The 72,089-nt window shown below is 38.4% G+C and overlaps 2 pseudogenes; both read left to right on the forward strand.

Annotated features, from left to right (window-relative positions):
- Window positions 1-25,147: 25,147 nt before the first annotated feature.
- LOC149185859 (nibrin homolog) lies at window positions 25,148-27,916 on the forward strand (annotated as a pseudogene).
- A 3,991-nt stretch (window positions 27,917-31,907) lies between these two features.
- On the forward strand, window positions 31,908-33,052 carry LOC149185860 (nibrin homolog; annotated as a pseudogene).
- The last annotated feature ends 39,037 nt before the right edge of the window (window positions 33,053-72,089 follow it).

The following is a 72,089-nucleotide window of genomic DNA, read 5'->3' on the forward strand; positions in this document are numbered from 1 at the left end:
CAAGTTTGGACAAGTTCACTTTCTTTCAACACAAACATTTTCCCGAAAATTTGTCTGACCAGACAATCCTCTTCCACTTGACCCCAACTGAGATGCACTGAGCAGTCTCGGCCTCAGTGACGTTGCTCTGCTACACAGTGCTGGAGGCTTTCCTCCAGGTCAGCTTTGCTGCACAATCCTGGAGTTGAGCAGCTTAACTGTCTCCCAAAATTGCGGAGAAGACTACCTCCATGTCCAAACTGAACTGCTCATTTCTCAAGCATAGTCATCAAGCCTTGTTATTGACTGTTAGAAGCCTACACTACTCTGGGACCTGGTTCTGCATTGTCCTCCAAAACTACACAGACATGCCCAACTGATATTCTGCTGGCTTTCTCTGCACTTCCTTCAGAAACTGAGCAGACATGTCTAGCAGGGCCTCTACTTCCTTTCCGGCACTATTCTCCAAAATTGTGCGGTCATGCCAATAGGTCCCTTGCACCCCTGTCATGCCTTGCTCTTGAAAATTTCACAGTCATGTCTAGCAATTCATCTATTGCCTTGCTCTACATTGTTCTCCAAAACTATGAAGACATGCCCAGTTGACCCTCTATTGCCTGTCCTCCACCGCTCTCAAAAATTGCGCATAATTGGCCAGCAGGTCCCTTACAGCCCAGTTATGCTTTTCTCTTAGAAATTGCACAAAAATACCCTGCAGGCCCCCTGCATCCCTATCTTGTCTTCCCTATAAGAATTGCGCAGAAGTGCCCCCCTCAAGGTCCCACCTTACAACTGCCACTGTTGAACTTCACTGCTTAATTCTACCTCCCAGTGGTCACTACGCATTTTTTCCTAACAATGCAGGTTGTCCTCCTGGATTTTCTCATTCCAAACTTAGGTGTGCTCTACGTTGTCTCAATGATTTTTCCACCCTCCCTGTCACCCGGAAGACAAGAGAAATGCATCATGCTAGACTAGGAGTTTTTGGATCTGATGTTGTCCCATCATGAGTGAATTTTAGGAACATGTACACTAATAGATCATGGACAGACAACAAACGGGATGAAGAAGGAACGCACATGCTAGAAGAATTTCTTGCAGCTGGATAGATGTACCAAGCATATCAAGCAACAAGCGAAAGGAACACATGCCTTGAACCATCATGCAAGACCAAGACCATCAAAGACCCTGAAACACTATGTCATGCGGAGGAGAAAACAAAGCACACCAAGAGTACATCAATCACTTAACAATGCAGTATCTTGACATGGACACCACAGTCAGCCAGTACATGTCAATAGTGTCATGTCGAGTTTTGTCATGAGTTGTCTTGCCAGATCACCATTATGAGTCATATCCATTGTAATTGAATGTAAAGCGAATTCCAATGGACGCACACAGAAGTCGAATAGTCATGTTAGTTGAAAATTCATGGGAAGTTGAATAGTCATGAGGGTAGTCCAAGAGTCACAAGGGTCAATCATCACCCTTTGTTATATATACCCCCTCATTATATGAGTAAATAAATTTTCACCTTGGCTCCTCCCACATAGCGTTAAGATTTTGTAGTTAGTTCTTTGAGGAGTGAGGAGTGGCTCCTATGTCCCACTACTAGGACTAGTGATGTATGGTGTACAGATGTCTCTTGAGACTTTTCTTAATTTAGAAGCATGTTAAGGCCAGCACGTTTTCACACATGTTTTTTAGATGTTTGTAAGACTAATCTTTAAACATTTGAAATGCATGTTTTCTTAACCTGTACTAAGATATTTGAACTACTTTGGTTATTATGGTACTTACATTATTGAAGATGTGTTGTATTGTTTATTGTCGTTGTCTTGTCCTTGTGGACTACTATGCAAGACATTAGAAATACCATTCTTATTTACTAGTTATAATGATTGTCACCTCTGTGTGGACTATCCTATTGGGTGGTGCAGGTGTTTCCCTTGCACTTTGGTTTTAATGAGTGTCGCATCTGCTGTGGGCTACTCTAGTGGATGTTGGACATACCCTTGTTGGTTTGCATGTGTCTCTCCCTACATGGTACTATTACCTCTCATCTAGAGGCTCACTGTACTCTCTACCATTACATTAAGACAACATAGCCATGAGTTACATTATGCACTCACTAGGCATACTCACCTCACTTTTTGAACATATAAGCATAACACTCTCATGAGATGAACAACAAGAGCTAAGGAAAATATCTAAGATAATTGCAACCGGGTCATCGTACCGAATGGGAATCCTACACAAAACAGATGAGGTATAGCTAGGACTTCATACCAAGGAGATCCCCTTTGTTAGCGTGTCCAACACTGTCAATAGAATCCAAAGGCTATTCTACCTCGACCCATAAATAATACATAGTACATGGGCTAGAAAAGTAATAAACATGTATAAATATATGTGTGGTGCCATACCACATACACATAATATGATGCCACAGACACATATCACAAAAAAATATATGAAATGGTACAACATATACACATTTACACATGTATGACACATGCAGATATACACGAAGAATAAGGTCATCATGGAAAATTTTAGGGGCGAATGTTCGCCCTTTGGCTAAATTAAGGGGTTTTAAATTTTTAGTGGGTGAATATTTTGTATTATAGTACATTTCTACAAATCACCTCAAATAGGCCACCTTATTTTAAGGGAGAGGGTAAAAAAGGTAAATTTAGCCCTTGAAATTAGGAGTTAGAACCTTCCGTTCGCACATTTTCAAGAATAGGTTTTATTTAAGTGAATCCTATGGGCCAAATACCATATTTATAAAAGAGGTATGGTAAATTAATAAAAATATAAATAAATGAGAGGTATGGTAAATAAATAAAACATTTTTTATATTTACTCCATAAGTCACCTTATATACATGCAAGGGTGTAAACAAATAAAAATATAAGTAGAGTGGAGGTATGGTAAATAAATAAAACGTCTTTTTATACTTACTCAAAAGGTATGGTAAATAAATAAAAATATAAATAAACTAGACCTATGGTAAATAAATAAAACCTCTTTTTATATTTAGTCCATAACCCTAGTTCTATTTATGAAGGCTCAAGAAAGAGGTTTTATTTAAGTGAATCCTATGGGCCAAATACCATATTTGTAAAAGAGGTATGGTAAATTAATAAAAATATAAATAAACGAGAGGTATGGTAAACAAATAAAAAAAAAATTATATTTACTCCATAAGTCACCTTATATTTACGAACACTCAAAAAATGCATTATATTTAGGTGAAACCTATGGGCAAAATACTATGGTACAAATACCATGGACTAGATTGTTATTAATACCATGCAAAAAAACATTATTAATCCTAATATTTGTATTAATAAAAATAAAAATGGCACATGGTATTGACCCATGGTATTCACCAAAATGGCACATGGTATTCACCTCGAATGTAGCCTATTTAAATGGGGGAATTAAACCAACATAGATCCATCTTTACTCTGGATCTACTAACCCTCTGAGAGCTATCAAATGTCGTGATATACAAACTAGCATAGAGTGAAAAAATATTTGATCCCTCTCAGGGCTTGGTGGATCAAGAGTAAAAATGGATGTTGTAATTTAATGTATGTTAAACATTTTAGCTTGGTTAAAATAAAAAAAGAAAATAAAAATCAACCATTAATTTTATTAATTTTTATAAATTACTAATAGTAATTTTTAAGCTCCAGGTTTATGATAACCCATGGTAATACCATGGTATTCATGTGAGCATAGACTATTTAAAGTCGAAATTCTATCATCTTAGATCCATCTTAATTCAGGGTCTACCAAGTGCTTAGAGGGACAAATATATTTCATTCCCCTAAGAGTGGTAGATGTGGAGTTAAGATGGATATAGGTTGGTTTTTATGATAATGAAGATATTAAATAGACTTAGGAAATTATATTGTAAAAACATCTTAAGGTGAATGGTTAAAGCATAGACATTGGACAAGTATATTTGTATACTTTTGTTTTAAACTGAAACAAATCCAAGGCTAAAAGGAATGGATTGATTGCACTAGTCATCCTTCTATAACTTTCCAACATATGCTGGAGTAAACAGATTGTAATTTGGGTAATTTTTCTAACTGCAAATAGGAACATACTTGTGTATTGGCAGGGTGGTTACGAGGTCCCTAGAAGTGATGAATTTGAATTTTACTTGGTTTTATATATAGTATTATGCTTTTCTCATGCTTTATGTGAATGACACGAGTGAATTTTATCCTACACCCACTAGGTTATCGATATGTAATTTTGGTAATTTTTATTTCAAAAGATATTTTAAAGAAATGCAATGATTTCATTTGTGTATTCAATAAACACAATATTCTAATGGAATTTTGCATTTGTGGTTTACCTATACAGATTCCATGGAGAAGTATTACTTGTGTGACATCAATTGTCCTCAAGCAGAGGCTTTATTTTTACTCTTTTCTGGAAGCAAATACTTTCTTCCAACATTTTTGAGTTCCATGAAAAATTTGAAAGTCCTAATAGTATTCAATTATGGGTTCAAGAAAGACATAGTATTCAATTATGGGTTAAAGAGATCCACACTGAATGATCTATCGGCCTTATCTTCACTTAGTTTAAGACTATTCACTTGGAGAGGCTGCATGTGCCCCCACTTCAAGAGCATAGTAAACTCATGTAGAACTTAGAGAAGCTATCTTTAAGATTTTAGTGAAGATTGGAAAAATGTTTGGGTTCAATAACACCCAGTCGAGCATTAAGATTCCAATAATGCTATATTTTAACCTAGAGCACTTTTGTGATTTGGAGGAGATGCCCCCTCATATTTGTGACACATCTTCAGTTGTGAATTGGACTATTACTAACTGTCATTTCCTTTGAAAGTTACCTGATGACTTGGGGAACCTAAACTCTTTAAGAATGTTAAGGAAGGAAAGAAAGTACATTATGCTAAGTTCTCTTATGCTTTTCAAGTTTTTCTTGGATATCTACAACATTTTAGGTAGGAAAGTACATTATGTCAATGAAAATTTGTCTTAATAGAAAGGCCCAATTTCAAATTCTAATGCTTTCAAAAAAACATTGTATAGCTGTAATGTTTCTAAAAGGAAAGCATATTTTTTCAATGTAAGTATCATGATCCCATATTCCAACTTATTTTTCAGTAACCCATTAGGCTTTGTAGCTTTGAATAAATCCATGTCTTTTGATAAGATCCTCTTCCAAATTAGAACGCAGTTTCCTTTTGGCAATAACCACATACAATGTCTTGATTTTGTTATTGAGAAAATAGAGGTTGTGAAACAAACTTGTGCCATACAAGAACTTGATTCATTGATTATGTATCAATTATGGCTCTTGATGTAACAATGTCTTGATTTTGTTGCTTGAAAATAGAGGTTATGCTTTACTATTTCACAAAATTTCTTACAATCTTTCCATAATTATTGATTTGTAATCTCAGTGATTGAGGGATGACAGTAATGACAAAGGTAATATTCCATGGTTTGAAGTTACCCTCTTACTAAATATTTAAATATATCACCACAATTTAACTATTAGTTAAAGGAATTGTATTTGATTTGTAAACAATTCATTGCTTGATTTATAGATTTTGATTTTTTCCCTTTTTTATTTTTGTCTTAGATTTGGTATGAGATATCTTCCAATATTTGGGTTCCCTAGTTTCCCCACCATAGCTACAAGGTTCAGATGCTATCATTAAATATTCTCGGAACTTTACAACTTTTCCAGTAAGTGTGCTTTGAAACATTGTTGTTGCTTTTCCATGGTGTTAATGCAAATAAGCACTGCAACTAGTGCCATTATTTAGATTAAGTGCCGAAATCGAGGTGGTCTTGTAATCATGGAGTGATTGTTTTCTAGCTACTAAGGCCATATGCATATCTCTTATGTTGTCCTGAGATATTCAAATTCATAATAAGAATTGAGGTCTCGTTTCCAATGTAGATTGCAGTCAGTTTCTTGAACATAATATATAGTAGATTATATTTTACTAATCAACTCTGGATGTGATCCCTCACAGGAAAGGAAATTCAAAGTGACTTTGATTTCACATTGATTTGTCAAAACATCCACACAGGAAAGGAGATTCAAAGTGACACTGATTTCACACTGATTTGTCGAAATGGAGGCAAGAGAAAAGGAAAATTTGTATTCAACAATGCTCTTAATTTCATATGTACATGCACAGATATATTAGTAGAAAATATTGAAGGGTTTCCTAAGTAATATTTTCCATTCCACAACATTATTTATAGCTTGTAAATAAATAACTTGGAACAATTCATTACACTACTTGTTATTCTTTATTAATCAGTGGTTAAGATTTTGATATTGAACTGGCTAAGATTTTTCTTCCTTCTGTGAAATTGTGTGTTCTATAATGCTTCTTTTCCATTCCCTATGTATAGCATATAAAGTGTGTCTAATGGAGTAGGAATATTGGAAAGTCTTGTGATCCTTGAACTATGTTACAAGGCAGAAACCCAACAGGGCAAGGTAGGTGCATCCCCACAAAGGGGTCACAAATACCAAAGTTGGTATTGGCTAGTGCCTTGAGATAGAAAATTTCATTTACCCTTGTATTAATAGTTAATCTGGAGAGGATTCTAATATTGTCTTTATAAGATTTATATCAGTTAAGATTGATGAATAAAATTCATGAGACATGAGCTAGGATGTCCTTGCAAGGTGGTTGTTGATTATTGGAAGCTATGATGGCCATTATGTCAGGCCAGGTGGTCGCGCTCCCTTGATCATGAGCATGATTGTGATCAAGATGGAAGACTTCATAGTCTAGATTGATTGTTTAGTAGTGATAATTAGTGGGCTTATTCACAAAAGCTTCTATTTCACTAATCATTTTTATAGAGTTGTCAGATTCAATTTCCAAAGGTTTTAATTACACTATAGAGTTGATTCTGAGAGAGTTGTGATTCACAATGTTAAGTATAGAAGCTATGACACTTGAATGAAGACAAGCATAGTAGATGTAGCAGACTCTATTATAAGCTTACCTGCATATTATAAGGGACTTGGTTGGCTTTTTTATAATTTTATAAACAAGTTCCATGTGGGGTCCCTATAATACTAGTGATTACCCCATTACTATTGTAGTTATACCCCTTATTTATATTGTTGTGCCCCTATTACCCCCATGTTGTTATTTCTGTGCCCCATAGAATCCCTCTATTGTTATTTTTGTGGCTTTATATTATTATTGTTAGGTCGGCTGGATTATATTGTGACTCCTTAGACTCCTATATATAGAAAGGAGGTTTTGTCATTTGTATCATCCAAGAATTGTTCATTTATGTAATGTAAAGGAGGTTTCCCCCTCGAAGAGGCTGAATTCTAAGGCGTTGATCTATCTTTTCTATCTTTTCTTGAGCTGGTTTCATAACATTTGGTATCAGAGCTTTGGATTCTAGGGTTTCGCTGCTCCAAACAGGTCATCGTGGAATTTTCGCTATAACGTTTTTTCTGTGACATTTCAGAAGTCACAAAAAAACCCATTTGAGAAGAAATCACACTGAATCTTGGGTCCAAATTTCAGAGCTTTTTGCATGATATTTGCGGAGATATGATCTGAGGAAGTTGGTCTTTTTGCAGACTCCTGAATTACATTCAAAACAGGTGACCTAGGGAAAATCGTCATAACTTTCTCTCTGGGGATCGGATTGAAATTTCGTAAGAAGGTACAGAAAGAGGACGGACTGTAGTTTCGTTTATGCATGTTTCAGATCCAAAGGTCGAAACAGTGACTCGTGGCACGTCGTACAAGTTCGCTCTACTGAACTAGTCTATAAGCAAGTCACTGTGGGAGATTTCACATAACTCTTTCTTGGAGAATCCAATTTGGGTCAGACTTGTGGCATTGGAAAGAGGAAATAGAGGGCTACTACATATCACAAATTCAAAACTAGATGATTGGAAAGTACAGAGATACATCAGAGGCAATATCGAGCTCCTACAAAGTGAAAAAAGGTGTGTAGATTTTCTTAAATTTTTGCTTAAGCTTGGTTTGAAAATTTATTTTGAAGGAATTCAAAGGGCATAGTAGAGCATTATTATCGGTAACTGATGCCCCGAGGAAAGAAAATGCAAACACCTAGTAAGGAACCTGAAAGCTCTAGCATGACTCATGAAGAAGAGGAAGAAATGCAACATGATATATCAAAATTACAAGACCAAGTGCAACAACTGTCCCTTGCACAAAAAGGAACAGAATCTAAGATGGATGGTTTAAAGAAAGATGTAGAAGCTAAGATGGATGGTTTAAAGAAAGGTGTAGAAGCTAAGATGGACTGTTTAAAGAAAGGCGTAGAATCTAAGATGATTGATGTGGAAGCTAAGATGGATGATTTGAAGATAGTTTTGAAGACAGACATGGACGAATTGAAGATAAATATGAATAAGTTGCTACAAGAAATGGTTCCTAAGGGTGAAAGGGTACTAAAGGAAACTCATGATGAGAACAAAAGAAATGTTAATCATGATTCCATAGATGCTAATGTTGGATCGAAGAATCACCATATTCCAAAAATCGATATGAGGAAGTTTGATGGCAAGGATCCCGCCACATGGATATTACAGATGGAGCAATTCTTCGATCTCAATAATGTGCAAAACACACAAAAGGTACGTATGGAAACTGTATATTTGGAACCAAATCAGTTTGTATGGTATCAATGGCTTTGTTCTCGTAAACAATTTATCACTTGGGCAATTTTTACGGAAGAATTGATAGCACATTATGAGGATACAAAAAGCAACACTTTTTTTAGCCAATTGATAAGTCTCAAACAAAAGGGTTCAATAATGGAGCACATTGAGGAGTTCCAAAAATTGAACATAAGGGTAAAAGATATTCCAGAGGAGCATAGGATTGATGTGTTCATAGGGTCTTTAAAGGATAATATCCAACATGATGTTCGCCTTTGGGAACCTGATTCATTAGAGAAGGCATTCAGGTTAGCAAGAAAAATGGAAAGCAAAATTATGGCAACTAGGAAGCATACCATTCACAACTATAAAGACGGAAGTGTTGTTGCCCCTAGTCTTCCACAACCTACAAGGTTGACACCACAACAATTGGAAGAAAAAAGAGCAAAAGGGCTTTGTTACAATTGTGATAGCAAATACACAAAAGGTCATAAGTGTGCTGAGAAGAAATTATTCTACATAGATTGTGAAGAGGAAGAAGAAAAGGAGCAAGAAAGGTCAAAAGAAGAGGATATACTCCAGGAACAAAGCCTAGATGAAGAAAAATAAATCCGACCATATCTTGTAATGCATTGGCGGGAATTACCACTCCTCAAACCATCAAGATAGAAGGACAAATCAAGAAGAAAAAGGTAATAGTGTTGATTGATTCAGGAAGCACCCACAATTTTATTCATTGTAGGGTAGCAAAAGAATTGAATTGCTTCCTATATCCAGCACCAGAGTGTCAAGTGATGATTGCAAATGGAGGAACAATAAATTGCTCTGAAAGTGCCATAATATCAAGCTATCCATGGGAGAATATGTATTGACTAGCCCAATGCTTTCCATTCCAATGGGAGGTGCTGATGTTGTACTAGGAGTCCAATGGCTACAATCCTTGGGTACAATAGCTTTTAATTTTCAAGAACTTTTCATCAAATTTTCTACGGAAGGAAAGGAAGTTGAATTAAGGGGTATTGCAGGGAAACCAGGAAAGATAATCAGCTCTAATGGTATGACAAAGCTTCTAAAAAAGGAGCAAAGAGGTGTAATTGCACAATTATGTTCGCTAGATGTTTCCACATTGGAATCATCTATTTCTCCAGATCTCCAAAAAGTCTTGGACAATCATTCCAAGGTATTTGAGACTCCCAAAGGTCTCCCACCTATGCGTGATCATGATCATGCTATTCATCTGATTCCAGGAAGTGTTCCTCCAAACATCAGGCCGTACAGATATCCCTATGTCCAAAAAAGTGAAATTGAACGTATGGTTGCAGAAATGCTAGAGGCTGGTATAATTCAACCAAGTCAAAGTTCTTTCTCTGCTCCAGTAGTATTGGTGCACAAGAAGGATGGATCATGGCGCATGTGTCCGGATTATAGGGAGCTCAACAAGCTCACTATTAAAGATAAGTTCCCCATTCCTGTCATTGATGAATTACTGGATGAATTGCATGGATCAATTTACTTCACCAAGTTGGATCTTCGTTCGGGATATCATCAAATCAGAATGAAGATTGAAGACATTCCGAAAACGACATTTAGAACTCATGAGGGTCATTATGAATTTTTGGTCATGCCTTTTGGCCTTACCAATGCACCTTCAACATTTCAAGGTTTGATGAATTCAATTTTCAAACCATTCCTTAGAAAATTTGTGTTAGTATTTTTTGATGATATACTAATCTACAGCAAGTCTTGGAAGGATCATGTTGAACATGTTGACAGGGTGCTACAACTATTGGAGGAGAAACAATTATATGCAAAAAGATCCAAATGTTTCTTTGGAGTCCAGGAGGTGGAATATTTGGGTCATATTGTATCTCATGAAGGAGTTAAGGTAGACCCTAGCAAAATTAAAGCCATTAAGGAATGGAAAATCCCCACATCCATAAAGCATCTGCGAGGATTTCTTGGGTTGACAGGGTATTATCGCAAGTTTGTTAAGAATTATGGGAGAATAGCAGCACCTCTAACAACATTATTGAAGAAAGATGCATTTTCATGGACTCCGGAAGCAACAAAGGCCTTTGAACATCTTAAAGAGGCAATGTGCCAAGCACCGGTCTTAGCTACACCGGACTTCACAAAAACCTTTATTGTGGAATGTGATGCTTCAGGAAATGGAATTGGTGCTGTTCTAATGCAAGATGAAAGACCCATTGCTTTTGAAAGTCGTCCAATCAAGGGAAAGTTTTTAAGCAAAGCTATTTATGAGAAGGAAATGTTGGCAATACTCCATGCACTTAAGAAATGGCGACCCTACCTAATGGGAAGACACTTCAAGGTAAAAACGGATCATGATAGCCTTAAATACTTTTTAGAACAAAGATTATCCTCTGAAGAGCAACAAAAGTGGGTCACAAAGATGTTGGGTTATGACTTTGAAATCATCTACAAAAAAGGGAAGCAAAATGTGGTGGCAGATGCACTCTCAAGAAAGGATGAGGATGTGGAAGCATTGTTGTGCGCCATTTCTATTATCCAACCAGATTGGATAAACGAAGCAAGGGAGGAATGGAAGAATGACGAAGAAGTGTGGGCACTTATTCGAAAGCTACAACAAGATTCCAGTACTTCTGATACATTTAGCTGGCAAAATGATTCGTTATGGTACAAAGATCGCTTATACCTCTGTAAGAATTCCCAGCTAAAACAAAAGATTCTTATGGAATTGCACACTTCTCCCTTAGGAGGGCACTCAGGATTTTTAAAAACTTACCACAGGGTTAAGAAGGAATTTTTTTGGGATGGCCTTAAATCAGATATTCAAAAGTTTGTGGCGGAATGTTTGGTTTGCCAACAAAATAAAGTTGAAACAATTAAGACACCAGGTCTATTACAACCTTTATCCATTCCAAGCCAACGTTGGGAGGAGGTTTCAATGGATTTTATCACAGGTTTACCCAAGTCTGAGGGAAAGAGTGTCATCATGGTGGTAGTTGACAGACTTACCAAGTATGCACACTTTTGTGCATTATCACATCCATTTAAAGCCAGTACAGTTTCTACTGCATTTATGGAAACAATTCAAAAGCTACATGGAAACCCAAAGATTATTGTAAGTGACAGAGATCCCATTTTCACTGGAAATTTTTGGACAGAATTATTTTCTTGTCTTGGTACTCAGTTAGCTCATAGCTCATCTTATCATCCTCAATCTGATGGGAAAACTGAGATAGTAAACAAATGTTTGGAAGGATATCTTCGTTGCTTTGTATCTGATAAACAGACACAATGGGTCAAATGGTTGCCTCTGGCTGAATGGTGGTATAACACTTCCTTCCATACAACAACAAAAATGACCCCATTTATGGCACTTTATGGGTATCAACCACCATCCATCACATCATATTTAAGAGAAAATTCTAAGGTTCAGGCAGTGGAACATCACATCGAACATCAACAACAAGTCCTCCAACTCTTAAAGGATAACCTCGTGTTGGCACAAAATAGAATGAAACAACAGGCAGATCAACATCGCAGTGAAAGAAGTTTTGATGTAGGTGATTGGGTATTCCTACGGCTACAACCATATAAGCAAATGTCCCTAAAGCAAGCTAAGAAGGATAATAAATTATCACCAAAGTATTATGGTCCGTACAAGGTGTTGCAAAAGATTGGTACTATGGCATACAAATTGGAGCTTCTTGCAACTTCTCGATTGCACCCAGTTTTCCATGTTTCATGTTTAAAGAAGGTTATAGGCGACAAGCTCCCAGTTCAAACAATATTGCCAGAACTTGACGAGGAAGGAAAAATTATATTGGAACCGGAAGCAGTCACAGAAACAAGAACTCGACAGCTACGAAATCGATCAATTTCAGAGTATCTTATCAAGTGGAAGAACTTATCCGCTGAAGATTCCACATGGGAGGATGAGAATTTTATGCAGAAGTATCCAGAACTACTCAAGCGTTGAGGACAACACTTTTTTGAAGGAGAGGGGCATGTTGGGTCCCTATAATACTAGTGATTACCCCATTACTATTGTAGTTATACCCCTTATTTATATTGTTGTGCCCCTATTACCCCCATGTTGTTATTTCTGTGCCCCATAGAATCCCTCTATTGTTATTTTTGTGGCTTTATATTATTATTGTTAGGTCGTCTAGATTATATTGTGACTCCTTAGACTCCTATATATAGAAAGGAGGTTTTGTCATTTGTATCATCCAAGAATTGTTCATTTATGTAATGTAAAGGAGGTTGCCCCCTCGAAGAGGCTGAATTCTAAGGCGTTGATCTATCTTTTCTATCTTTTCTTGAGCTGGTTTCATAACATTCCATGTCGTGGAAATGTGAAAAAAAAAGCAGTGATATTGCCACCATGTGGCTCTTGTCATATATGGTTTTATACTTTTTCAAAAAATTCTCTAAGAGTTCACAATGGTAAGATTCACTAGGACCTTACAAAGTTTTATTATTTAGTGAAAGACTCACCAAGATCTTACAAGATTTTATAATTGAGTAAAATATTCGCCATGCCTGGTGAGAGATTCACCAAAAAATTATATATACATATTATTTTATTGATAAAGTCGCCTTCCATTTTTCCTATATACCATGGAGATTCGCCCATTTATTTTACATATAAATTTAGGGGGGTTCTTAAAATTTTCCCTGAAGGGCATCCTGAGGCTTATACCTCCACCCCATAATCAATACAGGATCTAGAACTCTATTTGAGATTGACCTGATACAAAATAGGAGTTTAGAGCACTTGCTCCACCTATGTTTCTTTTCCTCATTGTACAATGTTTCTCCATCGTTCTTCCACAAGAATGACTCTTGACAAAAAATTTCAGTCAAAATGGCATCGTCATGTCAGCATAATTGTTGAAATGTGGCAACAAGAATATTCCAATTTAATTTTTCCTTGAATTAAATTTTGAATTAAAATCGAATTTAGTCTTAATAGCTACTTGGAAATAATTAATTAAGTTATTTTGACTTAATTAGTTGGATAAATTCAAGTTAGAAGTCTTTCTGAAGTCATGCAAGAGTTATCCCTTAAATGAAGGAGATAAGCCCTAAATTAAGGAGATAAGATTGAGTTATATTTGAGTGGTAATTAGTTAACTCAGTTTGTTGAGTTAATTCCAGTTTAATTAGTTCCAAACTATTTGAGGAACTAATGGTGAGTTAACAATCAGTTGCTGCATGCATGCACTCAACTAGTGTACTCCAGTTAACTGAAGATTCCCTCATCAAAAACTCATGCATGTATATTGTGAGAAAGACCCAGTTGAGATTAAAGACAAGGACAGTGTACTATCAGTTGCATGTGTTTTCTTATAAAGAAAACTCATGCATGCAGAACGAATCATTCCTTGAGGATTGAGTAGTTCTGACAATGTGTGATATCAGGAGATCATCCACTTGGTAAATCGAATTTTTCCACTTGGTTGAAGGAGATCATCCCAGAGGAACAACACAAGGAAATAGGATCTTAGAGGGTAGAGAGGAAGGCTTGAGAGAAGCCAAGATTTCCTATGAGCATCTGTGAGGATTGTACTGAGAGCTGGCTAGCTGTGAGAGCTAAGGCTTTGTATAATTCCTATGTATTTCCACCTTGTATGATAATACAGATAATGGGGTTTTTAGCTAAGGCTTTCCCCAAAGTATTTTCATGTGTACTGTGTCATTTATTCTTATTCTTCTGGTTATATTGTTCAACTCAATCTTTAAGCTTCCACAAATTGATAGTAGATGTAGGTTATTAGTATTCTGATTTGGTTTATATTGCATTATCGGGTTAACCTACAACATATTTTCTACATGGTATCGGAGCCAAGTTTATCGGAGTTGTGAACAGTATACTGAGAAGAGAATTTGAAGTTTGAAGTTCGGGGTTGCAGGTGCAAATCGAATTCATATCATACTTCAACGTTGGCCAATGGCATTCTATGGCTTGAGACTCAAGTATGCCTTGGAAGGTAGCTCGAATTACATAGCATGGAAAGATAGAGTGGAGGTTATATTAGAAGACAATGGCTTAAAGGAATTCATTGATCAAGAAATCCAAAAGCCAGCTTCAAATAATGCAAAAGAGTTGGCTGAGTGGAAGAAGTGTGTGGCAAAGGCGAGACGGATCATCCTTGAGGGAGTTTGAGACCATATTGTCTCGAGTCTCCATGGGAAGGATACTACATTTTCAATGTGGAAGACATTAAAGGGCCTCTACCATAATAGTAGCGACCAGAGGAAATTGTCGCTCATGGATAAGCTTCGAAGAATCAAGATGGAGAAGGGAGATACTATTTCCACATATTTGAACAAGCTCACCACCTACAAATATGAGCTTAGCAGTGTGAGAATAACTACTATCGATGATGATATCATGAGCCTCGCTCTCCTTGGCCTTCAAAAGAGTTGGAATAGATACCAGGACTCTATGAATGAAAGGGAGAAACTGCCAGATTGGGAACAACTGTGGTCGGATCTAATGCAGGAGGAGATTAGGAGGAGCGCCCGAGATGGTTCTTCATCCAAGGATGATGATGAAGAAAATATGGCCTTAGCAAGTAAGGCAAGGAAAGGGAAGGGGAAGGCTTTTCATTCCAAATCGAATTCTTTTGGATGGAAGGAAAAAGGGTGACAAGTCTAAAGTGAGATGCTTTAATTGTCACGAGATGGGAGATTATGCAACTAATTTCCCATCGAAGGAGTCCAAGAAGGGATCCTCAGAAGGATCGGAAGGTGAGGCATTGGCCTCTCAGTTTGAAATGGAATTTAACCTCATCGCATGCATGTTGTCATCGATGATGGGTTGTGTTTGGTATTTTGACAGTCAAGCATCATTCCACATGACCGGTGATAAAATTTTATTCAGTGCCTTGGAGGAGAAAGACCTCAAGATGCGCATAGAGATGGGTGACGACAGGAGTGGGCACAGTTGCTTTTTAGAGGGAGCATGGAGCTCCTATCACCTTGATAGATGTGATGTATGTGTCTGGACTGAAGAAGAACTTGGTATCAGTGGCAATGTTGGAGGACAAAGGCTACGATGTTGTCTTCAGTAAAGGAAAGGTGTTCCTAAGACACATAGCCATGGGTCAAACCAAGAGGATAGGGATTTAGGTGAAGAATCTCTATAAACTAGAGGTAGATGATTGTGCAGCATTGAGTATTGAAGCAGAATTTGTGCAAAGCCAAGACATTGGCGAGTTGTGGCACAGGCGGTTGCACCATTTGGATCATGGGGCTTTGAAGATATTGCAACAGATATATACAGGACTTCCCAAAGGTAAACTTGAGAAAGTTGACAAATGCAAAGGTTGTACCTTGGGAAAGTACACCAAGTCTTCCTTTCATGATAGAGACAGTCGAGAAAAGGCTATCTTAGAGTGAGTTCATACTGATGTGTGTGGACCATTCTCAATGGCATCCACAACGAAGAAAAGGTAGTATGTGATTTTCATTGATGATTATTCTCATAAATGCTAGATTTATTTCATGCAAAAGAAGGACCAAACCTTCAAAATGTTTTGTGAGTTCAAATCTTTGGTCGAGAAAGAGTCAAGGAAGAAGATCAAGGCCTTGAGAAGCAACAATGGTGGAGAATATGTCTCTCAAGATTTTAAGGACCTCTGTGGAGTGGAAGGAATTAAAGGAGAGTTGAGGGCACCTCATAACCCATAGCAAAATGGGGTGGCCGAAAGGAAGAACAAAACTATTGTAGGGGCAGCATGGGCAATGCTGCATGACCAAGGCCTACCACTTCACTTGTGGGCTGAGGCATGCAACACATCGGTCTATTTGCAGAATAGAAGACTGCATCACATACTTGGGATGAAGACACCAAAGGAAGTTTTCTCTGGTAAGAGACCAAATGTGGGTCACTACAGGATCTTTGGCTCATTAGCATATTGCCATTTGACAAAGGATGCACGGAAGAAGCTTGAGCCGACATCAGAGTTGGGGATATTTGTGGGGTACACGGATACACCTCACAACTATCAGGTGTACTTGCCTACTAGTAAGAGGACAGTGGTTTGCAGAGATCTCAAGTTTGATGAGCAGAAGGCCATGCAAGTTTCCCTTGAGAGGGAGCTCCAACTATAGGCTGTGGAGGAACTGTTGGTTCCTAAGGAGGAGGAGCCTCAGACTAATGCGGAGCTGCCGCATGCAGACGTTCCAGGAGTGGAGACACCCACTCAAGAAGAGTCTTCCAGAGATGGACAGAAGTGCACAAGAGAAGCTGACAGATTGTTGAAGGATGTGAGATAGAATGTGGGAGCACCATTTTCTCAGCACGGATAGAGGAGGTCACCTGAGAGGTACACTGGATACATGGCCCTTGTTGGGGAATGTGTTGAGACCGAGCCATCTTCCTTTGAGGAAGTAGTGCAGCAACCAATTTGGGTTGATGCTATGGTGGAGAAGTATGACTCCATAGTTCGTAATAGTGTTTGGGACTTGGTTCAGAGACCGGAGAACAAGTCAGTTGTGATTTTTCAGAAACTCTTCGGCAAAATCACATAGCAAATCTTTTGTCGACGCGTTTCGACCCATCCAGTGTGGTTCATCGTCAGGACAAGTTGAAGGACCAATCCGGCTAAGCTTGATTAAATAGAGCGTGCAGAGACTCCAACGGCTATAATGCCAACGGCTAATTTTGACTTAAGGATCAAAGTCAAATTAATATAATAAATTCTTAATATTCCTAGAAATTAGCTAAATCAGGTAAATAATGCATTCATATAAATTATTTTTATTAAAAATTAATTCAAATAATATAACCCATATTTAGGAATTTAGACTTCTGTGATCCATAACATTGTTAAGATAGTCTTCGGCAAAATCACATAACCAATCTTTTGTCGACGTGTTTCGAACCAACCAGTGTGGTTCATCGTCAGGACAAGTTGAAGAACCAATCTGGCTTAGCTAGATTAAATAGAGCGTGCAGAGACTCCAACAGCTATAATGCTAACGGCTAATTTTACCTAATGGTCAAACTACTCAAATAGTTTAATTAATATTTCTAGAAATAGTTAAAATCGGTAAATAAAGGAAAATAATATTATTTCAAATATTAATAATTTAATCTATAATGGTCATTATATAATCTATATTGAATGATTTATTATTATTCAAATTTAAATAAATTGAATAATAACAACATAGTATAATATTAATATTTTGATTATAAAGGTCATTATATAATATATATTAATTGATTTATTATTATTAATTATCTTAATAAATAATATATCTATTTAATAATAAATATATATATTATTAAATAATTGAATTCAATAGATAGTATAAAAACAGATATATTATTAATATTATTTCTATAGTATAATAATAATATTTTAATCATAATGGTCATTATATAATATATATTAATGATTTATTATTATTCAATTATTATTTAAATAATTGAATATAACCCATATTTATTATTCAAATGTAATGGTCAAATTAATGAATCATCTTTATTAAATAATCCTTATTTATTATAATCCCATCATTATTAAATATAAACAAATAGTTCTAAATAACTATAATTTTTAGAATTCCCTTTCATTAGGTAATTTTATATTTATTCAATAATTATTCTAATCTAATGGTCCATTTATTATATTATTTTTATTGAAATTAAACACTAAGTTATAATTAATAATTTATATCTATTAAATAATCTATATAAATTTAATCATTTATCATTCCAATGTTATTAAAGCAAATAAATAGTAATATAATAAATTAATGTATATCTCTAACTACTACTATTGGTATATCATATATTTATAAATAATGATTTCTTATTTACCATTTAAACCTCATGGTTCATCTCATAATCAAATTAATAATATATATTAAATAAATCTAATTGTCCATTGGTAAATAATATTATTTTATTTTTATTGAAATTAAACAATAAGTTATAATTAATAATTTATATTTATTAAATAATCTATATAAATTTAATAATTTATAATTCTAATGTTATTAAAGCAAATAAATAGTATTCTTGTAAATATAATAAATTAAAAGTACATGATTATTAATAAAAGTATATCTCTAACTACTACTATTGGAATATGATATCTTATTTAACATTTAAACCTAATGGTCCATTGGTAAAATTAGGCCTCCTCTCAAAATCAAATTAATAATATATATTCATTAAATAATCGATATTCAGTAATTTGTTATAAGATTATTAACTATGTTATTAGGTAAATATATTAATGCTCATAAGGATTAAAAGGGAGATATATAAGACAATAGTTAAAGGGAATTTCAATAGTATAATTAGATATGAATGTATACAAGATTGAAATTAAGGAACAAAAATCTAATCTATTTATAATATACCTAATAGTATCATAAACGGGATAAGGATAATACAATAATTAGCCCTAAACTTAATTTATAACTTAATCATAACTCATATCCCTTATAATACTAGGACTCAACCGAAGAATATAATAGGAATAACGGGGAGCAAACCCGGGAAGAAAGGAGGGACCAACCGCCAAACAACAAAACTTAGGGAGAGGGAGGACAGAACTCCACGACAAACGAAAGGGAAATGAGGAGGCTAGGAGGACAAGGCTGGGACCCAGCAACTGCTAATCTTCCAGCCATCATCCCTATTAAGATTGGTCGGCCTCTTCTCAATCTCAAGGGCCTCTCTAAATTTGCGATGGTGAAACTGCGCAACCTTGGCAATGACTTGAGCCTCTTCTATACATATATGATGCATAGTCTTCCCCGCATGCTCAGCCAGGGCTGAGGACTTGGTCCTACCATGTCTCAAGTCAGCCGAATGCTCGCTAATCCGTTGATTGATAGAGCGACCAGTCTCACCAATATAAGGAGTCCCACAGGAACAGGGAATGACATAAACGCCTTTCATGTCTTTAGGGTCAATGGGGTCTTTCACCGACCTGAGGGAGCCACGGATAGTGTTGAGAGGTCTAAAAGTTGCGGGCACATCGAACTTCCTCAGAATCCTCGCAATCCTATCCGTGGTCCCTTGGATGTAAGGGAGGTTTACACCCACGATATGATCCTTAGGAACCCTTCGGACTGAAGGCTCCTTCTTGGCCTTGAGGAAGGCTTTATGACCCAGGTGCCTATTGTAACCATTCTTCTCGAAGACATCTAGGAGATGAGCCTTTTCCGTTTCCAAGCTCTCCTCATCAGAAATTCTTACAGCACGGGTGGCAAGAGTGCTAAGCACCCCTATCTTCTGAGCGGGGAAATGATGCGAAGAAGCATGCAAGTATTGCTCAGTATGCGTCTTCTTTCTGAACACCTGATGAGAAAAGGAACCATCCACCTTCTTAGAGATGAGAACATCCAAGAACGGAAGACAACCATTCACTTCTTTTTCCATCGTGAATTTAATGGCGGCGGACTGGTTATTGAGGTGACTGAAGAAACGATCTAGCTCATCGGGACCATGAGACCAGACAACACCTGTGTCAAACAAATCTTTTCCAAAGCTTCGGTAAGAGACGAGAGGAGGCCAAAGCCTTAGCCTCAAACTCCTCCATGAAGAGATTAGCGACGACAGGGGACAAGGGGGAGCCCATGGCCACTCCGCAAGTCTGCTCATAGAATTCTCCCTCGAAGCTGAAAAAGGTTGAGGTAAGGCAAAGCTCAACTAACTTAGCCGTATCCGGGTCAGTCAGCTTATTAATTACCAACATGGCCTCATTGATAGGAATACACGTATAAAGAGAGATCACGTCGAAACTTACCAGAATGTCCTCGGGCTCAAGCTTAATTTTCTTAAGGTCCTCAATAAAAGAAGCTGAGTCTTTGACAAAGGACTCGGTCTGCCCAACCAAGGGTCTCAACTTTGTAGCGAGGAACTTGGCCAGGAGGTAAGTCGGACCACCAATGGTATTGACAATGGGTCTCAGGGGAACCCCATCCTTATGGATTTTCGGAAGACCATAAATCCTAGGAGTGATGGGGTTACCCTCAATAAGTTTCTGGGCTAGAGGAAGCGTGGAATTGCACGATTTGATCGCAAGAGCGACCGCCCTGGAAACCTTTTTGAGGGGATTTTTCAAAAGCTTCTTATAACTCCCACTATTGCAAAGATGGTCAAGCATCTTATTTCTGTAATCCTTTCTATCTAGGATAACGGCAGCCCCACCTTTGTCAGCTTTTAAGACCACGACATCACGATTATCGTTCAAGCTCTTCAGAGCCTCAAACTTAGCCTTGCTGATATTGCTCCGGGGAGGCTTAGCCCTCCTCAGGGTAACGGCACAATCCTGCCTAATCGTGTATTTAATCTTCTCAGGAAGGTTCTTAATGCCATATTCCACATCGCAAATGATGTCTTCAACTGGGATTTTCCGGGGCGCTAAGGCAAAATTAAGACCTTTCCCTAAGAGACTAAAAACCGCAGGCGGAAAGGAAAAACTCGACAGATTCACCACCTTCTTGTCTTGAGGGAGGGAACTCGAACTACCCACCAACCTACCTTTGATATCAGCCTTACAATTAAGGTAATCCCTCCCAACTAACTTATTTTTCGATCGACCATTCTTATTAATATATACTTCATTAAATTCACAATTAAGACTCTTAGAAACCTTACTATCGACTTCACCATTTATATTACGCTTATAAATATCTGTTTTAATATCATCATCGTTACCACTATGATTATTATTCACGATACTAGGATCATCGATATCTTTAATGGAATACAGGTCTCCCTTACTTACCGAATCCACTTCATTATTTACATTACAATTATAAATAACAGATTTATTGTTATCAACGATTATACTGCCCTTATGCTTATCCTTCATGATGATGGAATCATCGAAATCTAAAATCGACTTACGGTCTCCCCTACCCACCGAATCGCTCTTATCTCGTACCAAGAACTCAAGCCCTTGAACGACCTGATTTCCTTGCGTGCCGTGAATATCAGATAGGCTTGATCTCCGTGAGCGCATCCGTCCAACAGATCCTGCACGCAGTCTTAAATCCACAGATCTGTCAACAGCAATCTTATCTGAAACACGCGCACAAACCGACTCATCCGCACCTACGCTCAGTCCCTTACCCACTAACGAACCAGCCGTAAAACGCTCTGAGGAACCAGCCATTGACAGCTGTGAACCGATCAGCGAATGATCACCAGAACCCGCTGCTAGGTCGATTAAACACACGCGCCCTCGATCATCGTAGACGGATTCACTATTCGGTACCACCAGAGATTCGAGGGGATCAACCGAAGCTACGCCTGAACAAACCGCAATTGGCTCACCACCACATGTCCCAACCGGGGCTTTACAAGGTAAAGCAAGCTGCTAATGATGGGAGGATCATGTTCCTGTAGTATATTTCGCCAGAGGAGCAAGATGGTGACATTTTGACAAAGGCATTATCAATGTGTAAATTTGAGTTCCATAGAGACAGGATCGAGGTGGCAGATAATCCCTTTCTTGTTGAGAGGGAGTGTTGAAATGTGGAAACAAGAATATTCCAATTTAATTTGTCCTTGAATTAAATTGTGAATTAAAATCGAATTTAGTCTTAACAGCTACTTGGAAATAATTAATTAAGTTATTTTGACTTAATTAGTTGGAGAAATTCAAGTTAGAAGTCTTTCTGAAGTCATGCAAGAGTTATCCCTTAAATTAAGGAGATAAGCCTTAAATTAAGGAGATAAGATTGAGTTATATTTGAGCTATAATTAGTTAAATTATTTTAATTAGTTAAGTCCAGTTAAATTAGTTCCAAACTGTTTGAGGAACTAATTGTTGGTTAACAGTTAGTTGATGTTGCATGCACTCAACTAGTGTACTCTAGTTAACTGAAGATTCCCTCATCAGAAACTCATGCATGTCTATTCTGAGAAAGACCCAGTTGAGATTAAAGATTAGGACAATGTACTATCAGTTGCATGTGTTTTCTTATAAATAAAACTCATGCATGCAAAAGGAATCATTCCTTTAGGATTGCGCAGTTCTGATAGTGTGTGAGATCAGGAGATCATCCACTTGGTAAATTGAGATTTTCCACTTGGTTGAAGGAGATCATCCCAGAGGAATAGCATAAGGAAATAGGAGCTTGAAGGGTAGAGAGGAAGGCTTGAGAGAAGCCAAGATTGCCTGTGATCATTTGTGAGGATTGTATTGAGAGTTGGCTCGCTATGAGAGCTAAGGCTCTGTATAATTCCTATGTATTTCAACCTTGTATGATAATACAGATAGTGGGGTTTTTAGTTGAGGCTTTCCCCAAAGTATTTTCATGTGTATTGTGTGATTGATTCTTCTTCTTCTAGTTATATTGTTCGGCTCGATCTTTAAGCTTCCACAAATTGATAGTAGAAGTAGGTTATAGTATTATGCTTTGGTTTATATTGCATTATCAGGTTAACCTACAACATTTTTTCTACAATAATCATGTATACGCTATCTAAGCATACATACAAATAAAATTAGGGTTAAGAAAACTCCTTTTACCATTTTGTTGTCCATCATTTATATGGACTCAACCAACCTACTTGGATGTCACATCACATTCCTCTTACGCTTTTTCTTTTACATATGCTTGATGCCATGTTCATGCCAATTTTCCTCATGGTGTTCCATGTTACGTTTTTTTCCTTAGCATGTTCTCATCCATGCAAATCATACATTACCTCTTCCTTAAAAGTCTGTGGCTTCCCTGCCACCCTACCATATTTCCCAAAGACCCCTAAGTATGCAAATCAAGGGACAATTATCAAGTAAATAGGAAATGAAAGAGGCAAAATAAAAGGAAACATCGAAAGAGAAAAAAATAAACTCCATAATTGCAATCATCAAAGAAAACCACACACACAAACAACATGGCCATGAATGTCCCTAAATTAAATTGTACAAAGAAAGTTCAAAATCATAGCACATCAATCATCAAGTAAAAGAGTCCCAAAACTTGACTTAGAGTTCTGAGTTCGACATTCATGGAACTCTCTGCCATTATACCATCCATACATATGAGTAACAAGATCAAGTTCCTTTCCATATCACTGTCATTGTGTCCCTCCATGTGCAAGAAAAATCAACCTGTTGGCTTGTAGTTTCCATCTCATAGAGTAAGTTAGGAAACCACATGGTACATTAGCATGCATCTATCTTAAGTTTTCACATTCATAAAGAGAATGCATCACAAGACCTACAGGAAATCTCAAGTTAGCATGAAATCCTTTTATTTAAATACCATATGCAAGTAATCAGTGTACAATTTATGATCATAGTGCTATAACTTGTACTCGCGACCACACATTTGTGAGTTATTAAATTCTCATACAGTATACCCTTTTGCCAAAAAAACCCTGGAAATTCCTCATCCACAGGACATAATGTAAAACGTGTCGGCAAATAACATTTTTCTCCCTATTTGCAAGGTGCTTTTTTTTTAATTGTGGAGAAATATTTATGCCATTGGATCATAAGTGAATATATCTTATGCAAGTTTGGAACATCATTAGGAAAATATTCAAGGTTGTTAATATCTCTTATAATGTCACTATTATATCTTGTCTCTAGGCTCTCTTCTTAGTTGGAAATTTTGCTACTTTTTATGGACCCAATGTTGCTACTTTTTATCGTTCTTCTTGCTAGAAGCTCCGATGATCTCAAAAATAAGCTTAGAAACCTCCATTTTTACTGCTCCAAGATGGGTATCATTGTTAATAATGAAAATACTAAAGTCATGATAATTAAATCCAAAATGATCAACTATGATAATTTCATTTATGATAAAAATTACTTGGAGAATATTTCCTGATACAAATACTTAGGTATTGGCATTCAACATCAACTCAGCTAGAACTATATCATCAAGAACAAGATTATAGGAGGCTGGAAAGCTTACTATGAGCTTGAGAAAAATTGAAAGTCAAAAAATCTTTGAGTTTGGAGTAAAAAAGAACTCCTCTTCGAGACTTTCGTCACCCTTATTATTTTATATGGATGTGAGGTTTGATACTGCAGTATATCTATAGAAACAAGGAGAAAGATGGACATGATCCAAAAATAATTTATAACTCACAACCCAAGATTAAAGGAAATACTTCCTACCTGATTCTCTTGGTTGAAGTTAGCCTTTCCCCCATTAAAAGCATGGCTATGTTTAGGTATCTAGTCTGCAAGATATACAACATGGAAGTTAAGAGGCTCTCTAAAATTGCTTCTAACTCTAGTCAAAACCCTCACCTCTAGCTGAAGCAACACTAGCATAAAGATGCCCAGTCATGGATTGATCTCTGGGGGATAAAGGAGGATATCATCTCAGAGAATAAGGATAATATTAAAAACATTTTTACTTCCAATTTTAAGGATAATTCGTGGGACGATAAGGAGTTAGAGGAAAAAGGAAGCTAAGGTATTATAAGAAGGTGATCAATCCCACACTTTCTAACCAAAATTATCTTTTTGTCTTGACTAACACTAAAATGAAAATGAACTTTGCAAAGATAAGAACTAATTCCCGTGAGCTTTAGAGTGAAACTGAGCGTTGGTCTATTCCCAAAACACATTGGGATGAAAGAATCTACCATTTTTGAGATACTAAGAGTTGAAGACAAAAAACAGTTTCTCTTAGAATGTCGTACCCTTACTGATATTTGTTCTCTTTTTCAAAACATTTGTGATACTACCAACCTTATTGACTTGTTAAGTCAACAAAACTACAACGATCTCGGAACACTTTTCTCCTTTATTAATTAATTTCTCACTTTTTTAAGATGAAATAAACCATATCAATCTTAGTGAACATTAACCATTGTTAGACTCTGTCTTGTCAGCCCGCTGCAGTCAAATTCTCCAAAGTTCATTCCTTGTTATGCGCAGTCACTGATGTTACTGTGGTCCAAAAAAGAGTAGTTTTACTTCTTGAGTCCAGGGTTTTGTCTCCAAAAATGTGAAATAACGCTTGCAGGCCAGAGGGAGGTTGAATAAGTCTATAAGTCTCTTACTTCAAGAGTTTATCATCAGTAATGCTCGAAAATGATCCTTCTCCAAAACTCTAATTTGGAGAAGAAATCGAAAATTTTGTTTTTGTAATAAATTTTCATTTTAAAGCCTTCCATCATGGAGTACTTCGAAATATAGGCCCTGGTCATCTTGCTAGGTTCAATAGCCCCATCAGTCTATGTAAACGGGAGGACTTATCATAAGTATTGAAAGTTCCATAAATAAGATGGCATATTCTTGATTCTGCTGAAGCTGGAGATCTACAGGATAATGCTGCAGCCATGTCAGATGTTGGAAGGATAGAACTAAGAAGAACTCCACCGATTAGAATATAGTGTTTCCTTTATATGAAGTCAGAGAATGTACCATGTGGCTTATTCAACGGAGGATGACATAGCTACTGTATGTTGCTTGGAGAAAACTTGAAGAGCAGATACCTCTGGAGATAAATAAACTTGGAATATCTAAAGGATTTCCATAGAAAGAAACTTCACTTTTAGAGGGAAACATTTGTTTCAAAATCTTGCACTTTGAAGGTATTAGAAGCCCCTGGCGTAGCATTGTGAAACATCATCTTTTCTAGGGTACTATCGGTCTTTTAAACATGATTCGAAAACACATATAGAAAAAGCTCTGAGCGCAGCATACAGAGTCTTAAGGCGGGGTGGAAGATTTCTGTGTCTTGAGTTGAGCCATGTCAACATCCCTGGTTTCCAAGAATTATATGAGTTTTACTCATTTTCAGTTATTCCATCTATTGGAGAAATTGTTGTTGGGGATCGTGTGTCTTACCAATATTTAGTGGAGAGCGTATGCAAGTTTCCATCTCAGGAAAAGTTCACTAAAATGATTAAGGAAGCAGGCTTTGAGAAAGTTGAATATGAGACCTTTCAGGCGGAGTAGTCGCAATTCATGCTGGATTCAAATTATAATTCACATATATAAGATTTTGACATTGCTTTTGTAGAGCAATTACCTTAAAAGCTATTGAAATGGTATGTGAAATCGAAAGCTAGCAAACTATACCTATGTGGGGCATTGTTTAGAAAAATCTGTCTAAGCTGATTTTGGCCATTACAGTGTTTGATGGGTCTACTGTTTTAATTACTATTTGATATCTCAAGGAACATACAAAGTTGGTCGGAAAGATTGTGCAGTGGCAATTCAAACTGATAAAACTATCTCAAGTGTGCATGCGGAGATCATAGTTGAGGCAACCTCTTCTTAGAAGGCCTTGCAGTGCTTTTCAAGCGTCCCTTCACCAGAAATTCACCTGAAGGATCTTTCAAAGTTTGGCACATTTGTCAACAAGGAAATTTTCTCAAAGCTCGTGTTTTTTTTAGCAAATAAGGAGACAATCCTAAGTAATGGGGACTTGATAACGTTTGGAACAAATAATTCAACTTTCAGGTTGAACTTGGTTCCATTCTTATTATGTATACCAGCTCTAGAAATATTGAACCGGAAACATGGTTTATGTACCATTGTGTCATCAATGGGAGCCTACGCAACAGAGAAATGGATGTCATAGTGTACACATCTTATTGTTGAAGATTCTTCTCCTATAAAAAATGATGTGATGGAAGCTATTCAAGCCATGGTGGGGCAAACATCTTTACCTTCAGAGATTCCGAACTGCTTGAGCTTTCCTCCTTCCATGGAACTAAAAGTGGGGGAGTTTCTATACAAGTCAAGATTGCAGATCCAACACATCGAGAAGAATGCTTATGTGGAACCACATTTCTTGTTGGGCCATTTCATTTGTACCATTACAAGCAGAAATTGCAACTTCTGCTGGAAGTTGTTGGGGCTACTGTTATTCAAATTTCCAAAAGGTTTTCAAGTACACCGGCAGGTGTATCAAGAGAACGTGAAGTTTTGATAGTTCCAGCAGAGGGCACAAAAGAGAACTTAGGACTTGACTCTAATGGATTCAGTTACATTAAGGAAACCACTAGATTGAGTGAAGATAAAGTAGTTGAAGCGATTGTAGCTGGAGACTGTAGTGCATTTACCTTCGAAACGACCTTCTACCCTTCATCATCTTCAACTAAAGAAACATAAATGTGGCTGATTCTGAAAATGAAGAGGAGGTTACCATAAGACATCAACATTCTAAGGTCATAGATAGCAGCAAGACAAGCTTGAGTGGTAATTGTGTGCAGTTTCCGCCAATTTGTAAGGAAAGACAAATTGTTTCAGATACAACTGAAATAAAAAGATTTAAGCATGAGGTCGATTCTTTATAAATCCAGCACAGTAACGCCAGCGTTTCAAAAAGGTAAACGACATAGAGGAGGTGTGCTACCCATACAAGGGGCGCTACACATATACATATAACGCCCATAGCCCATGTTAAATATCAAGTGCGCTACGCACTTGCTACGCGCTACGCATTGGGTAGGTGCGCTACCCATACAGTCTCAGAGCCAAAGAAATTTCTCTTATTCACCCAGATTCGTGCTAAATTACTGCATTTTCCTGCAAACTGAAAGGATATTGAGAATGTCAACGATGATGTGGATAATGTGGAAATGCTTAACTATGATGATTTGGACTGTGTTTTAAAGTTGGTCTAGTGTGTAGACATTGGCATGCTGCTAGTGTTCATGAAGACTTCTGGAGATGTTTGAATTTTGAGAATTGTCGAATTATTGCAGAGCAAGTGGCTAAATGGTGTCGTAGGTATATAAAGGCTGTAGAACTACATTTTCCAGGTTCTCTTTTGGACGTTCCTGTCCATGAAGCATTACGTACTCTTAGGAGTCTTGAGGTGTTAACTATAGATTGGGGAAACTTTAAAGTAATGCATTTGCAAAGGATGAAACTTGGAAGGTGAATGTACGTCTTCAGGGTTGTGATCTGGAACAATGGGTATCTATGTGGCAGCATGGAAACGTGCCTTCAGTAGAGACACATGTCGTGACATTTTGGGAGGGTGGTATAATGGTAACGGAAGTGAATAGACAATCAAACCCAAATTAAACGCAGAATACCAACCATAAGCATAGAAATAGGGTCGATTTGCCTATTTTTGACCTCAGTTGCATTTCAGATGGTCTACGCTCCAGATTCTGCCTATTCATTGGTCATCAAACAGATTTCATATTATATGTTGTTCCCTTTCAGAACAAATGATTGGCTTTCCAGCCTTGTTTGTTAAATGATAATTAAACCATTCCTTATTTAGGTCGATTTTTTATCCCACCTCTAGGCTGATATGTTGTATTAAAAAATCACTTATAAAGGGTGGGGGGGGAGATTTCTGGCAGAGGTGTGAGGAGAGATAACAGAGCTTCATTGTACAGTTTTGGCAAAGAAATAATTTAAAGTTGCAGCTCTGTTTCATAAGATCCTTGTGGTAACAACTTAGCATTATGTTTTTCTTTGTTTTCATGTATTTCTTGTTATGTTTGTTGTTTCATTCATAATCATTGCCTGTTGAATACTTTTAAGTGTGAAGGGCAGAATTCAGCTTGCTGCTCTGCCCTGGGAAAGTATTTCAAGTTCTATGTTTTCCTCCGTCTGAAAAGGATTCATGAATCCATGCCCTTTTCATTATTCTCAAACATTCTTCACATTCCATATAAATTCAAATTGAATGTTTAAGCTTTTGCCTATCTTGCCTTATGTAATAATCTGCATCTTTCATTTAATTTCCCTATGCTGTTCTTGATCCCACGCTGCCCAGAAAACCCCATCATTCATTAAAACCCCTTTTCCTATCTCTTTACTAGCCTAAAATTAGTATTAATTTTAAGTCATCTCATCCCTTTTGAAGACCTTTTGCCGAGATAGACCCGGAGAGAGCCCTCTCCTGTCCTCGTAGGGCTAGCTACGAGGTTGAGCGTGGTTTGATGTGGCCTCGAGTTTTTCCTTTCTCAGCCTGAGGCAGATTTGAGCGCTAACATAGTGGCGACCATACTGGGGAAGATGGTTTGCTGTTGATGTGACATTCGACTTGAAGATTGTCTTGCCCCAGTACATGAAATCAAGTTGCAAATCTGATGCTGATGGTGGACAGCAGTCAGACACATATGAAGGCTGAAACATTCACCTGGTGACTCCAACTCGATCCAGACATTCCAGTGCTCGCTGATCCATTCATGCAATGGTAGGGTATGTGGCAAACCCTGCACTGTGTAAAGTTGTAAAAGAAGTAAGAAATCAGTTAGCAGATTTTGAAATTAATGAAGTTTTTTTCAATGCCTTGCTTCAATGTTTGAAATCTCTGAAACTTCCTCTTGAAGCTAAAACTGGTGTCTGTGAGTTAGTTGTTGAAAGAATTGAGAAGGAGATTCAGTATTTGAATGAGTAGATCCAATCATATGATTTCCGAGATCCCAACAAGTTCTTGGGAACTCTCCCTCCTTCAAAACAAGAAACAATAGAGTTGTCTACAGATGTTTGCATTGACAGTGTGCAGCTGGAGGTATGTATTACAGAGTTGGGGCAGCAAACGAAGTCTGGCTTTCATGATCCTATTACGATGTACATGGAAATGTTTTTTAGTTTGACTGACAAATCAAACTGTCTTTTACATGTTCAAACTCATTATGTGCATGAAGGGCTGCCAGCAATTACATCTGTGTCCTGGCGGAAGCATTCTCAAGCAGCATCATTCTTAGGTTTACTTGAATGGTTGATCTGGCATTTCATTATTACCTGATCTATTGTTTTTACAGCAAAGTAGGGTAGATTTTGTAAATAAATAAGCAGCCAAAAGGCAGCATTTCGTTCTGAGTTTCATTACAGTTTTAGTGTGAAGTTTGCCGAGTCAGTTTTTCAATCATTTCAGTCAAGTTTCAGTCCATAAATGAGTCGGAAGTCTCGTGTTGTCTATTGAAACAATGACTCCATTGCCCAATGGATGGAGGCACTGTCTACTCTCCCAAAGCTCTGCGGCTCTTGGCACCTCCAAAAAGTGGCAGCTGCCATCCCCATTGGAGCCAATGTTAGACTCCGTCTTGTCAGCCCGCTACAGTCAAATTCTCCAAAGTTCATTCCTTGTTATGCGCAGTCACTGATGTTACTGTGGTCCAAAAAAGAGTCATTTTACTTCTTGAGTCCAGGGTTTTGTCTCCAGAAATGTGAAATAACGCTTGCAGGCCAGAGGGAGGTTGAATAAGTCTCTTACTTCAAGAGTTTATCATCAGTAATGCTCAAAAATGATCCTTCTCCAAAACTCTGTTTTGGAGAAGAAATCGACAAATTTGTTTTTGTAATAAATTTGCATTTTAAAGCCTTCCATCATGGAGTACTTCGAAATACAGGCCCTGGTCATCTTGCTAGGTTCAATAGCCCCATCAGTCTATGTAAACAGGAGGACTTATCATAAGTATTGAAAGTTCCATAAATAAGATGGCATATTCTTGATTCTGCTGAAGCTGGAGATCTACAGGATAATGCTGCAACCATGTCAGATGTTGGAAGGACAGAACTAAGAAGAACTCCACCAATTATAATATAGTGTTTCCTTTATATGAAGTCAGAGAATGTACCATGTGGCTTATTCAACGGAGGATGACAAAGCTACTGTATGTTGCTTGGAGAAAACTTGAAGAGTAGATATCTCTGGAGATAAATAAACTTGGAATATCTAAAGGATTTCCATAGAAAGAAACTTCACTTTTAGAGGGAAACATTTGTTTCAAAATCTTGCACTTTGAAGGTATTAGAAGCCCCTGGCATAGTATTGTGAAACATCATTTTTTCTAGGGTACTATCGGTCTTTTAAACATGATTCGAAAACACATATAGAAAAAGCTCTGAGCGCAGCATACAGAGTCTTAAGGCGGGGTGGAAGATTTCTGTGTCTTGAGTTGAGCCATGTCAACATCCCTGGTTTCCAAGAATTATATGAGTTTTACTCATTTTCAGTTATTCCCTCTATTGGAGAAATTGTTGCTAGGTATCGTGTGTCTTACCAATATTTAGTGGAGAGCGTACGCAAGTTTCCATCTCAGGAAAAGTTCGCTAAAATGATTAAGGAAGCAGGCTTTGAGAAAGTTGAATATGAGACCTTTCAGGCGGAGTAGTCACAATTCATGCTGGATTCAAATTATAATTCACATATATAAGATTTTGACATTGCTTTTGTAGAGAAATTACCTTAAAAGCTATTGAAATGGTATGTGAAATCGAAAGCTAGCAAACTCTGCCTGTGTGGGGCATTGTTTAGAAAAATATGTCTAAGCTGATTTTGGCCATTACAGTGTTTGATGGGTCTACTGTTTTAATTACTATTTGATATCTCAAGGAACATACAAAGTTGGTCGGAAAGATTGTGCAGTGGCAATTCAAACTGATAAAACTATCTCAAGTGTGCATGCGGAGATCATAGTTGAGGCAGCCTCTTCTTAGAAGGCCTTGCAGTGCTTTTCAAGCGTCCCTTCACCAGAAATTCACCTGAAGGATCTTTCAAAGTTTGGCACATTTGTCAACAAGGAAATTTGCTCAAAGCCCGTGTTTTCTTTAGCAAATAAGGAGACAATCCTAAGTAACGGGGACTTGATAACGTTTGGAACAAATAATTCAACTTTCAGGTTGAACTTCGTTCCATTCTTATTCTGTATACCAGCTCTAGAAAAATTGAACCGGAAACATGGTTTATGTACCATTGTGTCATCAATGGGAGCCTACGCAACAGAGAAATGGATGTCAGAGTGTACACATCTTATTGTTGAAGATTCTTCTCCTATAACAAATGATGTGATGGAAGCTATTCAAGCCATGGTGGGGCAAACATCTTTACCTTCAGAGATTCCGAACTGCTTGAGCTTTCCTCCTTCCATGGCACTAAAATGTGGGCGAGTTTCTGTACAAGTCAAGATTGCAGATCCAAAACATCAAGAAGCATGCTTATGTGGAACCACATTTCTTGTTGGGCCATTTCATTTGTACCATTACAAGGAGAAATTGTAGCTTTTGCGGGAAGTTGTTGGGGCTACTGTTATTCAAATTTCCAAAAGGTTTTCAAGTACACAGACAGGTGTATCAAGAGAACGTGAAGTTTTGATAGTTCCAACAGAGGGCACAAAAGAGAACTTAGGACTTGACTCTAATGGATTCAGTTACATTAAGGAAATCGCTAGATTGAGTGAAGATAAAGTAGTTGAAGCGATTGTAGCTAGAGACTGTAGTGCATTTACCTTCGAAACGACCTTCTGCCCTTCATCATCTTCAACTAAAGAAACAGAAATGTGGCTGATTCTGAAAATGAAGAGGAGGTTACCACAAGACATCAACATTCTAAGGTCATAGATAGCAGCAAGACAAGCTTGAGTGGTAATTGTGTGCAGTTGCCGCCAATTTGTAAGAAAAGACAAATTGTTTCAGATACAACTGAAATAAAAAGATTTAAGCATGAGGTTGATTCTTTATAAATCCAGCGCAGTAATACCAGCGTTTCAATAAGGTAAACGACACAGAGGAGGCGCGCTACCCATACAAGGGGCGCTGCACATATAATGCCCACAGCCCATGTTAAATATCAAGTGCACTATGCACTTGCTACGTGCTACGCGTTGGGTAGGCATGCTACCCATACAGTCTCAGAGCCAAAGAAATTTCTCTTATTCACCCAGATTCGTGCCAAATTACTGCATTTGCCTGCAAACTAAAAGGATATTGAGAATGTCAACGATGATATGGATAATGTGGAAATGCTTAACTATGATGATTTGGACTACGTTTTAAAGCTGGTCTAGTGTGTAGACATTGGCATGCTGCTAGTGTTCATGAAGACTTCTGGAGATGTTTGAATTTTGAGAATTGTCGAATTATTGCAGAGCAAGTGGCTAAACAGTGTCGTAGATATATAAACGTTGTAGAACTACATTTTCCAGGTTCTCCTTTGGATGTTCCTATCCGTGAAGCATTACGTACTCTTAGGAGTCTTGAGGTGTTAACTATAGATTGGGGAAACTTTAAAGTAATGCATTTGCAAAGGATGAAACTTGGAAGGTGAATGTACGTCTTCAGGGTTGTGATCTGGAACAATGGGTATCTATGTGGCAGCATGGAAACGTGCCTTCAGTAGAGACACATGTCGTGACATTTTGGGAGGGTGGTATAACGGTAAAGCAAGTGAATAGACAGTCAAACCCAAATTAAATGCAGAATACCAACCATAAGCAGAGAAATAGGGTCGATTTTCCTATTTTTGACCTCAGTTGCATTTCAGATGGTCTACGCTCCAGATTCTGCCTATTCATTGGTCATCGAACAAATTTCATATTATATGATGTTTCCTTTCAGAACAAATGATTGGCTTTCCAGCCTTGTTTGTTAAAGTATAATTAAACCATTCCTTATTTAGGTCGATTTGTTATCCCACCTCTAGGCTGATATGTTGTATTAAAAAATCACTTGTAAAGGGTGGGGGGGAGAGTTCTGGCAGAGGTGTGAGGAGAGATAACAGGGCTTCATTGTACAGTTTTGACAGAGAAATAATTTAAAGTTGCAGCTCTGTTTAATAAGATCCTTGTGGTAACAACTTAGCATTATGTTTTTCTTTGTTTTCATGTGTTTCTTGTTATGTTTATTGTTTCATTCATAGTCATTGCTTGTTGAATACTTTTAAGTGTGAAGGGAAGAATTCAGCTTGCTGCTCTGCCCTGGGAAAGTATTTCAAGTTCTATGTTTTCCTCCGTTTGAAAAGGATTCATGAATCTATGCCCTTTTCAGCATTCTCAAACATTCTTCACATTCCATATAAATTCAAATTGAATGTTTAAGCTTTTGCATATCTTGCCTTATGTAATAATCTGCATCTTTCATTTAATTTCCCTACGCTGTTCTTGATCCCAAGCTGCCCAGAAAACCCTATCATTCATTAAAACCCCTTTTCCTATCTCTTTACTAGCCTAAAATCAGTATTAATTTTAAGTCATCTCAGCCCTTTTGGAGACCTTTTGCCGAGATAGACTCGGAGAGAGCCCTCTCCTGTCCTCATAGGGCTAGCTACGAGGCTGAGCGTGGTTTGATGTGGCCTCGAGTTTTTCCTTTCTCAGCCTGAGGCAGATTTGAGCGCTAACAACCATCATCATCATAAAAAATTTAAATTACAATTTTTTATTTAAAATTAAAAATAAACATTACTTTAATTTGAAATAAAATTATTTTAAAATAAATTTTATTACTTTAATTTGAATATAAATAAGTTGTAACATAATTGTATAGATAAGAAACAAATAAACTTTAAAAATGCATTTATTAAACCAATGGATTTCCTTATCTTTATCTTAATTTAATATTAATTTATCCTTATCAAATAAATATTAACTTATTCTTATCCAATATAATTTATTGCTTAATTTGAAAATTTAATTAACCTCTAATTGGAGTTACTCATTTTGGTGCTAAGGGATCTGGTGTAAATCGCAATATTTTGGTTGAATAATAATTTATCCTTATCAAATATTAATTTATCGGCTAATTTTCAATTAACTTAGTTGAGTTATTTCGGTGTCAAAGAGATGAGATTGGAGTTGTCTATAATGCGACTTTTTGGAGATTCCGGTGACGGAATCCGGCGGAATAAATTGAGGTTAAATCTTGATTTGTTGCAGTTAAAATGGTTTTTTAACTGCATATTTGGATTCAGCACCCTCGAAAATCTTTGGGACACTTTCATTGTGCAGAAACTAGCTATCAAACTTGCGATTCCGATAAATTCCTGCCGGATTTCGCCCGGAAAAACCCGCCGGAAAAGCTTTCAAAAAGTCGCGTTATAGACAACTGCCGATGAGATTTAGTTTAAATTTGAACGAGACTAAATTTAGACCAAATTTTGATGACGGGTTGTTTTGTTGAAATGTATTTGTGTAATGTAAGTATGTAAAAAAATTTACATTTCAGTTAAATATATTAAATTTATATTAATAATTTTTTAATTAAATAATAATAAACTATTAAAAATAATAAAATTCACTTTTCCATATTATAATTTTGTTTTTATTAATACAAGTAGAAATATTTTTTTGATAAAATTAAAATTATAATACACATATCACATTAAAATATATAACATATAAGTAGTTGCCATAATTTAAGATCTATTTTACCTTATAAATTAAAATAATGATTTTGTAACTATATTTTAATTTAATTAACAAGCACATGAAAACATTAATACTATAATTTTAATCATGGATATTTACATTCACTTTACTATAGATATTATTAACTTTGATATAATATCATGGATCAATACCATGGCTCATTAATACCACATGCCCAAAAACCATCTTTTTTCATGATCAAAATATTTTATAAATATTTTTTTTAATTTAATTTTATTGCATTTTGTGTGAGAGACACTATTCAACCCAATATGAAATAGATGTTGTAATGTCATGTTATATTATGTTTGTGATGCCCCAAGGAAATGTAAATACTTAATTTTACTGCGATAAGAGACAAACTGAATATGACAATATTAATCGTTTGGAATTTAACAATTCTTTTATTATTATTATTATTTAGCAAGAAATGTTCTCTTGATGTGTTGGCAACTTCTTGAGTAGGAAGTTGGGCAAAAGCGGTTGATATACTTGCAACCCTAACTACCTCCCCCTAACGGGAAGGGCTTCCAGGGGAAAAGGGGGAGGCAAAGGAAAATCTGCGCTGTAGGGACAGGCAGAGAAAGGAGAAGAGGCTAAGTCCGGTGAGGACCAGATAGCCAAGCACCTTGTGCGAGCATTCTTGTTGCGGATTGTGATCATAGCATATAAAAAAAAGTAGACAATGTATACATCATGTTGTACCAATTCCATAGAAGGACAAACGAAACATAGCAGAATGTTAAAGAGAACTTATATAACAGTTTCATGTGTGAAGGTGATAACAGGAAACATCATATGCAAGACTGTACCGTTCAGTTCAAAGAAAACTATTTGAACGCCCTGGAGAGCACCATCATAGCATGTATGCAGGTGAACAAGAACTATGAATCATGTAGATAATCGAATACATAGAAAACAATCCAAATGCTGTGCGGGAAACAAATAGTAAGCCAAGAACCAAACCTTACACCCTTGTTGCCAGAAAGGTACAGGCAAAGGGGAATAATATATCACTGCTGGAAAAAAAAAAAAAAAAAAAAAAAAAAAAGCACTGTTAAAACTGAAAGGAGTAACTGCGTGTGTGTGTAGGGTTGTATTTACAAGATTTACAAATCTTGGTCTCGTCCAGGTCACCTGGAATACAAACCCTAAGGGAATCCACAGGCATGACCGAGATTGCATGCTTAAGATAGACTCTCCCTCGCCAATCTAGAAACCCTCGAGGTAGAGACCTCTAAGCGAGTTCCAGAACCAAGGATGATACGTATATCTTCGTAGTAAGACTTGCGAATAAAGACATAACCGGTACAACTCCAAACCTGTGGAAAGGTTTTGGATTAACAGGCTAAAAAAAAAGAGAAAAAAACGAACTCTATACAACTGTCATAGCAGAGAAAAGTTCTGAGCATAATTAATGTGGAATTTCTAATGTAACAGAAAAGTTCTTCGAAGACCCGAAAGGGTCCAAGCCTTCATTCATCAATAATCATAACTCTCGGCACACCTACATTTTAGTCCCAAGAATTTAAACAGTGGAATAGAAATTAGGAGAACAAAAAATGCGACTGAAACCATGTATGTAAAGATTCACAACTGTCAATATACAGAAGATTTAGCCATCAAACAATGGCACCGGCACACAGACAGCGAAATCATAACCATGGAGCTATAAAGAGGAAACAACCGGAACATGTCCATTTACACATAATTAAATGAGGGTTCGTTCTGTCTAGGAATGGAAATATCTCCAGGAGTGGAAAAAAAAACAAAACCCAGAATATGCAGAGAATTCCAAGGGCGACTATGGGCATCAGAGCAACTACCCTCCCAACCCTCTGAGTGATTAACGCCCATCCAAGATAATATTAACTTAAGACAAGGTCAGTGAGAGCCAGAGTCTTAACATTAAATAGAACTAAGGAAATTACAGCTAGAAACTTTGCCGCCATGGTGGATCTTACTTGGAAGAAAGGGCCAGCTGAGGTTGTAGGCGCTCCTCCCTTCCCGAAACAACAAAGGTGGGTACCCATATACCCTGGAAGATGTAGGAACCTCCAGAGGAAAACCCGATTAGAAATTACAGTAAAATATCCTATGGTAGCAAATAAATGGAACAAAAGATACAGAAGCCTAAGTCACCTGTAGGTTCTTTGCTGGTCGCAGTCGGAAACGAGACGAAACACCAGAAGCAACCTGCGCATCAACAGTTTCGAGCTGCCGAGGAAACAGTCTATCTGGAGCAGGCTTGCTGGAGGTTTTTCCTCCAAATGATTTACCGCCATAGCAAGCTCCGGAAGAGGCAAAACCAAGGAGTCTGCCGCCGTTGGATCCTGGAGGTAAAGATGCACCGTTGATTTGGCAGGATTCCCGAACCAATAAATGGAATAGGATAGTTGTGCTCAGGCCACGTATTAGATGGAGCAGATAAGTCAATAAAAGTTTGCAGAAGTGTTGTGAACCACGTGATGGCAGCTGGGTAGCAAACACTGGTAAGCGAATGGGCACCGCGTGGACCTCCAGGTGGGAGATAAAAACTGTAGCATTAAAAAAAACGATTATCATTACACTGATATGTACCTCAGAAATGAAACTGCGCAACATTATGAGTGTTGGACAGTTAATTTACAAAAAAAAAAATTAATGGAGGCGTTACAATTGGTATCAAAGCCCAGTTACAGAACTGAGGCCTCTGGGCATTGAAGTCAAAATTGCAAAATTAAGTATTGAAAAATTAAAAAAAAACTGGAATTGACAGTGACACTGTAATTAAAATAGAGATTTAGAGTTGAAGCAGAAAGTAGCATATACCAATATTGTCCCTACTTGAGCAAGTTAAAGAAAAGAAATAGTAAAATGTTGATTTATTTTTTTTTCTTTTTCCATGTTAAAGATAGGAAACCGGAAGACTGGCAAGATGCGGCGAGGGGACAGTGCGTCACGCAGATATGCGATGGGTCAGGGACTTGTACCTGGCCCTGAGGGTAATCCTGAGCTATGGGTACAGCTCGGAGAGGAAGCCCGCAATACAAACCAGGCTATTTTGGAGACGGTACAGGAACTGAAAAATGAAATGGCCCGGTTACGTGAAGATAATGCTCGATTGACAATGGAGCAAGAAAGAATTCTAAAAATATTGTCTGACAGACAGAATTAGCCGCCAGCTAATCCCAGTGCGGAACAGCAGAGAATGTCGGAGGAACAGTACCATCGTACGGAACCTGAAGGATCAGAAGAAAGGGAGGAACGATCAGATAATGCATCTGAACAACAGACCTCAAAAAGGCAACGAATAGAGTTGCAAGGGGAATTCCGGAAGATTAAACCGCCACACTTTGACGGGGAACAGGAGGAAGCAGCTGAAGCATGGCTGATAAATATGAACAAATACTTCCAGCTGTATGAATACGATCATAACTTGAAGGCACGATTGACCATCTTTCAATTACAGGGAAAGGCGACCTTGTGGTGGGAAGAAGTCAAGATCATAAAAGGGGTAAGCGAGCAGACCATAACTTGGGAGAAATTTCAAAGGTACTTCAAAGAAAGATACCTGACTGAGCGTTTCTACAATGAAAAGGCAAGAGAATTCCCTGATTTGCGATTGGGCAGCAGACCATGGACGAATTTATCACACGTTTCACTTCCTTGCTTCGTTATGTGCCTTATATTAGGGAAGAAAAGGCTAAGGTGCAAAGATTTGTTAGCAGTTTACCCTTGTATATGCGAGAAAGGATTGAGTTTGACAATCCTAAGACCATGGATGAAGTTATTCGTAAATCCAGAATTTGTTACCAGTAGAGTAAACAGAAAGGAGAAGTTTCAGGCAAAAGATGATATGAGAAAAGAGGTAATAAGTCCGCTGGAAACAGTAAAGGAAATCGCAGTGGTGGAAGCAAGAGTATCGGCAAAGGGAAAAACATCAGAATTATGCAGAAAAACTCATACAAATCCAGGCCAACCAGTGAATCCAGAGTCGGTGAACAGCCTGCAAGGTTGGACAATGAAGGGGCAGCAAGACCGCCAGTACAGTGTTGGGGTTTTGGAGGGCCTCACTACGTCAAAAATTGTCCGCAGCGAAAAGGAACTGAGCAGTTATCACAAATCCATGAGGCATCAACAGTTGGCGATGTAGGACGTAGCATACCAAAGATTAATGCAGCCCTGGACGATCGTCAGGCAGAGTACCAGCTGACCATGGTGGAGTTTGAAGGTAAAATTTCCGACCTTACCGTAGCTGTTTTAATTGACCCTGGGGCCACATTAAGTTATATTAGTCCAAAAGTTGTAGAACATTGTAAACTGCAGACTATTAAATTCAAGAGTCCGTGGCTAGTACAGCTGGCTACAGGGGCCAAGAGGCGAGTGTTGGCAAAAGTCAATAGCTACCCTTTAACGATAGCAGGTCAGCCAGTAATGGCTGATTTAAATGTCCTTCCCCTTGGTTCATATGATGTGCTGATTGGTATGGACTGGTTGGAAAAGCACTGGTCATTAGTTGACTGCAAAACGAAGGTTATTTATTATCGGGATGAACAGGGAATTAGGAAAGAGATACAAGGAATCAAACAGCCACTGCAGGTTTGGCCAATAACTACATCCCAGTTAGCAAAATGTATTAGGAAGGGGTGTCAGATTTACGCCATCCATGTGGGCTATGCTGACTCAAAGGATAAAACAGCCACGTTGGATAACATCCCTGTAATACAAGAGTTTGCGGATGTGTTTCCAGAAGAGATTCCCGAACTTCCACCTAAAAGGGATATAGACTTTACCATCGAACTGATACCAGGGGCAGCACCGGTATCTCGAGCACCCTATAGGATGAGTGTACCTGAGTTAACAGAGTTAAAAATGCAGCTGCAAGAACTATTAGACAAAAATTATATCCGCCCTAGTGTGTCCCCGTGGGGAGCTCCAGTGTTATTTGTTAAGAAAAAGGATGGGACTTTCCGCATGTGTATAGATTACCGACAGCTAAATAAACTAACAATCAAAAACAAGTATCCTTTACCTCAGATCGATGAGCTTTTAGATCAAGTAAAGGGTGCAACAGTATTCTCCAAGATCGATTTGTGATCAGGTTACCACCAGATCAGAATTAAGGAGGAAGACATAGCTAAAACAGCCTTTAGAACAAGGTATGGGCATTATGAGTTTGTGGTTCTACCCTTTGGGTTAACCAACGCCCTTGCAACTTTCATGTGCTTAATGAACAGTGTATTTCATCGATATTTGGACAAATTTGTGCTGATATTTATCGATGATATACTGATATACTCCCGTACCATGGAAGAACATAAGGAGCACCTTAGGTTGGTGCTACAAACCCTCCGAGAACACCAGTTATATGCTAAGTTCAGCAAGTGTGATTTCTTCAAAGAAGAAATACAGTATTTAGGCCATATAATCACAAAGGAAGGGATTGCGGTGGACCCTAAAAAGATAAGGACCATAATGGAATGGCCCGTACCGAAGGATGTAGCGGACATCAGATCCTTTATGGGGTTAGCCGGATATTATAGACGCTTTGTAGAAGGCTTCTCAAGAGTAGCATATCCTATCACATCCCTTCAGAAAAAGGGAAGAGCGTTCAAGTGGACCCCGGAATGTCAAAGAAGTTTTGAACAGCTTAAACATCTGCTCACCACCGCGCCCATTTTGAGCATAGCCGATCCTAATAAGGACTATGTGGTGTGCACTGACGCAAGCAAGGAGGGCGTGGTAGGTGTGTTGATGCAGGAAGGTAAAGTAATAGCTTATGAGTCAAGGAAATTAAACGAGCATGAGCAGAAATATTCTGCCTATGACCTAGAGCTGGTAGCTGTCATACACGCCTTGAATATGTGGCAACACTATCTCATGGAGAGGAAATTTTTATTATTGGCAGACCACCACAGTCTTACCAATTATTTTAGCCAGCCCATGTTAAACACGAGACAAGCACGGTGGGTAGATTTCCTAAGTGGTTTTGACTTCGACATCAAACATTTGAAGGGAAAAGAAAACCGGGTGGCGGACGCCTTAAGTCGGAAAGTACAATGTTTGTACGAAATTTCCTTCAGCGAATGGAAAAGCCCCTTCGAAGAAATGATAAAAAGGGCTGTAGAACAAGATGTTGAATACCGGCAAGTAAAATAGCAAGTACAATAGTCTACCAGCGAGAAAAATCAGCAAGGATATGAAATGGATGATGCTGGAATGCTGTATTATAAAAAGAGGCTATATGTACCTAGTCAAAACAGTCTTAAAAATCTGATCTTGGATGAATTTCACATCAGTCACTATGCGGGGCACCCAGGATATCAGAAAATGGTCACTGCGATTCGAAAAGAGTATTATTGGCTAGGCATGAAGAAGGATGTAGCCGAGGATTTAGCATGATGCTTGGAGTGCCAACAGATTAAGGTAGAGCACCAGCATCCAGCGGGGTTATTGCAACCACTACCCATTCCGGAATGGAAGTGGGAAACCATTTCCATGGATTTTATAACAGGGCTGCCTAAGACAAAGAAGAATAACGATTCTCTTATGGTGGTGGTAGACAAGTTGAGTAAAGCAGCACATTTTCTACCTGTGCAATCCACCTACAGAGTTGTATAGATTGCCCATATCTTCATGCAGAATGTGTTTAAATTGCATGGACTTCCAAAGACAATAATTTCGAACCGTGATGTGAAATTCACATCAGCCTATTGGAAGACATTATCACAGAGTTGGGGACACAACTGAACTTCAGTACAGCATACCACCCCCAGACCGATGGACAAACCGAGCAGGTGAACTAGGTGGTAGAAGACATGTTAAGAGCTTATGTAATGTAGCAACCGACATAATGGGAGGAGTATTTACACTTGGTTGAATTTGAATACAACAACAGGTACCATACCTCGTTACAAATGAGCCCCTTTGAGGTCCTGTATGGGCGGAAATGCCGCACTCCTCAAGCTAGGGTGGACCTGAAGATAAATTAAGGTTGGGACCGGAAAGGCTCAAGGAAATGGAGGATATGGTAAAAAGGGTACGTTCTAATTTGAAGGCTGCTCAAGATAGACAAAAGAGTTTTGCTGATCGGAAAAGGAGGTTCAAGGAATATCACATCGGTGATCATGTTTATGTAAGGATCTAAGCCAAGAAAAGTTCATTGCAGTGGAGAAGATGTGCCAAGTTGGCACCCCGATATTGTGGACCGTTCTAGGTCTTGGCAAGAATCGGGCCAGTGGCTTACCAGCTCGCCCTGCCAAGTCACATCTGGGTGCACAATGTCTTCCATGTTTCTGTGTTAAAACAATACGTTTATGACCCTAAACATGTGATCTGATGGCAGGATATACAGGTAAGGGTTATTTCCAGTAGACCAGTCTAAAGGTTTTCTTTAAAGGAAACGGATTTAGAATGTTGCATGTGCAGGTCAAACCGGAAGGAGAAGTCTTAGTCGAGCCGCTGAAAATTCTTGACCGGAGAGAAGTACAGCTGTGGAGACGAGTTATTACCCAAGTTAAAGTGCAGTGGCAGCACTTTGGGCCTGATGAGGCCACCTGGGAGGATGAAGAGCTTATGAAACAAGCTTACCCCGAGGCTGTTTACGGTCAAAAGACATCGGGACGATGTCTAATCTCAGGAGGGGGGATGTGATGCCCCAAGGAAATGTAAATATTTAATTTTATTACGATAAGAGACAAACTGAATATGACAATAGTAATCGTTTGGAATTTAATAATTCTTTTATTATTTTGTTTTTTAGCAAGAAATGTTCTCTTGATGTGCTGGCAACTTCTTAAGTAGGAAGTTGGGCAAAAGCAGTTGATATACTTGCAACCCTAACTACCTCCCCCTAACGGGAAGGGATTCCAGGGAAAAAGAGGGAGGGAGAGGAAAATATGCGCTATAGGGACAGGCAGAGAAAGGAGAAGAGGCTAAGTCTGGTGAGGACCAAATAGCCAAGCACCTTGTGCGAGCATTCTTGTTGTGGATTGTGATCCTGCAAGACAGCTAGGGGGGAGATTTGGTCTCGAAAGACAATCTCACGGTCGGGTGGAATGACTAGCTACACCTAGAGGTGATCTATTTCTGTGAAGATACTTAATTAAAGCAGCCAAGTATGAAATACTCTGTTAAATTGTGATTGACTGACTGTGAATTATAGATACTGTGTTTGCAGATGTGATGGTGCCGGCAGAAGATTCTACTTGTAGAACACCATAAGATATTAATCTGTTGTAGGAACCCAAGTGTGTATTTAATGCTAGTAAATCAATAATTCCTAAGCACAAAAAAAATACGGCAAACAAATCTGGCTGTAGAGGAACAATCTAACCGTGGTTAGACTCCTATGCAGTTGAAACTTTTTATTTATTCTTGTGTGATTGAATATCTTTTATATGAATTCGTTTCCTTATAGAGAGAAAGAACTCGGCTCTGGCCATTTTCGAATTTAATAAGAATTGGAAAAAGACAGGCTATTATCGCCGAGCTACCATATATGGGAAACAATGTGGAACCATGTACATTCTGTTTAATCTTTCTTTCAAAAATAGATTATTGAAAAAAAACCCGAAGCCATGCACAACATCATAGCATATAAAAAAAGTAGACAATGTATACATCATGTTGTACCAATTCCATAGAAGGACAAACGGAACATAGCAGAATGTTAAAGAGAACTTATATAACAGTTGCATGTGTGAAGGTGATAACAGGAAACATCATATGCAAGACTGTACCGTTCAGTTCAAAGAAAACTATTTGAACGCCCTGGAGAGCACCATCATAGCACGTATGCAGGTGAACAAGAACTATGAATCATGTAGATAATAGAATACATATAAAACAATCCAAATGTTGTGCAGGAAACAAATAGTAAGCCAAGAACCAAACCTTACACCCTTGTTGCCGGAAAGGTACAAGCAAAGGGGAATAATATATCACTGCTGAAAAAAAAAAAATAAATAAATAAATAAATAAAAAAAAAAAAAAACTGAAAAACAAGCACTGTTAAAACTGAAAGGAGTAACTGCGTGTGTGTGTAGGGTTGTATTTACAAGATTTACAAATCTTGGTCTCGTCCAGGTCACCTGGAATACGGACCCTGAGGGAATCCGCAGGCATGACCGAGATTGCATGCTTAAGACAGACTCTCCCTCGCCAATCTAGAAACCCTCGAGGTAGAGACCTCTAAGTGAGTTCCAAAACCAAGGATGATACATATATCTGCAGTAAGACTTGCGAATAAAGACATAACCAGTACAACTCCAAACTTGTGGTAAGGTTTCGGATTAACAGGCTAAAAAAAAAGAGAAAACAAACTCTGTACAACTGTCATAGCAGAGAAAAGTTGTGAGCAGAATTAATGAGGAATTTCTAATGTAACAGAAAAGTTCTTCGAAGACCAGAAAGGGTCCAAGCCTTCTGTTATCACTGTAAAACTTCCTTAAAAAAATTTGGACAACTTACATGGTTTCTCAATTCTTGTATCAGTCATGGTCAAGTCATGGTGTTAAAGGGTCTCTAGGTCATTTCATGCTTTAAGGGTTAGGTCATAAGGTTAGAAGTCTTTTAAGATCATATCTCTTTTCCAAATAATGTTTGACAGCCTCATTCCATGTTTTAGAAGTCTTACAAGGTGTTTATAAGTCATATCTCACATATTTTTGGAGAAATTTTGAAAGTAGCTACGAAATCACTGAACTAGGAGTTTTCGTAGCGCGCTACGAAACCCCTGTAGCAGCCTGTTTCAGCAGAAAAAACTCTGCTTTCTGCGTTTACTAGTTAATTTCCAGAAGGGGTTCTGAGCAGATGAAAACTTAATTTTGCAAACTGAAAGAGGCTTTTATTCCTAACATACCAAAATTAAAAAACCTCTTTCATTTTCTTCAAATCCATTCTGAGGTGGGAGGAATTTATGATCAAACTTGCGCTACGAAACTGTTGTAGGTGCAAGTTTTCCACAGGCATATTTCTTTGTTTTACACATGTTTTTTCAAAATCCGTTTCTGGTCACATGAAAGGGTATTTTGGAATTCTGAAGGAGGTTTATCTTCATCAACTCTCCTACTACAATAACCTATCTCAATTTCTTCATAAGTGTTTTCAGTTGGGAGATACTAAGCTTTCATTGAGACCCTACTTTCAGAAAACGGATTTTTCCTGTTTGCCACGTGTTTTTCAAGGACAGTTTCTAGACAGCTGGAGAAATGTTTTAAAAAACCAGGAGAGGTTTTTGTTCTGGACAACATGGGCTACCAAAACCTCCTTCATTTTCGTAAAATGTGTCATGGATGAAGAGATAAAGGCTCTATCCCACGTGCTAATTTTCAAGGATCTAAACCTAAAAACAGGGAAACATGTTCCCTAATTTCTAGGGTTTGTCATCAGCAGTTGGGTGACCACGTGGGAGGCTTCATCAAATTCGACTTCTTGAGGTTGCAATTTGTCAAATAATGCTTTAAATGCTTAGATAAGGTTGTTGAATCATGATAAGGAGTTACACTCCTAGTTGTATTAGGTCTCTAAGACTGCTAGTTAGGTGTCATTTGCATTTAATAATTAGTTTTATGTATCAATAGGTGTCATAGTAGGATGAATTCGAATTTCCCTCATGCTGGAGGAGGAATCTCAGTTATGTAAAGATCTCTATATATAGAAGAAGATCTAATGTAATCAGGGTTGGAAATTTTATGGAAAAGCTTGTATTTGGCCTATGTAAGACTCATTTTCAGTAATGCATGCTTGACTTTACTTCTCAGGATTCATGAAGGATTTTTTATGTTCAGAATATGTGATGTTGTCCTTTTCTTAATTCTTACAGTGGTATGGATGTATAATCACTCAGAATTCACTGAATGTGCTCTGACTTCCTGTATACATTTATGAACTGTGTGGTCCCATATGAGTTTATGTTCTGAATGTTTAAATGTTGAATGCCCTGACTTCCATGTAAGGTTGAGTTCATTGTTATATTGAGGTGTTGTTGACTCCATAAGCCCAATGGATGTTTACTGATCATGTTCAACCATTCATATTTTTCACTTGTTTCATAGAGTTAGTCATCTAATCTTTATCAAAATCATTAACCTTTGAGAGAGCCCTCTCAGGTTGAGGAGGCTAAGCCTCAGCCAAAAGTTGGTTTGAAAGAGTTACATAAGGTCTTCCTGATCAGCAGCCTATCAGGGGCATGATTTTGTGATAACACCTTCATTCATCAATAATCATAACTCTCGGCACACCTACATTTTAGTCCCAAGAATTTAAACAGCGGAATAGAAATTAGGAGAACAACAAATGCGACTGAAACCATGTATGTAAAGATTCACAACTGTCAATATACAAAAGATTTAGCCATCAAACAATGGCACCAGTGCACAGACAACGAAATCATAACCATGGAGCTATAAATAGGCAACAGCCGGAACATGTCCATTTACACATAATTAAATGAGGGTTCGATCTGTCTAGGAATGGCAATATCTCCAGGAGTGGAAAAAAAAAAAAAAAAAACCCAGAATATGCAGAGAATTCCAAGGGCGACTTTGGGCATCAGAGCAACTGCCCTCCCAACCCTCTGAGTGATTAACGCCCATCCAAGATAACATTAACTTAAGACAAGGTCGGTGAGAGCCAGAGTCTTAACATTAAATAGAACTAAGGAAATTACAGCTAGAAACGCTGCCGCCATGGTGGATCTTACCCGGAAGAAAGGGCCAGCTGAGGTTGTAGGCGCTCCTCCCTTCCCGAAACAACCAAGGTGGGTACCCATATACCCTGCAAGACGTAGGAACCGCTAGAGGAAAACCCGATTATAAATTACAGTAAAAGATCCTATGGTAGCAAATAAATGGAACAAAAGATACAGAAGCCTAAGTCACCTGTAGGTTCTTTGCTGGTCGCAGTCGGAAATGAGACAAAACACCAAAAGAAACTTGTGCATCAATAGTTTCGAGCTGCCGAGGAAACAGTCTGTCTGGAGCAGGTTTGCTGGAGGTTTTTCCTCCAAATGATTTACCGCCATAGCAAGCCCCGGAAGAGGCAAAACCAAGGAGTCTGCCGCCATTGGATCCTGGAGGTAAAGATGTACCATTGATTTGGCGTTATTCCCGAACCAATGAATGGAATAGGACAGTCGTGCTCAAGCCACGTATTAGATGGAGCAGATAAGTCAATAAAAGTTTGCAGAAGTGTTGTGAACCACGTGACGGCAGCTGGGTAGCAAACACTGGTAAGCGAATGGGCGTTGCGTGGACCTCCAGGTGGGAGATAAAAACTTTAGCATTCAAAAAAATGATTATCATTACACTGATATGTACCTCAGAAATGCAACTGTGCAACATTATGAGTGTTAAACAGTTAATTTACAAAAAAAAAAATTAATGGAGACATTACAATGTTATCTAAACATTTTGACTTAGTCAAATTGCATAAAAATAAAATAAAATAAAATAAATAAAAATGATCAATTATAATTATTAATTAAAATATTTTTTGTCAGTGAAATTACATAAAAATAAAAATAAAAATAATAATTATAAGTAATAATTATTAATAGTTAAACCAGTCCAGATCCATCATAACTTTAACCCTATAAAATTTATAGAGGAATCCAATTTTTTGAAGTGTAAATTTTTCCTCAAATTTTACACTAAAAAAATTTACACCTCCAAAAATATGATATCTCAATTAATAAATCTAAAATTAAAATAAATTTAAACTAACTAAAAACCAAACCAGACTTAATGAATGACCAAAAAAATTAGCGAATCAAATCAGTGATTACAAAATCCATTCAAATGATCGTAATCATAAGGTCTCCAACGCATATCTAATGAGTTTAATGTTTAATAATTAATACTTCAAATTTTAACCCAAGCCACTACATTGTGGGCTACTTAGAAAACAACATGCACCGGTCATGACCAATTGGAGTTTGTGGAAAAGGTCTTCCTATTATTGTGTGGACGTGGACGTCACTTTAAAGGGAGTTGAGAGTTGAAATATTCAACTCAACTTCAGGTCTATAGCCTCCTCAGCGTTTCGTTTTTTTTTACAATCTTGGATTTTTCCCATATTTTTGGGGTTATTTCTAAATATTTTCTAATAGAATGTGAGGTAAGGTGATAGTCATCATGTTACTTATAGTGACTAGTTTGGGAAGTTGTTAGCCATCCCGTTACATATGGAGATTTCTCTATATCTGGATTATGGTATAATTTTTATTTGTAATTTTTTTATATTTTAGGTGTATATTTTTACATGTAAGATTGTTTATCATTTTAGAGATTTAATTTTTCTTTGTAATTTTTTTATATTTTAGGGGTACATTTCTTATATGTAAGATTGTTTATTTTTTATTGTGTCGAGGAGCTCTCTATAACTCAGTATGGGGTAATATCAGTAGCAACAACTCTTGGAAGTGAATCAATGGATGTAGTGTGATACCATCTGGATATCCAGTCGAGAGCAGCAAAAAAGAGTTCAGAGGCAGAAGGGTACCATGGAATCGCACCATCTTCAGGCTGGTCATGGCAAAGGTGCCATAGAAAGGTATAATGTTCAGGCTGGACGGGGCAAAGGCGCCATGGAAAGGCGTGTTCTTCATGACGAGCAGGTCAAAGGCGCCGTGGAAAAGCATCGTATTCAGGCCGGACAGGGAAAAGTCGTCGTGGTAAAGAATGTTGTTCAGGCTGGGGACGTCAGAGGCACCGTGGAAAAGCATCGCGTTCAGGCTGGACAGGGCAAGGGCGCCATGGAAAGACATGCTGTCCAAGCCGGGCATGTCAAAGGAGCCGTGGAAAAGCATGCTGCTCAGGCCGGGCAAGTCAAGGGTGCCCTTGAAAGGCAGAGTGTTCAGACAGGGCAGATCAAAGCTACTGTGGAAAAGCGTACTGTCGAGACTGGGCGTGGCAAATCTGTTGTGGAAAAGCATACTGGGGAACTATTGGGCATGCGCTTTTCTGGTCCCTGGACGTCCCATGGCGGGCCGAGGAACGCCAGCGAGACCTGTGTTCACATCGCAGGCCAAACCCAGAAAGATTTCTCGATAAAGCACTCGACACTTCGCCAAAGGTCAATGTCGGTGCTGGACTCCCAAGCGTTTATCCCCCAGAACAGTATGCTGAGCTCAGTGGAACAACGGCATCTGTTGGGGCTCCATATGCTGATGCAAAATCATGGTGACGCAGAGGAGCTAAACGTAATGGCTCTGGAAACTGGATTCTCGGATTTCCTGGACCAGCAAAGGAAGCTTTCATTTGTCATATCCAAAGAGGATGCGAGACAAGTGTTTGACGAAATGCTTCACCGATATTTGGTCTCTTGGAGGGGCCCGATATCCTTCTTTGCACAGAATGGTTTCCCTGAACAGATCTTAAGAAATCGGCGTGAGATGAGGTGTTTAGCAGCCGTAGGGCCTGTGCTTAGCCCTGTAGACAAGGAAGCAATGGATTTCAGAGAGGTTTCGAACCCATGCAACCCTTTCCTAAAGATCAATAGTGTTGGCTGCCATGTGAAGAAATATCATAAACAAGCACAGTTAGAGCCCTCAGTAAGCCATGCTTGCACCAGAGTCCGCTCTTCTCAGCTTCACAGAGGAAAGCAGGAATTAGACTTCCCAGAATCTTTCCAGATCTTGATTGTGCTCCTCTCCGGCAAATCTCTACTTCAGTGGGTGAGCTCTTCAGATCTAGTCCAAGACCTCAAACAAATCCTGAAATTTAAGTTGGGGATTTCCTCGGCATCTCAACGACTCCTATATGAAGGTAAACAATTGGAGGATTCTTATCCACTTTCCTTTTACAACATTCAAAGAAATGCATCCATAATTTTTTCCCTGCGTCTGAGAGGGGGAGCTGGTGGACAGTCATCTTCAGCTGCAGCGTCTTCTTACAAAGATGTTGTCCATGCTCAGACGCCCAAGAAAACAGCACCACCAGCCCAGGCTCCAAAACCTTTTTTGGTGGACAGACTGGAGGAAATCCCATCCATTGAAATTATGCATCCTGCGATGGACTTGCAATACCAACTGTTCGCAGAAACTGGAATCATCTGCAGGTTCAATGGGCTATGGCCACGCACAGCAGATCTTTTCCAATGGATTCACTCTAACTGGACCAAAAAGTGCAAGGTCCTTCTCTGCTCAAAAGGTTTCTTCATGGTGTTGTTTGCTTGCAGTGAGGACTACCAAAAAGCATTAACTGAAGGACCATGGTTTTGGGACTCAGCGGGTTTATTCCTAACCCCTTGGTTCCCAGATTTTGATCCTTCTACAGCAATTATCACCAAACTCCCAATCTGGGTCAGACTTCCTAACCTCCCAACGCATTTATGGCACCCTGCTGTGTTTCAAGCAATAGGTAATTCACTAGGACGCTACCTTGACACAGATCTCTCTAGAGGGGAAAAGAGCACATATACATTCGCTAGAATCTGCGCAGAAATAGATATCAGCAAAGGTCTCCCTAAGCAGATTATTCTCAAAATTGGAGATTTCCATTGGACTCAGACTCTGGATTTCAAGAACACAGCCTTTCGCTACCGAAACTGCCATCTCACAGGGCACCTTCAGAATTCGTGCCCTTCGATGCCTGCCAAGAATAAGAAAGTCAATTCTAAGCCAAAATCCAAAAGCTGGAAACCTCAAGCACCTCCCCCAATGGATATTCTTGTTTCCAGCTCAGATGAAGAGAATGAGGAGGAGGATGAGGAAGATATGGACGCAACGCTAGCACAGGGTCTGCCATCGACTGGTCCTGAGGTATCCAAGGTCCCTCCTAACTCACAGAAAAGAACTCATGAGTCATCTCCTTCGGATTCAGACAAGGAGATCTCTCCTTCAGCCCCGCTCAGTTTACAAATCATGCCAGCCCAGCAGAGTAATCTGGGTTGGGTGAAAGTTGGTAAAAAGAAAGGAAAAAAAGGTCGAACCATTGCTTCTACCCCAGGTGAGTAGAATCCGTGGTTCGGCTCATGCTTGTTTGCTCGTCTGGTTTCTTCTTGCTCAGTTCTACTCTCTTCTGAACCTCTCTTCGAGACCGAGGTGGATAGTCTATCCTTTCCGGCTGCCCGCTTTCCTTTTAGGGGTTCTGAAGTTGTTCATTTTAGCTTGTAGTGTCTTCTGTCAGGTATCATTATGATTAGGTCCTTCTGACTGTTTTGGTTTTCTACCGCCCTGCGCGGTGTGCTGTTCTTAGTTTTCAGGTGCTCTGTTGTCTCATTGCAGTCTCTTGAAGTCAAGCCTGCTGTTTAGCGGCTCGTTTTCTGCAGATGCAGAAGTTTGTACTATATTTTCTTTTGTTAATATCAAAAGCTGACTTACACAAACAAAAAAAAACTCAGTATGGGGTAGATTTCATATAAACATGCTCTACAACCCAGCATGGGGTAGATCTCACATAAACATGTAAACATAAATGTAAATGTAAAAATTTAACTTGTAATATTTAAAATTTAACATTTTTAATCTAATAGCGGCCCTATTTAGAAATCAATCTAATTATTATCACCATATAAACACAATATAAATTTAAAATATAAAAAGGTTTATGAACACTAAAAAATAGGTAGGATAAATAAATAAACATATAAATAAACTGGAGGTATGGTAAATAAATAAAACCTATTTTTATCCTTACTCTAAAGGTATGGTAAATAAATAAAAATATAAAAATAAATCAAACATTTTTTTTATATATTCCATAATTCACTTTATATTTACCAACACTCAAAAATGAGGTTTTATTTACGTGAAGCCTATTGGCCAAATACCATGGCCCAAAATATTATTAATACCATGCAAAAAAACATTATTAACCCTAATATTAATATTAATAAAAATAAATATGACACATGGTATTGACCCATGGCATTCACATGGAATGTAGCCTATTTAAAGGGGGGATTAAACCAACACAGAGTGGAATGTAACCTATTTAAAGGGGGAATTAAACCAACATAGTTCCATCTTTAGTGATGTACTAAGCCCTGAGAGGGATCAAATATCTTGATATGCAAACTAGTATAAAGTGAAAAAGATTTGATCCCTCTCAATACTTGGTAGATTCGAAATAAAAATAAATATATTTTTATTAAATTGACAAATTACAATTTAGTTATTGGATTAACTATAAATTGCAAAATAAAACTTGTAATAAATTTTTTTTTTTAAATTACTTTTTAAAACATAAATTTTAATGGATTATTTCCACAAGTACTAATATAACAGAACAATCTATTTAACACAAGTGCTAAAACAATATTAACTTAGGTTGAATTTAAAATAAATTCCAAAATGAAACTAGAATTTGTATTTGCAGAGTATAATAATCCTTCAATGTTAAGTTGGGAGATGAGTTGCCGGCAAGGAAAGTATATCTCATTTGTATAATATCACGAATAGATTTTGCATTATAAAAATATTGGATATTTGTTCAAATAAATTTAAATATATATTTAATTACGTTAAGAAAATATGGTTAAGAAAATATAATATTAAGAAATGAAAATGCTTTTATGAAGATAAAATGTAATAAATATAAATATAAGAGTTGTTTTAAGTGTAATTTTTTGGTTTTTTAGATTTTTGGTAGAAATATGGTAGAAAAATTTGTAATTTTAAATTGGTTTTTTATTGTATATATGGATTTAACACCTTGAAAAACCAAATTTGTAGTAAAATATTAATTTGTGTCGTTTAAATTGGTTTTTTCACTATATGGATTCAACACCTTGAAAAACCCAAGGGCACTTAGATGGTACAATTTCACCCTTCAAACTTATAATTTTACTAAATCTCTCACAAATTCTAAACAAATTATATCAAAAAATAAACTACATTTTTTTTCAAAAAGTCACACTTCCAAAAAAAAATCAATAAATTAAATTTAGTTAAATTGCTCACTCCTAACATTGCCATGCCTATTTTAAATGACAAATAATTTGTGTAGTAATTTGTATAACATTATAAATAAAATTTGCATGGTAGAAAGATTCGATTTCTCACTCTTATCATTGATTATTTTAAATGATAAACAATTTGGGTAATATCCCTTCTAAAAGGCTAGTTAACTTTGTAAGTAACGGATTTTTTAATTATTAAACTAGAAATTTTTGATTCATTTTCTTGATTTAATTGAAACATAGAGCTTGTGGATATAATCGTTCATATTGTTAGTGTCAGTATATGCATACTTTCATCAGGGATCAAATATGTTCTTTGCATTTTCATTTTAGGTGTCTTATATTGAATTTTTGATCATTCCACTAGGTCATGACAAAATGGTCCCTGATGGTTGTTTTCTTCTCAGAAAAATCAAATTTTCCCTCATGAGGTACATTTGCTGACCCATTTCCATGTTGCATTTAGTTATGTTATTTTTAGAGTCAAGGAGGTTATGTTTCCAGGGTTCATTTCCAAGGTCTTTTCATTAGGTCTTAGGGTTCATTTCCAAGGTCTTTTCATTAGGTCTTAGTGTCCACTTCCAAGGTCAAAAGCATGGTTTCAAATGTAAATAAAGGGCAGCAAATATATGAGGAAGACCAATAAATAAAGAGTGATTGGTAGTAAGTCATGGTTATTGTACAAAATTCTTAGTTCACTAATGTAATTTTCATCTCAAAAACATGTTTTTGAGATGAAAACATAGTATTTTAGTTGATTCATATTTTTTGATGTAATTCAAGTCATTGTATGTAATAATTGTTTCCATAAGCTGCCCAAGCATTTCTCCTTGCTGCAAGAAATTAGCCATTGAAGAAATCAGCTCAATCAAAGCATCATCCACCTGAAAAGAAACAAAGAAAGAGAAACATTAGATGAAGATTTGAAAAAGAAATAAAAGTTCTAAACAAACATTATAAAGTGGGTTTTTTCTAAATAAAAATCAAAATCATTCTCTATACAAAATTTTCAAAGGAATTTTTCAAAATTCATTAGTTATTTTGCACACTAAGCTCTCCTTGGCAAAGAGGAGATTGAGTGAAGGAGGAAAAATTTATAAAGGCGCATTTGTTGAAGGCGTTGCACACTGGGAGAGGTCATTTTGCTACTGTAGGGTCAAGGGCGAGTTTGCCAGTCTAATCCTGAGTAAAATTCAACAGTGTTGCGTGCCTATAGGGTGAAGGGCGCGCTTACTGAGGACGCCACGTGCTGGCACTAGCTACTACGAATTTGCCCAAAGGAGCCTGGAAAACCCTTGGAGCACCAAAACGCCACTTCCTTCATTTGCTCAAAGCCACAAAAGCTTCAACTACTTGCATACAACATGTAAGTGGCCTGGTATCTCATTTTCTCCATCAATTAAGCAAATTGACACCCTAAATTTTGAAACCCTAAGCAAAGCTCCCTTGCATGCTTCCAAAATCACCTCTTTGATCAAAGTTACAATACTTCTTATATTTTGTCACCTTCCTATCATCCTAACTGTATTTCACTCCACCTCCTCATTGTTTCACTCATCTTGGCATATATATAAGTTCCTCAAGTTTTCACCTATAAAGCATGGCAAAATACAGTAGTTCAGAAGAAGGAGAAAGACATCCTAGGAGGCCAACCAAGAAAGAAGGGATAATTATTAGATTTGAACCCACTGATACAACAGAACTTATGGCATCACCACTTGCAGTATCATGTTTTAGGCACATGGGTTGTTTAAAGTTTTTCCAAAGGGTTGAGACGGTGAATTTTCATCAGCAATTAACCAAGCAGTTCATCCTCAATTTGCAAAACAACCAGGTCACTTTAGTCAGGGTCACATTCATTATATCTTCAACCATCATATCACAGACCACTGGAATTCCAAATGCAGGAGAGAAATGGTTCAAGCAAAAAAATCTGCATCACAGTTTTTATGAGCCATATCTTAAAACAAGGTTCAAAAATGATAAGAAGAGAATTTTCCCTTTCTCTTATCATTTGGACAAGTATGTGCCATTTATGAAGATCATCATGAGGTATTTCACATGTGAGGGTAGGTTTTCCTGACTATACTCATACCACATCAGGCTTCTCATGCACTTTACCAGGGTAAGAATGCTCAATTTTCCATATTACCTTTTCAGGAGTATTGACAAGATGACATATATTGCAAAGAAAAGGGACCCAACTCATTATATGCATAGTATTTTCCATCATTCTCTTATCAAAATGATAGTCCTCCATCACTTAGATCAACTAGGCATTACTTGGGAGGCCTTCATAGCTAATGAAATATTCAATGAACCACCTACTCAACTAGCTCCTTGCATTCCTCCATCATCCTCCACTCATCCATCTACTTCTTCTCATCCACGATAGCCTACTTATCACTCATCCTCAACAAGTCATTCTTCACTAGACACCTCCACACCATCTACATCACCATTTCATGTAGCCATTCATTCACCCACAAGAGATGATGACAGTGATGAGGGACATCATGAGCATGATGACAGTGAGGGACGTGATGTACACACTGAGCATGGTCAGAGTAGTATACCACAGAGGTAAATTTTGCAGCCATTTTATTTCACCTATCAGAGGGGAAATAGGAAGGTGTTTACCCCATGGAAAGTGGGAGGGGCCTTGCCTTCGTCATCAACATTATAGGTTAAAGGAAAGGAGAAAATGGTAGAGGAAACAGAGGTCAAACAACAGCATGAAGAGCATGACATTGAAAAGGAGTTTCTCCTTGTGGACTCTAGTGATGAGGAGGGAAACAAATCTTCTCAAGCTACCTTGAGAGCAAAGGATGCCAAAATCAGGGAGCTTGAGGTTAATTTACAAAGAGCCCAATATGCTATCTCCTTTTATGAGCAAGAGAACAAGCAGCTAGAAGTTAAGCAGGAGTTGATGCAAATCAAGTACATCAACGAAAAAAGGGAAGCTGAGAAAGCCAAATGTCAGCTTGATGAGGCTTATGGAGATTATGGAGATCCATATGATGAACAGGGAAAAAGAAAAAGGCCAAGAACAAGAGGATTGAAAAAGGCCTTAGATCTTAAAAGACAAAAAGAGGCAGAATTGGAGGAGCAGCTCACTCTAAATGAGCAATTGGTCAAAGACATAACTGAAAACAAAGAGTCTTGGCTTGAGAAAGTGAACACACACTTGGAGGCCCTCTTCGGAAAAGCAAACAGAGATGTTGAGTTGCAAAGGAAGATGGCCAAGTATTATGCAAGGAGAAACCAAGTGGCAAGGAGCAAGCTCAAAAGAGCTCATGAGAAAATATACAAATTGATCAAGCAAGAGGAGAGGAGGAGACTTGACATGCTTGCTAAGCCATCCCTACATGCCTCTAATATTTTATTAGTCATAAAAACACATTTTTGGGCATGATGGATCATTTTTTAGTTTGAAGGAAGTTGTTGTGTTTTTCAGTCCATTTTTTGCACAGTCATGGAAGGCAAACGCGCAACGCCATGGGCGCTATGCTCTTTTTTGAGGCATCCAATGAGGAAAAGGTCAGCATTTTTGGATTCACAGTGATGAGTACATGCACCCTATGTATTTGCTAAGGTTTTGGAGCAGAACTGGTTGCCCAAAAGGGCCAAAAACCTTCAAAAAATGACCTTTCTGCACTCTTCTTTGCCTGGGCGCTGAGAAGTGTTGGAAGGATTGACTTTTGATAGGGAAAATGAACTCCAAATGCACAAATTCAAGATGTTCCAGAAAGTAGACATGCAAGGATTTCCAACAAGCTATTGTGGGCCCAATTTGGACATCGGGAAGGCCTCCACAATTACAGCGAAAGTTGAAGGGTGCGCCTGGCATTGGCATTGCATGCCTAGCACTGGTGCTGTGCATTTGATAGATTGTCTAGTTTTTCACTGTTTTGTCCCAATTTTCATTTTCACCTTGGCAAATCATGATTTTATCCTTGTAATTGATCAGTTGAATGTAATTATGATGCTTCTATAGCTTACCAGGGTAGATTCATCAGGTAAAACAAGTTCATGACGTGTAATTGTCACACGGAATCTGTCAAGGGTGCGGACACGACTGACCTTCCTAGAAGTCTAAGACATTCTAATGACAAACAAGACAAAAAGGAGTGATCTTTCTCTAAATACACCTTTTATAACATGAAAACTACAAGTGTTTAGGCTTACCTTATTCCAAAACGTTGTTGTTGAAGTCCGTTCTTGACGATCCGGATGAGCTCCTCCTTCAAGTCAATTCCTGCAACCACAAACAATCAAACAATTACCAAGCACTTGCATTTCATATAATAAAACATATATCCAACATGCAGACCAAGGAACACATGAAATAACTCATTAACACAAGCTATTGAGAAAAATAAACCAGTTTGTATTAATAACGAAACAAAGAAACTCTTACAACCTGGCCTTGGTGTTGTGCAAGTTCCTCCCAGGGTCCATCAAGGGTTTTCCTCTACTTTGACAAAGCTCACCCTCTCCCAAATAGAATCAAGTGAAGACAATCTCTCCTCACAAAGACTCTAATGGAAGACCTAAATCCTGCAGCATTTACCCAAAGAAAATGTATAGCTCCAACCTCCTCTCCTTCTGGCTCAATGTCTTTATTTATAGTGCTGTAAAGAGGTTATTCAGGTCCACTATCAATGGGATCATCCCCCTCTATGGGTGGGATAGCTCCCTTATTGATGGGATAAGTTCCCCCTTAATAGAGATACATGAACCAACTGGAGGCGCATCCATTTCATCAAACCGACCTCTAGAATGTTCTTGAAGTAACCACAAGTAACTTTTTCAAGATAAAACTCGCGCATTTTGCCTTTTACAGAGGGACGCACCTGTCCCTTAACATACAGAGCATCCATGGACGCAGATTTTGTGAACAAGGTCCGCGTCCCCGCAGGTAAGACTAGAGAGAACCTGCGACCCCAGAGATAAACATAATTTTTACAAGACTTTCTCTCTTCTTTGAGTTTGAGATGGATAACAGAGGCATGAGACTTGCCTAAGAGGGTAGCATGACTGTTGATTTGAGCCATACTAACTGTAAGTAGTCAAGGTGACATTTTTTAGTGTAACAGTAATGTATCAATTTGTTTGGGTTAGGGATGAGTCACTTTGACCACCCTATTTTCTTGTTAGCAGTTCAAATCTTGTTAGAAACAACTCCTATTCTCATGTATTCGACCCCATTTACTTAGGATGAGTTGTTTGGGGTCTATATGATGATTTTCCTCAGTCATTGTGTGGGTTGGACTCAGTTGGATGCTTAGAATTTGAATAGAAATCATTCTGTATCAGTTTTCAATAGGAAATTAATGAAAATTTACAGCTATTTCTTTGGGATCCATGTGGTATGATGTCCAATTCAGTTTTCTCTATTTTGATCATATGTTAAAAAAAAAATTGTACTTCATCAATCATTTCATTGCTTTTAAGTGGATGTTTTCAAGTTGATATGCAAAACTCATAATATTTATGCTCTGTCTTGGGAAAATATTCACAGACTATGTTTTCTTCAGTTTAGAAAGAATCCATGTTTCTTACATGCTCTTTCTAGATCCTCACATGTCTTGAATCACCTCACCCATCAAACCCTAGAGTGTTGAGCCTTGTGCCTACCTTGCCCCATCAAACACCCTACAACTTTGACCTAATTTCCTTGCCCTAACTGTTTGGCTCCTCCTGATCCAGCAACAACCCTTCAAAATCAAATCAAACCTTGTGCTACTATACCTAGCCTAATATCATTTTCTTGATCTAGACATCTTGGATGAGATCCTTATGGAGAGAGCCCTCTCGTGACCTAGTAGGGCTAGCTACTTGGCTAATCATGGTTTGTGGTTACCCTCGCATTGCCTTCCTTCAACCTGTGGTTCAATCCAGGTGATAACATAGTGGTGACCATACTGGGGAACGAAAGATCAAAATTTAATCACCCCAGTAAGATGTTTCATTTGAATTCTTAATCTTGTGGATGATGAGTTTTAGAATTTAATAAGCTAAATTGGAAAGTTGTAAAGCAATATATTAAATTTCAAAATTAGACATACTATCTTCTTAAAAGTACACCAAATCCAATCCAGATCAGAATCCTCCAACCATTGTTAGTGATCCTCATAAAATTGGGCAAAACTCTAAGAAAGATGTTGAGAAATCTAGTTTAGTTGGAGAACAATCAAGTGAGGATTTCCTCGAGTTAATTCACTCCCGGGAAGGTTAGACACTTTGCAAGACATTGAGTTTGATATTAATTTTGAGCAGACTTTATTTCGCAGTAAATCTTTAAGTTGGATTGATCAGACAGTTGTTAATTCCTCTATATCTCTTTATAACCTAGTTGAAGACTTGTTTTCACATAATAAATCAGGGTCACAACTTATTCACACTCTTGATCATTTGTAGAACCTCTCTTCAAACTTAAACACTTGGGTACAAAATAATACTCATATGCCATCTTTTGATTTTCGAAATACCTCCTTTGCATCTACTGCCACTCAAACTATCTCTCACCCTTCGCCTTTTGCTTCACAGATTGTTCACACCACTCAAGCTATCGTTAATCCCCCTTTGAGTATACCGAATATCCCAATCCTTGTTTTAAATCCACCACCTCCCCCACCTCTAGTTATGGCTACCCGATATGCACCCCTTGTTTTTCCTCAAAATCCTGGTGCCATGCCCCCTGATTATCAAACAAAAATACCTTTCTTTAATGGCACCCAAACCATCACAGCTCAACAGCACGTAGACAAGATGAATGATTTCTTTGACCTCCATGAAGTTGAAATTGAAGATGTGATGATGAGGCTATTTGTACAAAGTTTTGGAGGAGAAGTTTGGAAATGGTTCAAAGCCCTACCAGCAGCTTCTATCACTACTCTACCCATCCTCTAGAGGTAGTTCCTAGATCGGTGGGAGGTGAAGAAGAATCCCCTTCAGATTTTGTCTGAATATGAGAATATCAAAAGAAATGTTGGCGAGAGTGTGCAAGACTATTGTGTGAGATTTAATGCATTATACAATGATATCCCTGCAAATATCAAACCACCAGAGGGATTGGCTTTGCTTAAGTTTCCAGATGGATTTGATGCCGATATGGCATATCAGTTGTGTGAACGTGATCCTACAACTCTAGAAGACATGCAAAAGAATGTTGTGAGCATAGAAGTGAACTTTCTGGCCAAAAGAGCAAGAATGAGATTAGAGAAAAGAGTGATCGTGAAAGAAGAAGCATCTACTTTAGATGTAAAAATGGATACATTGATTCGAACAATGGAAAGGATAGTTGACTGGTTATCCATCACAGACAGACCTAAACCGTAGATCCGGAACCCAAAATTTAGAGGGCAACAGTAGCCCCAATTCCAAATCAAACAAAGAGAACAAAAAACACCAAAACAACCAGTGCAAGAACAAGAATAGATCAGAACTCCCTTACAGCAAAATTATGTTCAAGGAGTGGAAGAAGAAGAGGAGGAAGATCCGGTATTTGAAACAAATCACTTCTTCAGTGGATGGTATGCCTATATTTCTTATTGAAGATGAGGAGTATGTAGAAAGTACCGACACTCTAAAGGATGAGGACTACATCTTAGCAAATGATGTTGTTTTGGAGGCCTAATCTAATGATTATCAGCATGGTTACATGAATGCTTTGAGCGCACAGCAGAGACAATATCCTTTGAGGAGCATAGATGTACTGGTCAATCTTATTCAGAAGAGAAGGATGCTTAGTCAAAGAATGATCTCTCAAACAATCATAAAAAAGGAAAGGAGCATGCTGATCAGAATCCTAGCAAGGTAAATCAGCCATCAACAAGTATAGCTACAAAAGAGAAAGACAATCAGAAAAAGGATAGTGCAATGAAGGAGCAAACAGATAAAAGAGACATTGCTATCAAAGAGGTAGAAAAAGTCACATCTTTTAATTTAGAAAGTGAAATTGGTAAATTAAAAGTGTCCATTCCTTTGACCAAGCTTGTTAAGAATAGCCATTACAAACACCATGTGTCTAGAATACTACAAATTGTTTGTTCGACATGGTGAATGTTGAGGATGATCACCCTTAACTTATTTTTGGTCCAACTATAGAAGGTCAGCTAGAAGATAGCAAAGTACTACCCTTTTATTTGAGTCTTAGACTACATGATTATATTCTTCATAATGTTATGCTTGATTCCAGAGCTTCCCAGAATTTGATTCCCAAGGCCATCATGGAAAATTTGGGCCTGGATATCACCTAAAAATATCATGATTTGTATTCATTTGATTCTGGTATAGTTCACTGCATTGGTCTCATCAAAGATTTGGTGGTTTCCTTAAATCAAATCCCAACTAAGAATGTTTTGATGGACATGGTAGTAGCTGATATACCACCTCGATTTGGTATGCTGTTGTCTAGATCGTGGGGAGCCAAACTCAAAGGAACTTTATAACTTGAATTCTCTTATGCTACAATCCCTGTTTTTTTTCAATTAAGGAGGTTGTACCGAGAAAAGAAGATGAAATATAAGATCATTAGTAAAGAGAAGCCCATAAATCATCCGATAAATGTTGTACATACAGATTTAGAGTCTTTTGTTTTGTACACTGATAGTGGATTGAATGATGTAGATATTTAGCTTGTAGAAGTAGATGATGTACCAGAAATTTCTGAGAGTTTTAGAGCAGTTCTTAATCAAGAAAAGGAAAAGGTGGAAATTCCTTCTGAGTAGCCTCTACAGGAGTAGAAAGTCAGTGAAGAACAACAAAATGAAGCAACTGGCAAAGGTAAAATTGAAACAAAAGAAAAATTCCAACATATGGAAGACGAAGATGGCCTTTGGAGCATGGACTGTGATGGTTCTTTGGGTAAATATGGCGCAGGTATCAGCAAGAGCACCTGTTACATTCTGAGTAGCACAGGCCCATTTCGGAAGCTGAGGAGAAGGAGGAGGATTGTGAGAAGGTGGAGGAGGATTGTCATCCTCGATATCATCATCTAAAGAAGAAATATTTTCAGAAGTAGAATGGATAGAGAGAGGTGGAACATCCGCCGAACCAGGCTCGTAGGCTGATATATTTTCAACAAACTTTACATCTCTTCTAATGATAACATTTTTGGACTTAAGTGGAATAAGTCTATATCCTTTGACATCTTCAGAATATCCAACAAAAATAAAATTTTCACTCTTAGGTTCTAAAGCTTTATGTTTCTCATCTGGAATATGAGCCCATGCTTCACTTCCAAAAACAGGAAAGTGACTTACATCTGGTTTAATTGAGCTCCATGCTTCTTCTAGAGTGATATTCTTTAAAACCTTAGTAGGATTTCGATTTACTATGTAATTTTCACAATTAATTTCTTCTACCCAAAAATTAAGACTAAGTCCTTTAGATTGAAGCATACAATTAGCCATTTCCTTTAAGGTGTGATTCTTCCTTTCAGCTACACCATTTCGTTGTGCAGTATATGGAACAGTATGTTGCATTTGAATTCCATTCTCAATGTGAAAGTTGATGAACTTGTTGTTAACATATTCTCCTCCATTATTAGATATTAGCTTAAGAATTTGATGTCCAGATTGTTTTTCAACAAAGGCCTTAAAGGCCAAGAACATGTTAAATACTTCACTCTTGAGTTTTAAGAAGTATACCCAAGTGCGTCTCAAGAAATCATCAATGAAAGTTAAGAAATACTTGTAGCCAGAGAATGAAATAACTGGAAGTAGACCACATAAATCACTATGCACAAGCTGTAAAGGGGTTGAGGGATGCCAAGAGGCACATTTTTCAAAACTATCCCGATGATGTTTTCCGAGTACACATCTAGAACAAACACCATCTCTGCCAGATACCATTGGAAGACCTATCACCATATTTTTTTTACATATATTCTAAAAGGAGTGATAGTTTAAGTGACCAAATTGCTCATGCCAAAGTTTGCTCACTTCATCATTATGAGCGACAAACACCGAGGGAATATTTGATGACCCAAAGTTGTTAAACTTATACAACCTTTTAGAATCATCAACAATGCCAGTAGCTAAAATCTGTCTAGGATCTCTTAGGTCCTTTATTACAACATCGTGAGGTGAAAATTCAACGATTTTACCTTCACCTAAATGAGTTATCTAATATACAGATAGAAAGTTGTAGGATAAGGTTGGAACACATAATACATCATTAAATTGACCATTGTATAGATGAACAGTTCCAGTCCCTACAACACTAAGAGATCTATCATCACCAACATATATATTTTTGTTGTTACAATCATTTAAAGAAGAAAACATGGCTTTGGTTTTGGCCATGTCATAAGAAGCTCTAGAATCAATGAGCCACTCATGAGAATGAGAAGAAGAAGATACATTTAGTTTATATCTAGACCGAGATGCTTGGCAACCACATGCAGAAAGTGTTATTCCTGAAGATGAAGTTGAAGTTGAAGAGTGCTCCAAATGAATGTTATGCTTCTTCATTGATGCTTCCAAGGCTTCCATATTCTTAAAGCATTTGGATTCTAAGTGGCCATCTCGATTATAAAAGTGGCAATGTCTATCAATCTTCTTCCCTTTGGTTTTAGTTGCCTTATCATTTTGTTGAAATGATTTTTCATTTTGAGATTGAAATTGATTAAGACCCTTGTTTGGTTTAGGGTCATTCTTTTTAGGACACAACTTTTTAGGATTATTTGAATTTGGTTGTTGTTGGGTGGCTAAGGCTTTCTTAGAAGAGTTTCCAATATTAAGAAGACCAAGATGTAAGAGTTTTTCTTGTTCTTAAAGAATCACAAAAGGATCAAAGGAAGGGGACTTGTAGTCTTGTCCTTGAGAAATGAAGGCTTCTCTTGTAGAATGGATGGTGGAAACAAACACAGAGTAGGCTAGTCCCAACTTAGTAAGAATAGAATAGATAAGGCTACCATCTTCTTTCTTAACCTTAACACCTTCCAAGAGAAGTCTAAGGGTCTTGAACTTGGAAAAAAAATCTTCAAAGGAAGAAAAATTATTTGGGTCCAACGTAAGCAACTCATTTTCAAGTTGATGGGCTCTAATTTCATTTTTAATTCCAAAAACTTTAGTGATTTGTTTCATTGCTTCATTGGGGATATCAAGTTCTACAATATGGAATCTAAGGTCTAGAGAAATAGACATCCCTATCAATCCACATGCTTGATCTTGCCTATTTTCCCATTTGGTTGCCTTATCTTCATCTTTAGGTTTGGTTTCTTGGCTTGAGGCTATTCTATAAAGACCTTTACTTCTAAGTAAATCCACAATGTAGGACCACCATTGGAAGTAGTTGGTGCTGTCAAGAATAACTTGCCATGGACTTTCCATTTTAGTAGAAACTGAAGTTGTAGATGCTGAAAATAAGTGTTCCAATGGAAAAATATCGAAAAAATAGCCCGATCCAAAAAAACGGGCTTTGAAAATGGCTTCGGGATGAAGAATTTATGGCTTTTTGAATAAAAGTTGTTGAAGATGCCAAAGAAGTGCGTGAATGTGCAGAAATGGATGATAATGTTATATTAAAAAAAAATATCCCCATGATCTAGGTGGATACTGGTGGCCATCCACCTATCCCATTTGGACCCCCACAACTGTCTCTTTCAGTTTTTCAGCTTCATAAATTGTAGCACTGTTTACTATTTTTAGCCGTTTTTCAGGACCTGAACTTCCGGAGCCGTTTTGAGGCCCTAAACGACGTTTTTTGGGAAATCTGGGGGCAACATGGGTCCATGGACCGATGTTACCCTTCCCAAAGTGGTAGTGCTCAGATAGATATTTCCAAAGAGCTATTGTACTTGTCAAGCAGAGATCATATGCCAAAGTTGCAACCCCAGGAAATTGATGTACCAATTTACCCAAACGGGGCCCACAATTTGGCGTTTCATCTTCTAGGGTTAGGTTTTGGGATCTTAATCGTTTTCCATTGTTTCTCAACAATAAATAGGCCTTCGAGCCTCATTGTAACACAGTTCAGAGGCATGTAGCCACCACATCTCTTCTTAGAGATAAGCTACCATCGCCCTAGCTGGTTTATTTCCATTTCTAGTTGTAAGTATATTTCAGTATTTTCCATTAATGAAATGAAGTATTATTTCCACTGCATCTTTGTGTATATGGTTATCTCTATATTTTTTTGCGTTCTTGTTTAAATTCGAATAAGTGGTATCAGAGTGGTCTGCTTTTTCTCTATTTATCTTTGCATGTCCCCAACGAGGTTGGGATATAAGGAGTTAGGGCTTGAACTGGTCGAACCTTTTCAAGACCAGCCTCACAAATCTCGACGACCTCCCATGGCAGATGAGAAGAAAGATGAGGGGGCAGGAGATTCTATAAAAATATTGCTCGAAGAAGCCCTCGAGCGACAAAGGAAGGCGATGATGAATAGCTTTGCGTAGATCCTTCAGCGGCTACCCAAAGGCAATGCATTGGCTTCATATAGCTACTCTAGAAATGCCACACCTTTTAAGGTACAAGTTAATTTTGAAATCCCCATCTTTGAGGGTCAAATAGATGCATATGCCATAAATAAATGGTTAAATCTGCTAGAGCGTTATTTTTATGTTCAAGAATTTTTGAGTCGGGAAAAGATTGTTTTCGCTCTTCTCAATGTAGCCCCCCACGTCAAGGACTGGTGGGAAACCTACTGGGAGTAGAAGGATGAAAGCACAGGCTCACTATTTTCAGCTGCACCCACTTGGGATTCATTCTGAGATGCCGTCAAGGAGCAGTACTACCCTGTCAAAAGCTACGAGGACAAATACATAAAGTGGACCACACCACGGCAGGGAAGGGACCAAGATGTGCTAGAATTCACAAACATTGTTAATACGCTTCGTACATAGTTGGGTATCAAAGATTCTGATCTGCATCTAGTACTAAAATACCGCGGTTGCCTACACAGATACATCCAGGAAGAGATGGAGTTCTTGAACATCTTCACGCTCGACATGGCGTACCGATACACTGTCAAAATCGAGCAAAAGTTCAAACAGAAGAAGCGAGACTTTGGATCTGCAAATCCGAAGCCAAAAAGACAAAACCAAGAAGGGGTGACCCAAGACAACTCGTCGAAGCCACAAGAAAAGAACAACACCATGAAGTCGAAGAAGGACACAGGAAAGTGGTGTGAGTTCCACAAGAGTCCCACTCATAACACAAGTGAGTGTCGAACTAAGCAGTCGCTAGTGGCCGAGCTGAAGGCTTCCGAATCAGATGCATGTTCAGACCCTAAGCCAGAACCTGACAAGGGGAATGGCAAAGGGAAGCAGATCATTGATGTGGATCCCAATGCCACTGTTGCCACCGCCAAGATCCAGAAGAATGAACCTGAAGATCTAGAGGAGGGTGAACGTCTTTTCCACTCACGGATGTGGGTGAAGGGTTCGTCGCTGCAATTCATTGTCGACAGTGGCAGCCAAAAGAACCTTATTTTAGCAGAGGTTGTGAAGCGGTTTGGCCTACCGACTACACCACACCCGCAGCCATACAGTATCGGGTGGCTTCATGAAGGACGAGATCTCAAAGTCTGCCAGCAGTGTCGCCTTTCCTATAGCATCAAGCCCTTCAAAAACAAGGTATTGTGTGATGTTACACCTCTGGATGTTTGTGATGTACTATTGGGCCAACCATACTTGTGGAGGCAACATGTTGTGTATGATTCAAGGCCTCATGCTATCATCATTTCTTTGGGTGATTCATTATACAGGATACCGGTGGTAGCCCCACATAGCGCCACCTCTTCGATCACTGCTAAGGAAGGCAGCAAGCTCATCTCCCAAACTAGGAAATTCATCTGTCTAGTTCGCTCCCAAAGTAAGGGGAAGTTCATTGCCACTTCCATGACCCCCACAAAGGGTTCCTCCATGCAGCAGCAGTCGCAAAGGAATACGGTCATGACAGAACACAGGAACAACTTCTCCTCACCCACAGGGGTACCACACAAGCTTCAAGTGGGCAACAAATTCTGGTTGCATCTGCAGAAAGAACGTTGTACAAGAGCCCATTAGAAGCTCTGACCACGCCAACATGGTCCTTACACCATTGCTAAGGCCGTGGGAAATAATGCTTTGGAGCACAGCATTCCTCCACTCCTTCGCCTGCACCAAGTGTTCAATATGTACGGCCATCGACCATGCTTCCCACCATTACTGGACACATCTAAGATTGTAGAACAGCTCACCAGGGACCAAGTTCAGCAGATGGAGGAACTCAACGCAATGGGGACCATTGCTTCATATGGGGGGAGGAATGACCTAGGTGGATGTCGGTGGCCACCCACCTATCCCATTTGGACCCCCACAACTATCTCTTTCTGTTTTTCAGCTTCATAAATTGTAGCACATTTTACTATTTTTAGCAGTTTCTCGGGACCTGAACTTCTGGAGCCGTTTTGAGGCCCTAAACGACATTTTTTGGGAAATCTAGGGGCAAAATCGGTCCATGTTGCCCTTCCCAAAGTGGTAGTGCTCAGATAGATCTTTCCAACGAGCTATTGTACGCATCAAATGGAGATTGTATGCCAAAGTTACGACCCCGGGAAATTGATGTACCAATTTACCCAAACGGGGCCCACAATTGGCGTTTCATCTTCTAGGGTTAGGTTTTGGGATGTGAAGGGTTTTCAATTGTTTCTAAACAATTAATAGGCCTTCGAGCCTCATTGTAACACAATTCAGAGGCATGTAGCCACCACATCTCTTCTCAAATAAGCTACCATCACCCTAGCTAGTTTATTTCCATTTCTGCTTGTAAGCATATTTCAGTATTTTCCAATAATGAAATGAAGTATTATTTCCATTGCATCTTTGTGTATATGGTTATCTCTGAATTTTGTCGCGTTCCTGTTTAAATCTAGATGAGTGGTATCAGAGCAGTCTGCTTTTTCTCTGTTTTTCTTTGCATGTCCCCAACGAAGTCGGGATATAAGGAGTTAGGGCTTGAACTGGTCAAACCTTTGCAAGACTAGCCTCGCAAATCTCGACAGCCTCCCATGGAGGATGAGAAGAAAGACGAGGGGGTAGGAGATCCTATCAAAATATTGCTCGAAGAAGCCTCGAGCGACAAAGGAACGCAATGATGGACAACTTTGCGCAGATCCTTCAGGTGCTACCCAGAGGCAATGCATCAGCTTCCAATAGCTACTCTGGAAATGCCACACCTTTTAAGGTACAAATTAATTTTGAAATCCCCATCTACAAGGGTCAAATAGATGCAAATGTTGTAGATAAATGGTTAAATCTGCAAGAGGGTTATTTTTCTATTCATAAATTTTCGACTCAGGAAAAGATTGTTTTCGATCTTCTTAAAGCAGCCCCCCACGTCAAGGACTGGTGGGAAACCTACTGCGAGCAGAAGGATGAAAGCACAGACTCACTATTTTCAGCTGCACCCACTTGGGATTCATTCCAAGATGCCATCAAGGAGCAGTATTACCCTGTCAAAAGCTACGAGGACAAATACATAAAGTGGACCATGCTGCGACATGGAAGGGACCAAGATGTGCCAGAATTCACAAGCATTTTTCATACCCTTCGTACATAGTTGGGTATCAAAGATTCTGATCTGCATCTGGAACTAAAATACCGTGTTTTCCTACACAGATACATCCAGGAAGAGATGTAGATCTTGAACATCTCCTAGCTCGGCACAGCGTACCGATACACTGTCAAAATCGAGCAAAAGTTCAAACAGAAGAAGCGATACTTTGGATCTACAAATCCGAAGCCCAAAAGACAAAACCAAGGCGAGGTGACCCAAGACAACACATCAAAGCCACAAGAAAAGAACAACACCATGAAGCTGAAGAAGGACACAGGAAAGTGGTGTGAGTTCCACAAGAGTCCCACTCATAATAGAAGTGAGTGTTAGACTAAGCAATCGCTGGTGGCCGAGTTGAAGGCTTCCAAATCAAATGCATGTTATGACGCTGAGACAGAACCCAACAAGGGGAATGGCAAATGGAAGAAGATCATTGATGCGGATCCCAGTACCAATGTTAAGACCGCCAAGATCCAGAAGAATGAACGCAAAGATCCAAAGGAGGGGGAACGTCTTTTCCACTCACAGATGTGGGTGAAGGGTTCGCCGTTACAATTCATTGTTGACAGTGGCAGCCAAAAGAACCTTATTTAAGCAGAGGTCGTGAAGCGGTTGGGCATACCGACCACACCACACCAACAGCCGTACAATATCGGGTGGCTTCATGAAAGACGAGATCTCAAAGTATGCCAACAGTGTCGCCTTCCCTATAGCATCAAGCCCTTCACAGATGAGGTATTGTGTGATGTTACAGCTCTAGATTTTTGTGATGTACTATTGGGCCAGCCATACTTGTGGAGGCGACATGCTGTGTATGAGTCAAAGCCTCGTGTTGTCATTATTTCTTTGGGTGATTCATTATACAGGATACCGGAGGTAGCCCCACATACCTCCACCTCTTTGATCACTGCTAAGAAAGGCAGCAAGCTCATCTCCCAGACTAGGAAATTCATCTGTCTGGTTTGCTCCCAAAGTAAGGGGAAGTTCATTGCCACTTCCATGACCCCTGCAAAGGGTTCCTCCACGCAGCAACAGCAACAAAGGAATACAGTCATGACAGAACACAGGAACATCTTCTCCTCACCCACAAGGGTACCACACAAGCTTCAGGTGGGCAACAAATTCTGGTTGCATCTGTAGAAAGAACGCCTTACAAGAGCCCATCAGAAGCTCCGCCCACGCCAACATGGTCCTTACAGCATTGCTAAGGCTGCAGGAAATAATTCTTTGGAGCACAACATTCCTCCACTCCTTCGCCTGCACCAAGTGTTCAATGTGTACGACCCTCGACCATGCTTCCCACCATTACTGGACACATCTGAGATTGCAGAACAGCTCACCAGGGACCAAGTTCAGCAGACGGAGGAACTCAATGCAATGGGGACCATTGCTTCCTAAGGGGGGAGGAATGATCCAGGTGGATGTTGGTGGCCACCCACCTATCCCATTTGGACCCTCACAACTATCTCTTTCAGTTTTTCAACTTCATAAATTGTAGCACAGTTTACTATTTTTAGCAGTTTTTCGAGACCTGAACTTCCGGAGCTGTTTTGAGGCCCTAAACGATGTTTTTTAGGAAATCTGGTGGCAAAATGGGTCCATGGACCGATGTTGCCCTTTCCAAAGAAGTAATGCTCAGATAGATCTTTCCAACGAGCTATTGTACCAATTTACCCAAACAAGGCCCACAATTTGGCGTTTCATCTTCTAGGGTTAGGTTTTGGGATGTTAAGGGTTTTCCGTTGTTTCTCAACAATAAATAGGCCTTCGAGCCTCATTGTAACATAGTTTAGAGGCATGTAGCCACCACATCTCTTCTCAGATAAGTTACCATCACCCTAGCTGGTTTATTTCCATTTCTACTTGTAAGCATATTTCAGTATTTTCCATTAATGAAATGAAGTATTATTTACATTGCATCTTTGTGTATATGGTTATCTCTAAATTTTGTTGTGTTCCCGTTTAAATCTAGATCAGTGGTATCAGAGCGGTCTGCTTTTTCTTCGTTTTTCTCTGCATGTCCCCAACGAAGTCGGGATATAAGGAGTTAGGGCTTGAACTGGTCAAACCTTTGCAAGACCAGCCTCGCAAATCACGACGGCCTCCCATGGAGGATGAGAAGAAAGACGAGGGGGCAAGATATCTATCAAAATATTGCTCAAAGAAGCCTCGAGCGAAAAAGGAACGTAATGATGGACAACTTTGCGCAGATCCTTCAGCTGCTACCCAGAGGCGATGCATCAGCTTCCAATAGCTACTCTGGAAATGCCACACCTTTTAAGGTACAAGTTAATTTTGAAATCTCCATCTTCGAGGGTCAAATAGATGCAGATGCCGTAGATAATGGTTAAATTTGGTAAAGGGTTATTCTTTTGTTCATGAATTTTCGAGTCAGGAAAAGATTGTTTTCGCTCTTCTCAAAGTAGCCCCCCACGTCAAGGACTGGTGGGAAACCTACTGGGAGCAGAAGGATGAAAGCACAGGCTCACTATTTTCAGCTACACCCACTTGGGATTCATTCTGAGATGCTGTCAAGGAGCAGTACTACCCTGTCAAAAGCTACGAGGACAAATACATAAAGTGGACCACGCTGCGGCAGGGAAGGGACCAAGATGTGCCAGAACTCACAAACATTTTTCGTACCCTTCACACACAGTTGGGTATCAAAGATTCTGATCTGCATCTAGTACTAAAATACCGCTGTTGCCTACACAGATACATCCAAGAAGAGATGGAGTTCTTGAACATCTCCTCGCTTGGCACAGTGTACTGATACGCTGTCAAAATTGAGCAAAAGTTCAAACAGAAGAGGCAATACATTGGATCTGCAAATCTGAAGCCCAAAAGACAAAACCAAGACGAGGTGACCTAAGACAACCTGTTGAAGCCACAAGAAAAGAACAACGACATGAAGCCATAGA

Source organism: Pinus tabuliformis, chromosome 3_1 (genome assembly GCF_031772625.1).
Source record: "Pinus tabuliformis cultivar Carrire ecotype Pingquan chromosome 3_1, CPIR1, whole genome shotgun sequence".
Taxonomy (NCBI): domain Eukaryota; kingdom Viridiplantae; phylum Streptophyta; class Pinopsida; order Pinales; family Pinaceae; genus Pinus; species Pinus tabuliformis.